A 72,089-nucleotide genomic window follows, 5' to 3' on the forward strand; every position below is an offset into this window, starting at 1 on the left:
TAATTTAGGAGAAAATCTACATGATCTTGGATACGGCAATGGGTTTTTAGATATAGCACCAAAGGCACAATTCATAAGAGAGATAACTGATACACTGAACTTCATTAAAATTAAAAAAAAAAAAAAACTTGTTTTGCCAAAAACACAGCTAAGAGAATGAGAAAATAAGCTATAGAATGAGAGAAAATATTTTGTAAAAGACATCTGACAAATGACTAATGTTATGAAGAACTCTTAAAAATTCAGTAATAAGAAAACCAACAACCCAATTAAAAATTATCCCAAAGACCTTAATAGATACCTCACCAAAGAAGATAAATATAAACCTGGAAAATAAGGACATAAAAGGATGTTCCACATTATGTCATCTGCGGCTGCTAAGTTGCTTCAGTCGTGTCCGACTCTGTGCGACCCCATAGACGGCAGCCCACCAGGCTCCCCCGTCCCTGGGATTCTCCAGACAAGAACACTGGAGTGGGTTGCATTTTCCTTCTCCAGGGAATGAAAGTGAAAAGAGAAAGTGAAGTCGCTCAGTCGTGTCTGACTCTTCGTGACTCCATGGACTGCAGCCTACCAGGCTCCTCCGCACATGGGATTTTCAGGGAAATACAAATTAAAACAAAGAGATAACACTACAAACCTAGAATGCCCAAAATCTAAAACACTGACAATACCAAATACTAGTGAGAATGTGAAGTAACAGGAGCTGTCATTTCTGGTAGACATGCAAATGGCACAGTCACTTTGTAAGACAGTTTGGCAGTTTGTTATGAATCTCAATGTATTCTTACCATGATCTAGCAGCCATGGTCCTTGATATTTAAGCAAAGGAGTTGAAAATGTATATTAACACAAAACTCTGCACATTGATGTTTATATAAACTTTATTCACAATTGCCAAAACTTGGAAGCAGCCAAGATGTCCTTCAGTAGGGGAATGGATAAACTATGGTAAATCCAGACAATGGAACATCATTAAGTGCTATAAAGAAATGAGCCATCAACCTATGCAAAGACATGGAGGAATAATAAGGCTGTGTTACTAAGTGAAAGAAGTCTATCTGAAAGAGCTACAACCTTTATCATTCCAACCATATGACATTCTGGAGACAGTAAAAAGATTACTGGTTGGCAGGGGATGGATAGGTGGTGCACAAAGGACTTTTAGGTCAGTGAAAATACATTGTATGGAATGGTAGGTAGATGCTATTACATATTTGTTCAAATCCATTGAATGGACAAAACTGAAAGTGGACCCCAAAGTAAACTATGGATTTCAGGTAATAATGACGTATCAGGGTAGATTTATCGTTTATAACAAGTGTGCCCTCTGATGAGGATGTTTGGATATGGGACAGGCTGTACATGTGTATGGGCCTACAGTATATGAGAAATCTGTACTGTAAACCAAAAACTCATCTAAAAAAAATAAAGCTTTTTTAAAAATATCAAAGAAAAACACACAGGTCAGGAAAAATGTTCTTTCCACGAGACCTTCAGCAGAGGATTATGTAAATATCTGGCAGAATTAAAAGATATTTTGTAGGCTAGAAGTGCATAAATTCTCCATTTACCTGAACTTTTTTTGTTTCTAGCTCAACAAATTCACAAAGGTGTTTGTTACAAACATGTGATCAGCAAAAGTGTAGATTTCACAAATTACCTTAGATTCAATTTCAAAATTCTCTTTCCTCCTCTGCAGTTAGCACTCAATGCCTTATCTCCATCCAAACCTATTCTCAGGAAAGAACCTGACATACCAGGAAAAAAAATTTCTAAGAACAGATAATAACAGAAGATTTTCAAGCAGAAAATTTTACCCTTAGGGAAACAGAAGAAGGAATTATTTTGCTGCAAAGGAGACTAAACTAGATATTTTCTTCCAACTCTGAATTCTAAAATTTTATATTATTAGCATTTTATAAATTTTGTGACTTTCGCTATCACCACATTCAAAGAAATTGCATTTTAACCTTCAGGGTTCAATGACAATGAAAGTACATACGCCTGCTAAAGGAAGTTCTCATATTGATAAGAGGAGTAGATTGATATTGATTAAAAGAGTAGATGTTAAGAGTGGGGATAGTTTTTATTTTTTATACTAACCGCAAAAGGGAATTCATAAACAAAGAACCAATCTGCTTCAATCTCATCCACCTTCCTCATACAAATCATTCTCCTACTGCATGAGCACACTTATCTCTAAGTCTGCCCCGCTTCACGTCCTTCTCAGTGCTGACTTCCCAATGAATCACAGGACTCAGCAATATATAAGAATTTTCATAACTTCCATAATTCTCCTTCTTAAGTTGTTTGAACAGGGAAAATGATCAGGACAAATAGAGTTAAAAGCAAGACAGAGAGAGAGAAAAGGGAGAAGCATAGTGTAAGCAGAATAAGAGTTGAATAGAAGGAGGTAAAGTTTTAGACAAACACCAGCTAATGGAAAACACACCTAACATGGGCAGAGGGACTTTTGTCAAGTTTTAGGCAAGAATATATTTCTAAAGCCCAAAGTCCATATTGACGTAAGATGCCATGACATAGAGACAAGGTTCAGCACCTTGTGCTCTTGAGTCCAAGACACAAAGTTTCCACACTCAGCCCTGTCATGTAGTCTGGTCATGAAATGCTGGATTTATGATATTTTCAAACTGGAGAGTTTCTATTAAGACACTATCCCCTGTGGCCCAATCTTAGACTTAAGAATTGCGAATCACCAAAGGGAGTAATTAGAGGTCCTCCTGTCTATCTTAACACCCGTTTCCCATTACACATCTCATTATTTCATAACATATTATAGATTTATTGTAAATGTAGCATTACAACTTTATTAACTATCTGATAAATATTCAAGAGTGAGAAAAATACCAGTATCTTTCCTTGACTTTATTTAATATGCTCTTTCCAATCACTATAAACACAGTTATATTTTTAACTACTTACAATCATACCCTATATGTAGTTTTGCATAATTCCTTTTTAATATTAACTTTCTGATTAATAATTTTTCTTATACTTGTCAAAATAAGCACACATAGGTAGGTAGACAGATGTGTGTATGTGTTAGTTGCTCAATCATGTCCCACTCTTTGTGACACCATGGACTGTAGCCCACCTGGCTCCTCTGTCAATGAGATTCTCCAGGCAAGAACACTGGAATGGGTTGCCATTTCCTTCTTCAGGGGATCTTCCTAAGGATCAAAGGATCAAACCTGGGTCTCCTGCATTACAGGTGGATTCTTTACCAACTGAGCCATCAGGAAAGCCCGAGATAAAGCTTGAGAGCCCCACGTAAGAAATGATTACCCAGAGCTGGATTGGTCACTTTCTATATTGTGGTCTCTATATTAGGAAGTTTGAAAAATCTAAGAGGGTTTTTAGTAGCCTTGTATTTGAGTGTATTATTGGAAAGAGGGCATGTGAAGAGATAACACCAACTATCATGGGGAGGGTGGCTGGAGGAGCTCAAATACATTGAGAAAAACAAATAAGGAAAGTCCTTGGACTGTAGAAGTTTGAGATACTTGGTCAGGGAAAAAGGAGAAAAGATAGTAACTAAGTCAGAGAAATGCTACTGGGAATGTATGTGGATTAATATCCTCCTTTAGCCTAACCAGTTGACATCAGAGTAGAATTTTTTTGCATTTAAGTTTCTGTACCTGAAATTACCCTGAGAACTAGACTTGGATTCTAATTATCAGGAAAAGGCTCCACACAAGTGTCTCCTGGGAACACCAAGAAGATCAGAACCAACAAAGGAGAGTAACAGTATGAGAACGAGAACAGTAGAACCCCAGTCTTTGGGATCAGAACCTGTTTTTACAAATTAGGCATAATCTATAAACAATATAATATATAGTACACCATGGTTTTAGGGGAAAAAAATGGTTCCTGTTTTTCTGTGAAGTAATTGCTCTGGATTTTTTCCTCAAAACTTTCTGTTCAGATATCCTGCCTCAATAATTGCATATTTACATGTCTCTTTAAAAAAAAAAAGGCTTATTTTTTTTTAAAGTGTTATAAAGTCATTGTAAAATTATGAAGGTAACAGAAGCACACGGGCTTCCCTGGTGGCTCAGACAATATAGAATATGCCTGCAATGCAGGACACCAGGTTCGATCCCTGGGTCAGCAAGATCCCCTGGAGAAGGGAATGACAACCCATTCCAGTATTCTTGCCTCGAGAATCCCATGGACAGAGGAGCCTGGCGTGCTGCAGCCCATGGGGTCACAAAGAGTCAGACGCAACTGAGCAACTGAACTGAACTGACTGAACTGCAGATGGAGTTATAAGAAAAAGGGGAGAACTAGCAAACTCAAACAGAGAAGGCAATGGCACCTCACTCCAGTACTCTTGCCTGGAAAGTCCTGTGGACAGAGGAGCCTGGTGGGCTGCAGTCCATGGAGTCACAAAGAGTCGGACACGACTGAGTGACTTCACTTTCACTTTTCATTTTCATGCATTGAAGAAGGAAATGGCAACCCACTCCAGTGTTCTTGCCTGGAGAATCCCAGGGACCGTGGAGCCTGGTAGGCTGCCATCTATGGGGTCGCACAGAGTCGGACACGACAAGCGACTTAGCAGCAGCAGCAAACTCAAAAATCACAGGATATGTGAAAACTAAATAAGCAGCCTAATTTTTAAACTGTGCTAAAAGACATAAAGCACAAAATTTACTGTCAACCATTTTCAGTGTACAGTTCAGTAGTGCTAAATATATTCATGTTGTTGTGCAACCAAACTTTACAGCTTTTTCATCTTACAAAAGGAAAGTTTATATCCATTAAATTATTTTCCCTTTCCCCACCCCTGGCAACCCTGGCAAGGTAGAATGGTGATTCTACCTTCTTTTTCTATATTTTGACAACTCTATAAACCTCATATACTTAAATCATACAGAAATCACATAGTATCTGTCTTATTTTGTGACTGCTTATTTCACTTAACATAATCTCTTCAAGTTTCTTCCTTGTAAAGATGGGATTTTCTTCCTTGTAAAGATGGGAGTACTATTGCCTGTATGTATGTACCACATTTTGATTATCTGTTCATCATTAATGGACACCTGAATTGCTTCCACCTCCTGCCTATTGTGAATAATGCCATGATGAGGAGCATGCTACAAATATCTATTTAAGACCCTTTTGGACATAATTCAGAAGGATAATTGCTAAATCACAGGGCAATTTTATTTTTAAATTTTTTGAGGAACCAGCATACTGCTTTCCATAGTGGCTGCACCACTTTATATCCCCACCAATAATGAACAATGGTTCCAGCTTCTTCACATTTCTTATCTTTTCCTCTTTTTTTTCCAGTAAGAGCCATTCTAATGGGTGTGAGGTGATTTCTCATGAATTTGATTTGAATTTCTCTAGCGGTAGAGATTGAGCATCTTTTCATATGCTTATTGGCCATTTGTGTGTCTTTTTTGGAGAAATGTCTGTTTAAGTCCTTGATCTCCTTTTTAATCAAGATATTTGTTTGTTGTTACTGTTGATGGAGTACAATATTAAAAAGCAGTGTGTACATGTGTGTGTACACATTATTTAAATAAAATTTTATATTGGGTGCTGTACTAAAACTTCACATATAGGAAAGATTTAAACAGCTTTGATTTTTTCAGTGCTAAGTAGTAATTATTAGAAGGAGGCAAGTGGTTGGAGTTCATTCATATTCAGCTTTCATACATCTTCAACTTTAATGAGAATATATATTTAAATTAGTGAATGTGATTTTTACCTATCCTAATTATTTCACTCATGTTTCTGTTTTATGTAAATGAATAGGTAATTACATTTAATTTGAAAGTCTAAGCAGTATCCATTTATTCATGCAACAAACCTACCCACAGTTCCTAGTAGATCACTGGGCCACATCCTGTGGGTATAACAGTGAATAAGACAAACATGATGGAATTTTCCATTGCATAGAAAAAAAATCTATAAGTATCTGTCCATAATCCATATCCAGGCTTTATCAGATATCATAGCATGTGGGGTTTCCACCAATATCCAGCATTAATAGGACATCAAACTATAGTAGAATTGCTTAAATGCAACATATTGTCTAGGATACATTCCCAAAGCATAGGAATTTTTATTGTGATGTTAGATTTTACTGGTCAGGTTAGGAAGGGCCTTGGAATTCTCACACTGCACATCAAACCATTGTCTACGTTTAAATGGGCTTCATTTTATCCTTTTTGTCTCATGCCTTTTGTAAAGGCAACAGTGTATTTTTTTTTTCAATTTTAATTTAAAAAAAGTTATACATGTGTTCCCCATCCTGAACCCTCCTCCCTCCTCCCTCCCCACACCATCCCTCTGGGTCGTCCCAGTGCACCAGCCCCAAGCATCCAGCATCGTGCATTGAACCTGGACTGGCATCTCGTTTCATACATGACATTTCACATGTTTCAATGCCATTCTCCCAAATCTTCCCACCCTCTCCCTCTCCCACAGAGTCCATAAGCCTGTTCTATACATCAGTGTCTCTTTTGCTGTCTCGTATACAGGGTTATCGTTACCATCTTTCTAAATTCCATATATATGCGTTAGTATACTGTATTGGTGTTTGTCCTTCTGGCTTACTTCACTCTGTATAATAGGCTCCAGTTTCATTCACCTCATTAGAACTGATTCAAATGTATTCTTTTTAATGGCTGAGTAATACTCCATTGTGGATATGTACCACAGCTTTCTTATCCATTCATCTGCTGATGGACATCTAGGTTGTTTCCATGTCCTGGCTATTATAAACAGTGCTGCGATGAACATCGGGGTACACGTGTCTCTTTCCCTTCTGGTTTCCTCAGTGTGTACGCCCAGCAGTGGGATTGCTGGATCATAAGGCAGTTCTATTTCCAGTTTTTTGAGGAATCTCCACACTGTTCTCCATAGTGGCTGTACTAGTTTGCATTCCCACCAACAGTGTAAGAGAGTTCCCTTTTCTCCACACCCTCTCCAGCATTTATTATTTGTAGACTTTTGGATCGCAGCCATTCTGACTGGTGTGAAATGGTATCTCATAGTGGTTTTGATTTGCAGCAACAGTGTATTTAATTCAGGGTTGTATTTTTTGTTTTGTTTTTAATGGTTTCAGGTAGAATGGAAACTTTGGGGAATAAAAATGGAATACAAAATAACTACAAATTAATAAAATGTCATAAAAGCTTAGGGCAGTAAATATTGCTCTCTCTTTCCCCCTGATTTCTGGAGAAAATTTAGAAATAATGACCAACTTGAGTATCACTGGAAGCCAACTTGGAAAATGTCTTGGTGGGAGAACAAGAACTGGTCATTGAACCCAGTAATCAGGACATCTCTTCAAACAACACTGAACAGGAAGGCTTTCCCAACCCTTTCACACTAAAGAGTAATCTGGGATGTTGTCTGTATGGTAGAGCAGGAAAAAAAATGACAATAGGAGTTAAGAGGGCTTGGGCTATACCTGGCTTTACTGTAATTAAATGTGTTATGAATGGCAAAATACTTATTTCTAGATCTCATTGCCACCATGTACAGAGGGATACAATGAGTCATGGCACAGAATTAATGGAGATAATAATAAAGTCAACATATAAACATGACCTACATCCATGCATATTTTACTAGTTATTTATTGAAAGCTCTCTGTGTATCATGAGCTCTGGAAAGAGGTTGTGAGTTTGAATAAATTGCCAAGCAGGTCCTTCAGGGTAATCATGTTGTAGCGGGATTAAGAGTAAGAGCTATTTAATTAACAAGATCTGAATGTGAGGTCTGGTTTGCCACTTAATGTGCAAACTTGGCTCCATTATTTGAAGCTTCTAATCCTCAAAGTTCTTTTTTTTGAAATTGAAACTCCTTTATGGGGGGATATGAAGATTACATGAGATGGTATCTATGGAATATTCATCACAGATCATGGTCTAGCAATTACGATTAATACTACTGTTAGCAACATGGACAAACTGAAATGCATAGAGGGAGAACCGAGGAATGATTACATTCTAAGTGAAGTAAGAAAAACTAATTTGGCACAGAGATGGCTATTGAAGGATAACTTTTGTATTGCCATAGATCTTCACTATTTTCAATCAGGCAAAATTTGCTGTCTATTATAAGAAATCTGTCTCAAGCTTCTTGCAATTTCCCTTGGATTCCTTCTCCAGGATTAGTGCACTGAGAATAGCATGAATTATGAAGTTACTTATGGGGCCTCAGGGTTTATAATTATGCACAAAAATAGAAAATCTTATTAGGCAGACTTAATGCTTTAGAGAAAGCATTTTCCCTTGATATTATTTGATTATTTATCTAATTACTCATTTGATTGAGTAGGTGAGTGATATTAAGAGTCAATACATTTTAAAATTCACTATAAAACCCTTAATTTAGTGCAGAACAGTAAATACTACATTGTGGAAAATCCTTTTTAGGGAACTTTTCACTTCCTTGTTCCTTAAGGAATAGATTAACGAGTTCAGCATGGGTGAGACAGTATTATTTAATAGTTGCACCATGGCATCTAGCAAGGGGTTGGGTGTGGGCTGCAGATAGACAATGATTATAGGTCCAAAGGCACAGAGAATGGCAGTGAGGTGGGCACTGCAGGTAGAGAAAGCTTTCTGCCTGCCCTCTGCCGAACGGATCCTCAAAATGGCAATCCCAATGCGTGTGTAGGAGGCACAAATACTCAACCAAAGCATTAAAGCCAGAAAGCCAACACTAGTGGAAGCTACACCCTGGGCAAAGGAGCTGTCAGCACAAGCCAGGGGTAAGATAACAGGAATGTCACAGAAGAAGTGGTCCACCTGATTAGGGCCACAGTAGGGTAGCTGAAAGGTAAAGGATGTCAGGATAGTGGCCTGAAGACAACCCACCAACCAGGCTGCCAAGACCAAACCAACACAGACTCCAGGTCTCATGATGAGCTTATACCTCAGTGGGTGACAGATGGCAACAAAACGATCATAAGCCATCACAGAATAGAGGCAGCCTTCTGTAGAACCCAGGAAATGATAGAAGAAGAGCTGAACAGCACATCCCTTATAAGAAATGGCTCGGTTCTGGCCAGAAAAATAGACTAGCATCTTGGGACAGAGAACAGAGGGGAACAGCATGTCCAAAATCGAGAGGAGTCCCAAGAAGAAGTACATGGGAGTGTGAAGGGTCGAGGAGGAGACAATTGCTAGAAGGATGAGCAAATTTCCAAGCAGGGTCAAGGGGTAAATTAACGAGAAGATGCCAAGGAGCACAGTCTTCATTCCCTCTGTCTGAGGTATTCCCAGTAGGATGAACTCATTCAGCTCTGTGTGGTTCCTCATGTTCCTGGGAGGAAGGTCTAGGGGAGACAAAAGACCAGAAACCATGACTGTGGAGGCTGATTGTGACAGATGCAATACCGATACATTCATCATCACTGGTCTTTGTTTAGACATAAACATGAGGTTGAAATTAAGAATCAGAAATTCTGGGAGTAATATTTAGGGGCTAGTAAAGCAGATGTGTGCCTTTGTATCTCAAGATATCACATTCTTTTATGAATAGGGATTCAAAGCAATATGAAGCTTTAGCAAAGTAAAATACTGGATGTACTATGAGAACATAGGCATCAATACTGAGCAGATGAGCACAGTTTGAATTAAGTCCACAACCAACTATACAACAACAAAAATGTCCCAAATTTAAGATCAATCTGAAAACATGTGGAAGCCTCACCCTCCTGACTCTATTACAAAGCTACAGTTGCTCAAATATGTGTTCATACACCCTAAATATTCATCAAAGATCAATTTGGGCACCACATCTATGTTGAGAAGAATGGACTGTGATACAGTTTAAAGAGTAGTAAGATTTGGGTATATGATATCATTCTAACTGGATATATTTCTTAGTCTGAGCATGGAGTCTCAAAGAGTCAGACACAACTGAGTGACTGAACTGAACTGAAGGTTATTTGCCTGAAAAGAAATTAACAGTGACAAATTTGATTATTATTCTGGTGTTTAGTTTGTTTAGAGATTAGTAGATGTTTAGAGACTATGTAGGTGATAGGTTTTGATAGTGATAGTGAAGTTATCATATATAAAGATGAATTTTTGGAACATTTGATGTTTGCTAACTACTGAAATTTTGAAATCCAAAGTATTTCAATTCTGCAGACTTTTCTGTGTCTTCTGATTATTTTAAATTCTAATTTTAATTTTATTGTGGTAATAAAACTTCACATGAGATCTACTCTCTAAACAGATTTTTAAGTATACAAGATAATATTAACTATGAACATAATGTTTTACAGCATTTGTGAAACTTTCTACCTATTCATCAGCAATTTCTCATTTCCTGTTGTCCCCTAACCCTGGTAGCCATCATTCTGTGTTTTGTTTTTAAGAATTTGTTTTATTTTAAAGGAAAAACTCATTCTGTCGAGAACATGAAAGGGCCAGTAGAGAGTGCTGTGGTCAGCTGTCTGCTACAATGGTTGAGCTCCTGTATTTCTCAAGAAGAGATGCCACAATACTATGCATAAAATAGATAACTAATGAAAACCTACTGTATAGCACAGGGAACTCTACTCAATGCTCCTTGGTGACCTAAATGGGAAATAAATTCAAAAAAAAGAGGAGACTTATGTATATGTATAGCTAATTAACTTTCCTGCAGTGTAGAAACTAGCACAATATTATAAAGCAACTATACTCCAATAAATTAACTTTAAAAAAGAAGAGAGGTGTCTTTTTCACTTACACTTTTTACCGTTATAATTTGCTTTTTTTGAGATGCAAAATATATTTTAAAATGTCCAATTATAATGGTTTGAATTTCTAATTATAATTCCTGGTCAACTTCTCTGATCTTCTTTTATAAGTAATATTATTAATTGTTATTGATTGATAATTATGTCTTCTAAAAAAACCTGGAAAATGGTAAGATAATGCTCTCCACGTACTCAAGTTGTTTATAATCTTGGAATCTCAATTTCTCATCTTTATATAAGCAGAAAGTATTCCCTGCACCAGTAGGCTCAACCTTAACCAATCAGTTAAATATATTATTCCAAGCAGGACACTTTTGAGAGTCAAAGAAAGTGTTATTAATAACTAAGGCAGAATAAGAGGGGTAAAATAGGAACATGTGTGTTCAACCATCGAATAGTCTCCTTTCCCTCATGTGTGTCCTACAGATCTTTCTTTTGACATGTTCTGATATAACTGTGCCCCTTGAAGATATGGTATATTCTTATAATTGTGCTGGATAAATAGAGGGTACCCACTGAATATCTTTTTTCTGATTAACTGAGATAATATTTACCTCCCAGAATTGCTGTAAAGATTAAATGTCATGATGCTCAGGAAAGATTTTGATACACAGTAAGATGCTGTATATGGTTTGTTATAATTGTATTTTCTATAGAGATATCCATGCTAAAGAATTTGGGAAGGAGTTACCTGTGTGAGGATCAGAGTTAGTATCTTAAGCCTGAACGAAGTCACCAGGAGAAACAGGGTAAATTATGGACAAAGAAGGAATGAGAGACCAAACTTTGAGAAATACTACATTTTAGGAAAAGGAGAAGAAAAGGGAGCCATTTAATAAGAAATATATACATTCATCATATGATTTGGAAGAGGTCAGGAGAATGTCTTTTGCATACCATTTATCATGAAAATTATTATTTTCTCCATGTCTTAGAATTTTCTCCATTGTCAGGGAGAATATGCAACTAATTTTTATTCTTAAGCAAGTGTGTGGTTCTTTAAAAGTGACAGATGCTGAATTAATGATTAAGGAACAACAAAAGAAATAATAGATGAATGTATTTCTGCATGCTGTTTTGTGGGGTGAATGGAGGAAAGGACTCTAGTCATTGCACAAAATGGGAAGGAAGCTCTTAGTCATGATTGCTTCCAACAATGCTAGTCAGGAGTCCATAGTGGAGTAAAAGTGAAAATTAAAGAAGATGGGAAAATGCTCTGGACAGTTACATGGCTCAGTTAAGGAAAACAAATGTTGTTTTTCTTACCTTTAAGTTCAGTCTCTTCTATAGACTTGTGGGACTTACCATTCTGAACATCTCTCTTCCCTGGGTGCAATGGAAATGGATTTGGGCTTCCTAAGTGTTGGCACCCCACTCCAGCACTCTTGCCTGGAAAATCCCATGGACGGAGGAGCCTGGTGGGCCACAGTCCATGGGGTCGCTAAGAGTCAGACACGACTGAGCGACTTCACTTTCACTTTTCACTTTCATGCATTGGAGAAGGAAATGGCAACCCACTCCAGTGTTCTTGCCTGGAGAATCCCAGGGACGGGGGAGCCTGGTGGGCTGCCGTCTATGGGGTCGCACAGAGTCGGACACGACTGAAGCAACTTAGCAGCAGCAGCAGCAAGTGTAGACCCCAAATGGTCTTTTCCATTCAGGATTACACAGAGAGAGGATAGTATATGTCTGATGGCTCGCCCATCATCTAGGGTGATTTCTTCAGAGTTAGCAGAAATAAGATCTCCTACATTCGTAGAGTTTTAAATGATCTCTTACTCCCTCTGGAGCCCCATCCATGATACATCCCAGGACTCAGGGAGCAGGAGCCCTTGAGCACAGGGAGCAATCAAATGCTGGATGTTGAGAGAGCTCATGACTGAGAAAAGACTACACGGTAATCAAGACGATCTTCAAGCAATTAGGAATCAAGGAAGTTGTGGATCCCCCATGGCCACCCTAATTTTCTACTCTGGGTAGACTTTCAAGAACCCTTTTTGTTCTTCATAGACCTCACAGATTTGACTTCCTTCTCTGTCATTTTTCGAGTCTCTACCTATTCCCTTACTTTTTATGGTTGTAGAAGAAATTGTAACATAATGAAAAGATCATTCACCTTGGAAGTTTCTGGTGTGAAGAACAAGTCTGTTTCTCGTTAATTGTAAGTCCTTGAGCAAGCCAGTGCTCTTCTCTGAACCATAATATAGTCCTTCATAAATTGGAGTTATTTCATAGGGACACTGGAGATTAAATGAGACAACACTTGTAAACTTCCTGGCACATACTACTTAATTATTTGTATTGAAATTGAATGGAACATAGACTTGTATTCATTGTTAGAATCTTTTTTAGTTCTTTTACCCCTTCTCTTCTTAATTTGAGTTTTTTCATTGTTTTGTTTTTTTCATTTTAGTCAGTCTGATTTCATTTCTTTTATCAACTAGTAATTATAGTGTGGGGCTTCCCTGGTGGCTCAGACAGTAAAGAATCTGCCATGCAGGAGATCTGGGTTTGATTCCTGGATTGGGAAGATCCTTTGGAGAAGGGAATGGCTACTCACTCCAGTATTCTTGCCTGGAGAGTTCCATGGACAGAGGAGCTTGATGGGCTACAGTCCATGGGGTCGCAGAGTTCAACACTACTGAACAACTAACACTTTCACTGTAACTATAGTGAGAGAGATGGTGAGAAACCAAACCAAAATGAAACAAAACAAAAGAAAATAATAGGTATATAGTTACCAAAAAATAAATAAGGAATATCAGAATGTTTTTCATAATAATGGATTGTTTCCTATGGAATCTAAATAAGATTTTCCAGGTTCTCAGGATTCAACAAGCCAATCCAAGGAAGGGAAAATGGAACTAACATTTAAAGAGAGTCCACTTGTGGAAAGGTCTTTTAAAATCTTATTTTATTCACTTCTTACAACATCCACACAGGGTAGCTATTTTTAGTCCATTTTATAAATGATGACATGGTCATCAGAGAGAGTAATTTTTCCCAAGATTACACAACGTTGAGTAGGAGAGGTAGGAATTGAGCCACAAATTTTTTTAGTCTAAATCTCACAGACTTAATTCTGGGGACAGAGCCAAGTTGATACTAAAACATCAGAATCTGGTTCCTAGTTTTCTCTCCAAGTTTGACCCTCTGGATCAGCAAGGTATACCTTTCCTAGTCTTCAGAGAGTAAGACCTTGAGCTTTACCCTGCCCATCTCCTTTCACATCTCTTTATGACTCTGTTTTGAACAATAACTACAACAGCATGGCTTCCCAGGTGGCACTAGTGGTAAGAATCGGCCTACCAATGCAAGAGATGTGAGAAACATGGGTTCGATCCCTGTGTTGGGAAGATCCCCTGGAGAAGGGCACTTTCCCACTCCAATATTCTTGCCTAGAAAATTCCACACACGAAGTAGCCTGGCAGGCTATAGTCCATGGGGTAGCAAAAAAATTAACACGACTGAACATGCGCGCGCGCGCACACACACACACACACACACACATAGTAGACAACAGATTTAGTGACTAAACAGCAACAACATAACAGATAACAATCAAAAGGCCTAACAGTACACAGAAATTGGGATACATATGTATTTATTCTTGGGGCTTCCCAGCTGGCACTGGTGGTAAGGAACCCACCTGCTAATAATGCAGGAGACAGAAGAGAAGCTGGTTAGATCCCTGGGTAAGGAAGATCTCCTGGAGGAGAGCATAGCAACCCACTCCAGTATCCTTGCCTGGAGAATCCCATGGACAGAAGAGCCTGGTGGGCTACAGTTCATAGGGTCTCAAAGAGTTGGACACAACTGAAGCCACTTAGCATGCACGTGTGTGTATTTATTCTTAATTAATATCTTGGGCACTTATTTACTTATAGGCTTTCAAGTTTTAAAAACACATAAAGGTCAGGAAGAGAAATCATGATGACAGAGTACAATGACTTGGAGCTCACAACCCCTACAAACACATCAAAAATACACCTACATACAGAACAACTCTCACTGAAAATTGAGGATTTCTGTACAATGAAGGCTATAAGAAAAGTACACACTTAAACAGACTTTAAATTCCCATTAGTGTTACTTTATTCGTCATTAGCAGAATCATTCATCTTTTCCAAGTAGGAAAAAAAAAAAAAAGCCAAAGCTCATAACAACAATTAAAAAGAGAAATGAATATATTTCTTAATGCTATTCTTAACTAGGAATAGGAAAAGGAAATTGTGAAAGTGGTATGAAATAAAGAGGACATACTTTTAAAAATTGAAAAATACTTGAAAGAAAACTCAAATTCCCTTCCCCATGGTGAGAAAGAAATAGAATGAGAAGGTTACCAATAAAAATATTGTAAATAAACACACAGAAACCCTTCTCCTGTGACTGCATGCACCCTGATTCTAATCAATACTTTCCAACTGGGTCCTTAAATGTATTATTTCATTAACCGAGGTCATCAAGTCCTTCTCATCACAGGAAAGAGTGGAGCCTATTTAATTAGAGGGTATGAGTTTCAGTCCTATCCCATGCTTACTAACTTGGACGTGGCACTTAAACTCTCCATGCCTCAGGTTTATAATTTCTAAAACAGTGATGATAATAATAGCATCTCCTTCATTGGGTTGTCTTGATGATTAAATGGAAAAAACACATAAAATAGAACAGTACATTGCATGTAGTATATAATCAACAATGTCAGTTGACATATATGCTCTCAAAACTTTCCTCAAGTCCCCCATCATAACACTCACCAGACACTTTTCCGTTTAACTCCTGTGTCCCCTATACACTGTAAGCTCTATAAAGACTAACATTTCTTCTGTCTTGTTTGCCACTTCTCTTGTAGTGCTGTGAATACTGCAGAGTACACAGTAGGCACTTTATAAATAACTCTGTAAGTTACATTGTTCTCTGGTGAAAGCCTTCCAAATGTTTCTCACATTTCTCACATGCTCAGCATTAGGGTCAACAGACACACAGACTTCCATCCTTTTCCCTCAGCCATCATGCAAGTTCAAAGTTTTTTAGGTTTTTATTGAACTATATGCTGAAATGTAATGATGCCAGTTATACTTATAGCTTTTCCCATATACTCCCTCTTATTTGGCCATTATAGATAGCTGAAGAATATGTTCTGAAAGCATACATCTGCCCCTTTCTAACTTAAACATTTTCAGTGATCTTTAGCTACCCAATGGGCTACTGAAACATTGTAATAAAAATACACTGGAACATTGTAATAAAAATACAACTATCAAAACTATGGTTAAGTTTTGGATAAAATTAAAGAAAAAGTCAATGAAATTCTATACTTAATCCAGAGGGTTTCCTTATTTGTTAGAAAGTGCCAGGTTCTTCACAGCAGGTTTCCACTGCTCAATATAAGGAGTGCCTCCAAAAGACATGGAGAAGGTAAGAGAACAGCACGCAGAATGAGAGAAATGTGCAAATCATCTATTTGATAAAGACCTAGTATCCAAAATACGTAAACCACCTCCACTCAACAGTAAAAAAAGAAATAATCCAAGGAATACACAGCTCAGTGATATGAGGTACAGAGTCCAGAAATCGATCTGCATTTATCAGAACAATAATTTTGACAAAAATACAAAAGCAATTTAATGAAGAAATGATGGGCTTTGCAATGCGATAGGAATACTTAGATATTCATATCAAAAACAAACACACAAACAAAATAGAGACTCAATCTGTACCTCACATTAACAAAAACTGTCACAGAATGAGTTGTAGATATTAATGTAAAACATGAAACTTAAGAATTTTTAAATATGAAAAAGATTGTGACAAAGTGTCCATTGACAGATGAATGGATAAATATTGGTGTGTATGTGTGCTAAATTGCTTCAGTCATGCCTGACTCTTTACAAATCCATGGACTGTAGCCCACCAGGCTTCTCTGTCCATGGGATTTTCCAGGCAAGAATACTGGAGTGGGTTGCCATGCCTTCCTCTAGGGGATCATCCTGACCCAGGAATTGAACTTACATCTCTTATGTCTCCTGCACTGGCAGGCAAGTTCTTTACCACTAGAGCCACCTGGGAAACATATATATATGTCACAACAGAATATTGCTCAGCCATAAAAAAATAAAATAAAGTTTTCCACTTATGATATAAATGGATCTAGGTGAAATGAGTCAGAAAGAGAAAGGCAGATACTGTATGATCTCACCAACTTGTGATCTCTAAAAACAGATAAAACAAAACCAGACTCACAAATACAGAGAACAAGTGGGTAGTTGCCAAAGGGGATGGTGTTGGGGGAAGAGAGAAATAGGTGAAGGGAATTAGGAAATACAAATGTCCAGTTGCAAAATAAAAAAGTCATGGAAATATACAGCATCAGGAAAATGGTCAATAATATTATAATAACATTGCATGGAGACAGATAGTTACCACATTTACCATGGTGATCAGTTCTTAATGTAACTAAATATTAAATTACTATGTTGCACACCTGAAAATAACATAGTACATCAAGTATATGCCAATAAAACAAAATAACAACAAAAAGAAAATCTTGAAAGAAACCAAGAACAAAGGATATTTTACCTACAAGGAACAGAGCAAAACCAATATAATATTGTAAAGTAATTAGCCTCCAATTAAAATAAATAAATTTATATTAAAAAAAGAATCTGAATGGGAAAAAAAAAAAAAAGAATTACAGAGGAACTCTCATTGGAAACTGGGCAATCAAAAAAGAGTGGAGTAAAAAATTTAAAGTGTTGAAATACAAAAATCACCAGCTTAGAATTTTAAATCCAATAATGTTATCCTTCAAATTGAGGTAAAATTATGACATTTCAGATAAACAAAATCTGAAAGAATCTGTTACCCGAGGCCTGCCTTGCAAAAAATATTAAAAGTAGTTCTTTAGGCAAAAGAAAAATAATCTAGGTCAGATGCTTGAATTGACATTTTTAAAAAGCATCAGAGAAGAACAAATATTAGTAAAATATTATTTTTCTTATTTTTAATTTATCTAAAACATAACTGTGAATTTTTAATAAGAGTAATACTATGAAACAATAGAGGAAAAAGTAGTCAGAAGACACTTTGACATAAATTACAGCAAGATCTTTTTTGATCCACCTGCTAAAATAATGAAGAATAAAAAAGGGACCTAATTAAACTTAGAAGATTTTGCACAGCAAAGTTATCCATAAACAAAAAGAAAATACAACCCCCAGAATGGGGGGGGAAGTGTGTAAATGAAGCAGTTGAAAAGGGTTTAATCTCCAAAATATGCAAACAGCTCATGCACCTCTATGTCAAAAAAAAAAAAGCCCAAACAACTCAATCAAAAAGTGGGCAGAAGATCTAAATACACATTCCTCCAAAGAAGACATACAGATGGCCACAAAGTACATGCAAAGATGCTCAATATCACTAATAATTAGAGAAATACAAATCAAAACATATCTACATTGAGATATCACCTCACACCAGTCAGAATGACCATCATCAAAAAATCTACAAACAACAAATGCTGGAGAGGGTATAAAGAAAATGTAACCCCTACACGGTTGGTGTGAATGAAAATTTGTGCAGCCAGTATGGAGAACAGTTATGTAGGTTCCTTAAGAAACTAAAAATAGAGCTACCATATGATCCAGCAATCTCATTCCTGGGCCTATATCTGGAGAAAACCCTAATTTGAAAAGATACATGCACACAAATATTTGCTGTAACACAATTTACAACAGCCAAGACATGGAAGTAACCCAAATGTCACTCAGAGAACTCAAACAGGGCCTCTGAGACAATCTAGAAGGGTGAGATGGGGAGGGAGATGGGAGGGAGGTTTGAGAGGGAGGGGACATGGGTGTACCTATGGCTGAGTCTTATTGATGTTTGACAGAAAACAAAATTCTGTAAAGCAATTATCCTTCCATTTAAAAAATTAATTAATTTTTTAATAAGATGATGTGGTACATAATACAATGGAATATTACTCAACCATTAAGAAAAGTGAAATAATGCCATTTGTAACAACATGGATGGGACCAGAGATTCTCATACTAAGTGAAGTAAGTCAAAGAAAGATAAATATCAAATGATATGACTCACTTGTAAAATCTAATTTCTAAAATGATATAAAAGTACTTATTTACAAAACAGAAACAGACTCAGATTTCAAAAACAAACGTATGGTTACCAAGGAGAAACATGGTGGGGAAGAAGGGGGAGCGGGAAGACCCTGGGTTTAGCACAAACACACACACATACACACACACACACTACTATATATGAAATAGATAACCAACAAGGACCTACTATATAGCCCAGGGAACTCTATTCCATATTCTTTAATAACCTAAGTGGGAAAAGAATCTGAAAAAGAATGAATACATGCATATGTATAACTGAATCACTATGCTGTACACCTGAAACTAACACATTTTAGATCAACTATACCCTAAAACAAAAATTGTAATTCTTCAATTAAAAAAAAGAGATTAAACCAAATTATATTATAAGGAGCTATGCAGTTTAAGAAAATATATGTTTTCAAAAGACTGTTCTATACATCTGTGTCTCTTTTGCTGTCTCGCATACAGGGTTATTGTTAACCTTCTTTCTAAATTCCATATATATGCGTTAGTATACTGTATTGGTGTTTTTCTTTCTGGCTTACTTCACTCTGTATAATAAGCTCCAGTTTCATCCACCTCATTAGAACTGATTCAAATGTATTATTTTAATGGCTGAGTAATACTTCATTGTGTATATGTACCACAGCTTTCTTATCCATTCATCTGCTGACATATTGTAAAGTAATTAACCTCCAATTAAAATAAATAAATTTAAATTTTAAAAAAATTTTTTAAAAGAGAAAAAATATGTTTTTCTTTTACTAAATTAATAAACTGGAAAATCATGTTTAAAAATATAATATAGTTTTTATAATAAAATTCCTCAGAAACATTCATTAAACAAATATTCCTGAGTAGCAGGTTTGGATAAAGTTAAACACCAAGAAATATAACTGTAATACATTTCTTATTGATCACTAAATTATATTACTAACTCTGTTAAATGAGTGTATCTTCATTACAGAGATTATTTGCTCTGTGAATATGCTACTTTATCTTTAAGTGTCAACAGAGCTTTCTTTACTTCCTTGTTCCTCAGGGTATAGACCACAGGGTTCAGAAGGGGCGTCATCACAGTGTAGAAAACAGCCACAATCCTGTCCATAGCCTCCTTGGAGCCTGGTCTCAGGTAAATGAAAACACCAGGACCAAAGAAGCAAAGGACCACAGTGCAGTGGGAGGCACAGGTCTGGAAGGCTCTCCATCTCCCTTCTGAGGTGCGGATCTTCAGGATGGAATGGATGATGGATATGTAGGACAGCACTATCAGGAAAAAACAGCCCAAGGCCACCACCCCAATGTTGACAAAGATCACCACCTCGTTGGCAGAGGTGTCTGCACAGGTCAGTTTGAGGATGGGTGGTGCATCGCAGAAGTAATGCTGGATCTGGTTGGGTCCACAGAAGGGCAAATGGAACGTCAGTGTGGTCTGGACAGCAGAGTGCAGAGAGCCACTGAGCCACGTGGTTGTGGCCAGGAGGGCACACGTCCTCCCACTCATCACACTGGCATACCTGAGCGGGTAACTGACGGCCAGGAAGCGGTCATAGGACATGACGGTGTAGAGGAAGCACTCGGTGCTGCCCAGGAAGTGGAAGGAGTAGAGCTGGGCCACACAGCCGGGAAAGGAGATAGGACTGCCTTCTGGGGACACCAGGGTCATCAGCATTTTGGGCACAGTGACCGTGGAGAACCACATGTCAATGAAGGACAGGTTGCTCAGGAAGTAGTACATGGGGGTGTGCAGGTGGGGATCCACTGTGATCACCAGCAAGATGAGAAGGTTCCCCACCACAGTGAGGGCATAGATCACCAGGAAGATTCCAAAGAGGAGCGTGTCCAGCTCTGGTGAATGGGGAAGGCCTGTGAGGATGAACGTTGTCACTAGGCTCATGTTTGTCATTTCTCCACACTTTTGGTCTCTCTCTCTCTCTCTCTATGGAAACATCAAGAGCATCCAACATTTTATTGAGAACTGAGAACTACATTATACAAGTCATACTCAATTTTGCTTACCACAAACCTCCCTTGAAAAAGGAGATAGAATGATTTCATCTTCTGTCTCTTATATCCCTCTTGCTTTCTCTCTCTCTCTCTGTCACACACACCCACACCCACACACACACACAGGCACACACAGATAGATGTGAAAAAGGGAGAAAACCAACAGATTTCTATTGATATATCATGAACACTAACTTAGCACCATAAAACAAGTCAAATTTTCTATTTTATACTTTCTCTGGATCATGTTAGCTTGTTGTATGCTCCAGGTCTCACAATGTTGAAATCAAAGTTTCAGGTTGGTCTCTCATCTCATCTGAAGTTCAGGATCGCCTGCCTCAGTGACAATGTCAGAGTGAAGTAAGATAATAAATGACAACTACTTAGTAAAGTAATGACATTCACAGGTATTCATTAAATGATACCAAATTATATGAAGCTGTTGCCTTGCTTTTTAAATGTATAGCTATAGCTATGGAGGGAGAGAAAGACAGAGACAGAGAGGGAGTAGAGAGAGAAAATAAATTCTCATTGTGCTATAGAGACTTCTCAATTTCAAAGCTACAATTGTGAGGAAAATTTCATCACTGGTATTGGTACTGGTGTCTCACTAACCACCACTAATTGTTTACATAGGAAATAATCTTAGAGCAGGTTAAGAAACTATAAACTTCATACAGAATCCTGACAACCTCTCATGTGATCCAGAAAATATCAACAATCACAACACTGCTAGCCTCAAACTTGTCTTCTTTTACGCAGTCATTGATAAGGCACTGAAAATATAAACTTCATACGTGTTCTCCCAACCACAATCCAGTGGGAAGCGGCTGGTTTCTCACATACATATTTCTATCCTAAAGGTTTAAACATAATATTTTCTCTTATCAGCTTTGTTAGAGATGATATTCTCCCCCAATCTTCCATTCCTTATACTCATAAATCCATGAAATGACCTCAAAAGAGAAGACAATTAACTCTATGAAGCATATGATTCTTGTGTAAAACCAACTACCTGTAACAAGGAAGAACAAAAGAAAAGGATCTATGTTAACTTAATATCAAGAAATATTGGACAAATAACACAAGAAAGAAAGAAGAGAAGGAGCCAAAATGAGAACAACACCCAGTTGTGGATGTGACTGGTGATGCAAGTAAAGTCTGATGCTGTAAAGAAAAATATTGCATAGGAACCTGGAATCTTAGGTCCATGAATGAAGGCAAATTGGAAGTGGTCTAACAGGAGATGGCAAGAGTGAACATCAACATTTTAGGAATCAGTGAACTAAAATGGACTGGAATCAGCAAATTTAACTCAGATGACCATTATATCTACTACTGTGGGCAAGAATCCTTTAGAAGAAATGAAGTAGACATCACAGTCAACAAAAGAATCTGAAATGCAGTACGTGGGTACAGTCTCAAAAATGACAGAATGATCTCTGTTCATTTCCAAGGCAAACCATTCAATATTAATTCTGAAGAAGCTGAATTTGAACAGTTCTATCAAAACCTACAAGACCTTCTAGAACTAACACCCAATAAAGATGTCCTATTCATTATAGGAGACTGGCACGCAAAAGTAGGAAGTCAAGAGATTCCTGGAGTAACAGGCAAATTTGGCCTTGGAGTACAAAATGAAGCAGGGAAACAGCTAACAGAGTTTTGCCAAGGGAACGCATTGGTCATAGCAAACACCCTCTTCCAACAACACAAAAGAAGACTCTACACATGGACATCACCAGATGCTCAATAAGGAAATCACATTGATTACATTCTTTGCAGCCAAAGATGAAGAAGTGCTATATAATCAGCAAAAACAAGATGGGGAGCTGACTGTGGCTCAGATCATGAACTTCTTATTGCAGAATTCAGAATTTTAAATTGAAGGAAGTATGGAAAACCACTAGACAATTCAGGTATGACCTAAATCAAATCCCTTACAATTATACAGTGGAAGTGACAAATAGATTCAAGGGATTAGATCTGATAGACAGAGCACCTGAAGAACTACGGATGGAGGTTCCTGACATTGTACAGGAAGCAGTGATCATGACCATTCCCAAGAAAAAGAAACACAGAGAGGCAAAATTGTTGTCTGAGGAGGCCTTACGAATAGTTGAGAAAAGAAGAGAAGCTAAAGGCAAAGGAGAAAAGGAAAGATGCTGCTGCTGCTGCTACTAAGTCACTTCAGTCGTGTCCGACTCTGTGCGACCCCATAGACGGCAGCCCACCAGGCCCTGCCATCCCTGGGATTCTCCAGGCAAGAACACTGGAGTGGGTTGCCATTTCCTCCTCCAATGCATGAAAGTGAAAAGTGAAAGTGAAGTCGCTCAGTCGTGTCTGACTCTTAGCGACCCCATGGACTGCAGCCTACCAGGCTCCTCCACCCATGGGATTTTCCAGGCAAGAGTACTGGAGTGGGGTGCCATTGCCCATTTAAATGCAGAGTTCCAAAGAATAGCATGGAGACATAAGAAAGCCTTCCTTGGTGATCAATGCAAAAAAATAGAGGAAAACAATAGGATGAGAAAGACTACAGATCTCTTCAAGAAAATTAGAGATACCAAGGGAACATTTCATGCAAAGATGGGCTCGATAAAGGACAGAAATGGTATGGACCTAACAGAAGCAGAAGATATTGAGGAGAGGTGGCAAGAATACACAGAAGAACTGTACAAAAAAGATCTTCACGACCAAGATAATCACGATGGTGTGATCACTGACCTAGAGCCAGACATCCTAGAAAGTGAAGTCAAGTGGGCCTTAGGAAGCATCATTACGAACAAAGCTAGAGGAGGTGATGGAATTCCAGTTGAGCTGTTTCAAATCCTGAAAGATGATGCTGTGAAAGTGCTGCACTCAATATGCTAGCAAATTTGGAAAACTCAGCAGTGGCCACAGGACTGGAAAAGGTCAGTTTTCATTCCAATCCCAAAGAAAGGCAATGCCAAAGAATGCTCAAACTACCACACAATTGCACTCATCTCACATGCAAGCAAAGTAATGCTCAAAATTCTCCAAGCCAAGCTTCAGCAGTACGTAAACCGTGAACTTCCAGATGTTCAAGCTGAATTTAGAAAAGGCAAAGGAACCAGAGATCAAATTACCAACTTCCGTTGGGTCATCGAAAAAGCAAGAGAGTTCCAGAAAAACTTCTACTTCTGCTTTATTGACCATGCCAAAGCCTTTGATTGTGTGGATCACAATAAACTATGGAAAATTCTGAAAGAGATGGGAATACCAGACCACCTAACCTGCTTCCTGAGAAATCTGTATGCAGGTCAAGAAGCAACTGTTAGAACTGAACATGGAACAACAGACTGGTTCCAAATAGGGAAAGGAGTACATCATAGTTTCAACCTTATTATTTAACTTACATGCAGAATATATCATCTGAAATGATAGGCTGGACAAAGCACAAGCTGAAATCAAGATTGCTGAGAAAAATATCAATAACCTCAGATACAAAGATGACACCACCCTTATGGCAGAAAGTGCAGAAGAACTAAAGAGCCACTTGATAGAAGTGAATGCAGAGAATGAAAAAGTTAGCTTAAAACTCAACATTCAAAAATTAAGATCATGACATCCTGTCCCATCACTTCATGGCAAATAGATGGGGAAGCAATGGAAACAGTGACAGACTATTTTCTTGGGCTCCAAAATCACTGCAGATGCTGACTGCAGCTGTGAAATTAAAAGACACTTGCTCCTTGGAAGAAAAGCTATTAAAAAACAGAGACATTACTTTGCCAACAAAGGTCCATCTAATTAAAGCTATGGTTTTCCCAGTAGTCATGTATGGATGTGAGAGTTGAACTAAAAAGAAAGTTGAGTGTCGAAGAATTGATGCTTTTGAATTGTAGTGTTGGAGAAGACTCTTGAGAGTCCCTTGGACTGCAAGGAGATCCCACTAGTCCATCCTAAAGGAAAGCAGCCCTGAATATTCATTGAAAGGACTGATTCTGAAGCTGAAACTCCAATACTCTGATGTGAAGAAGTGACTCAATGGAAAAGACCCTGATCCTGGGAAAGATTGAAGGCAGGAGGAGAAAGGGATGACAGAGGATAAAATGGTTGTATGGCATCACCAACTCAATGGACATGAGGTTGAGCAAGCTTCGGGGTTTGGTGATGGACAGGGAAGCCTGGCATGCTGCAGTACGTGGGTCGCGAAGAGTCAGACACAACTCAGAGACTGATCTGAACTGAACTGAATATCAAGAAAAGCTGGAACTGTGTACAATGGAAAGTGAGGCAGAAATGATGTTTTTAGTTTAATCCAAAATATTGTTGAATTCAAGACTGTTGCTATTTTTCAAGGAAAGATTCACCAATGTGAGAGAAATGAGGCTCTCTTCTCTTAATAAAGCCCACACAGAATAGATACTATCTCCAGACAATCTGGCTTAAGCTAAATTAAAGCTATATTCTTCAAATGAAAGAGTAAATAGCAGTGACAATTACTCTAATATCCTATGTGGGTATCAGAACCAAAAAATGAAACAAACGTATCTCTAAAATTTCTACTGTACCAGTGGGATCCCAGGATAAATCACATAGATCAGATAAAGTATGAAATTTTTCATCAGGTGAATTGCAAGGCAGCCTGAGACCTAAAGCTGGTGTTATCAGTGAGAGATAACAGAGTTTGACTTTTCTGTTTATGCTGTAGCAACTTTGTCCCTTTTCCTAGGTCCCTATTACTAATCATACATATAAAGATATGTATATGTTGCGTGTATATACATATATGTGTATATGTGTGTGTGTGTGTGTGTGTGCAATTTGTGTGTGTGTTACACATACAGAGAGAAAGATAAAGAATAGAAACAGAGTGAAAGAGAGACAGTCAAGACTTGATAACCACGAGTGGTTATCAATGTCTTATCTAACAATGTTAGATAACAATATCTTATCTGTCAATGAAAGCTTAAGAGGGAAAGCAAGTGGAAATGGGAGAAAGTTACCTTTCTAAGAACTCACCTTCACTGCATGATTATTTCAATATAAAATTCATTTGTGTTTATGCTTTACCCTGAAGAATGTTGAACACTCAGCATGCTATGTCGAAGCACTTATTCACAAGTTACTTCTCAAAGAGCTGATGTATCTGTGATTGCTTGTTGAGAAAGAGTGGTTCATTTCTGTTCAAGGACCCAATTAACTTAAGGGCTAATGGAAACTCATGTAGGTAGAAAGGTGGAATGTAACTTGATTTGCTTTCTCGGGGAATAGGATTACTCTTGGGTGTTCAGGCTTCCGAGATGAACAGAAAAACAACAGAAAGGGACAAATGAAAGATTTTTAATAATTACCTACATATTTCCCTATGTGTTTGTTATCTGAACACTCCTGAGAGTTTATGACTTTTTGGAGCTAGTATTTATGCCTAAAAGGAAAGAAGGACTCAGTTACCCTTATCAGTGATACAGATAAACTCACAACTGTTTATTCTAAACATAAAATTGCCCAGAACCCATAAATGGTCATCTCACTTTTTCCCCTTTTATTTGCCATGAAGTGATGGGACCAGATGCCATGATCTTAGTGTCTTGAATGTTGAGTTTTAAGCCAGCTTTTCCACTCTAAGTCATCCCTATTCATTATGGAGTTGAGCCAGATTCTATGTTAACTATTTACTTCTTATAATTTAGGATCCTTTTCAAGTACTAATAAACTCAGAGAATACGGCTTCAAGGAATCAATAATACACATCATGTTATTACAAACTATTTTTAAATATCAGGTTAACAGAGGAACAACACCATAATAATGTCTCCGAGGATAAGTTCAGGGCTCCACAGAAGTTATTTCAGTTATTTCAAGGAGAGTCTCAAGCTTCAAGGAGAGTCTCAAGCTGCTGCTGCTACTAAGTTGCTTCAGTCATGTCCGACTCAGGCTTCCCCGCCCCTGGGATTCTCCAGGCAAGAACGCTGGAGTGGGTTGCCATTTCCTTCTCCAATGCATGAAAGTTAAAAGTGAAAGTGAAGTCGCTGCTGCTGCTGCTGCTAAGTCGCTTCAGTCATGTCCGACTCTGTGTGACCCATAGAGGGCAGTCCACCAAGCCTCCCCGTCCCTGGGATTCTCCAGGCAAGAACACTGGAGTGGGTTACCATTTCCTTCTCCAGTGCATGAAAGTGAAAAGTGAAAGTGAAGTCACTCAGTCGTGTGCAACTCTAGCGACCCCATGGACTGCAGCCTACCAGGCTCCTCCATCCATGGGATTTTCCAGGCAAGAGTACTGGAGTGGAGTGCCATTGCCTTCTCCGAGTGAAGTCGCTAGTTGTGTCCAACTCATAGCAATCCCATGGACTGCAGCCTACCAGGCTCCTCCATCCATGGGATTTTCCAGGCAAGAGTACCAGAGTGGGTTGCCATTGCCTTCTCCGGAGAGTCTCAAGAGAATACATCAAAATACAGCACAGTGTGTTGAAAGTTTCACCCAGCTTTCATCATTCCTGAGAAACCTGAATGCAGGTCAAGAAGCAACAGTTAGGACTGGACATGAAAAAATGGACTGGTTCAAAATTGGGAAAAGAGTTCATCAAGGCTGTACATTGTCACTCTGCTTATTTAACTTATATGCAGAGTATATCATGAGAAATGCCAGACTGCGTGAAGCCCAAACTAGAATCCAGATTGCTAGGCAATGGCAACCCACTCCAGTACTCTTGCCTGGAAAATCCCATGGACGGAGGAGCCTGGTAGGCTGCAGTCCATGGGGTCGCTAGGAGTCAGACATGACTGAGCAACTTCACTTTCACTTTTCACTTTCATGCATTGGAGAAGGAAATGGCAAGCCACTCCAGTGTTCTTGCCTGGAGAATCCCAGGGACGGGGAAACCTGGCGGGCTACCATCTCTGGAGTCACACAGAGTCGGACACAACTGAAGCGGCTTACCAGCAGCAGCAGCAGCAGCAGCAGGAGAAATATCAATAACCTCAGATATGCAGATGACACCACCCTTACAGCAGAAAGCAAAGAGGAACTAAAGAGCTTCTTGATGAAGGTGAAAGAGGAGAGTGAAAAAGTTGGCTTAAAACTCAACATTCAAAAAACTAAGATCATGGCATCTCGTCACATCACTTCATGGCAAATAGATGGGGAAGCAATGGAAACAGTGACAGTGGGCTCCAAAATCACTGCAGATGGTGACTGCAGCTGTGAAATTAAAAGATGCTTGCTCCTTGGAAGAAAATCTGTGAGCAACCTAGACAGCATATTAAAAAGCAGAGATATTACTTTGTCAACAAAGGTCTGTCTAGTCAAGGCTATGGTTTTTCCAGTAGTCAGGTATGGATTTAAGAGTTGGACTATAAAGAAAGCTGAGCACTGAAGAATTGATGCTTTTGAACTGTGGTGTTGGAGGAGACTCTTGAGAATCCCTTGGACTGCAAGGAGATCAAGCCAGTCAATCCTAAAGGAAATCAGCCCTGAATATTCATTGGAAGGACTGATGCTGAAGCTGAAGCTCCAATACTTTGGCCACCTGATGCAAAGAACTGACTCACTGGAGAAAACCATGATACTAAGAAAAATTGAAGGCAGGAAGAGAAGGGAATAACAGAGGACGAGATGGTTGGATGGCATCACCAACTCAATGGACATGAATTTGAGCGGGCTCTGGGAGATGGTGAAGAACAGGGAGGCCTGGTGTGCTGCAGTCCATGTGGTCAAATAGAGACAGACATGACTGAGTGACTGAACAACAGCATCATTCCTTAAGTGCAATACCAGTTGTGAATTATTTTACTCTTTTTATTTTCCTGTTTTGAGAACAGCACTTGTAACTCTTAGGGCATAGTAATGACATAATGAAATATTTACAAATAATGCTGTTCCAATTAATATTTGATATTGTAAAAAAATTTTAGTGAAGTATTTCAATTATCCATTATTGTACTTTATTTTCCAGAGCTTTTTCATGTTGTCCCATCTGTCTCATCTTTCTCTATTTATCTCTCTTACTATTCTTTCAGTTTTAAAAGAAGGGTATAAGGAAGGATTATGGGCAGACCCTCTGAGCTTCAGCATACATTTTGCTGGGACAATCATAGCACATAAGAGGCAAATGTTGAATAAGTGGGAAAAGTGTTTAAACACATGAAATTTGATGCAATAGTTTTATCTACTAACAGAAATATCTGACAAACTAAAGTTATTAGGGACTTGAACAAAGAAGGCAGAAACAGCATGGACAGAAAGAGAAGGCCCCTGTTTAGGAGTGATATCTGAAATTATGAGTGTGCATCAGAAGTTGAGTCCCTCAGAAAGTATAAACATACTGGGAAGTGGAAAGAGTCTGTAGCAGGGAGAGCATCTTAAAGAAATGAGACCAACATTTATGAAAGTGGATTACTACAAGAAAAGACATTTTTCCTTGAGAAGTCCACAACTTAATTTGGAGCTCAAAAATATATAGTGTTACAAAGCACCTAGAATCTAATTCAGGCAGAATTAGGGTAGCTAAAGTGCTTTTCATAGTATATGGGGGGAAATTAGCTTTTGAAAAAATGCTTAAATTTGATATATAAACTACACATAACTGTACAAAATTCAGTTCTTTGTTATTTCAGTGCTTATTATTGTTAACTGATGTTTAGTCCTCAAAGAATTAAAATGTTCCTGAAATTCTGTTATACCAATACAAGCTAGAATTTCACTCCATGGGTTCTTGTGCTGGATATTTGGATATTTATGTGCAGGGCTTCCCTGGGGGCTCAGATGGTAAAGCATCTGCCTGCAATGCGGGAGACCTGGGTTTGATCCCCGGGTTGGGAAGATCTCTTGGAGAAAAACATGGCAACCCACTCTAGTACTCTTGCCCGGAAAATCCATGGACAGAGGAGCCTGGAAGCTTACACTCCCTGGGGTCGCAAAGAGTCAGACAAGACTGAATGACTCAACACAACCCATTTGGGATTAAGCCTTAACCACATTCCATACTAACTGTGAATTTGAGTAAGAAACCTAATCATCTTCAGTTTTCTCATATTATGTATCAATAGTACCTATGGCATAGGGTTTGGGTAATAATAAAGTCTCTAGTAATGAATAAATAAGGTATGTGGTATATCCCAAGCTCAATAACACTTATGTTTTTGCCTCTGAATTGTTCCAGAATAATTTAATTCCATATAATTTTAATGTTTCACGGACTTTATTGCAGTTAAATTACTTGAAAACTAGTAAATATGTGAACATTAAATTTATCAAAACATTTGGAATAATTGCATTGTCAATAATTGTGTTAATCATGATACTAATTTATTATCCATTATTTAAAGAAAATTACATTCACGCCATCTTCAAATTACTGTACTTTTGAAGATGCATGAATCACTAGTCATTCATGAAAATAGTTTGTAAAAGCATTGAACTGAGAATCAGGCTATCTAGCTGGTGGTCCCAGGTTTGAATTTTAAAACTTGAATTAAGAAACTATTGTGTACAGTACTACTAGAGTCCACAGAGTCACAAAAAGTCAGACAGGACTGAATGACCAACATTTTCAGTTCTCAAAGCACTTTTACTTCTACTAACTCATTGAATCCTCCAAACAGTATTGCTAGAGAAAGTCTTTCACAGCTGAAAAACAGATATACAAAGCATAAAACTATTTCTCTTATTTGAACCAATATTTGCTTTTGTCTACATGCAGTTATAACACTTCACCCATTGCACGTAGAAGTTCACTTGTATGAGCTGTGTAGCTATGCACTGGGGGGGTTTAGGGTGTTTTATCTTTACTAGGCCTGATTTTTCTAATTTGTGAAAGAAATATGTTGAAATCCCATGATGCCAAGTGATTTAATTACACATTGATTTTTCTACTTTCTTCTAAATAGGAAGCACCCTTGCCTCCAACCTACAATGTAGGGTGTCCCTGTCCTAGAGCAGATTGAGGTTTGGTGAATCTGAATTTCCAAGACTCTGAAATATTGAGAGAATGTGCTCTCTGAGCAGCATGACCTTCATCACCATCCATAGTGAAATGACCCAGCATAGAATGTTCGTGCTGAATATAAGCATCAGGTCCATTAATACAGGAATTTAAGGCCAGATTATGTGATGGAGACTAGAGGTGTCTGATGGTAGCTTCCTCCTGATCACACTGACCAAACCTGAGAAACCTCAGGGCTCTGTGAAGGTGGTGATGGTCCTTAGTCTCTGAAAGGAGCCTCTCAGATCCATAGCTTGTCCTGGCAGACCTACCTGGAGAGACAACAATCCTCTCAGATGTGTGGGACTCTTTCAGTGTGTAGGCACTGACCAGGGTCAAGATGTCCTGGGAAGCAGGGCAGTTACCTTGGAACCTTCATGCAAACACACACACAGGCATGCACACACACACACACACACACACATGCAGCCACAAAAAGAACTGAGGAAGCAGGTGCACAGCTGCCTCAGTAAGTGACTCTGATAATTTTGGCTGTTCTTAAGCAGTGTCCCCAGTTTGTGTGCATAAGACAGAAGCAAAAAAGCATATTATCAACTTAGGTATGTATAAATAGCTCACTATTCTGCATCCAAGATCCAAGTTGAATATTCACTCTTTAAAAAGGTAAAAATCATGTTATATGCCAATTGTATATGAAAAAAATTAAAAGAAAAGGTAAAATAAACATGTTGCAGAGAAAAGACTTCATAGACCAAAATTTAGCATGTTTATCATAAATAAAATATTTGTAATTTTTTCAATTTGAAAAAAATCCTTGGAACAAATATTTCTGACTAAGAAGTTTGGATAAAGATTAACACTGAGAACTTTATATACAAAATATTTTGCACTGATAAAATCATATATTGTACTATACACTCCTATATTTCTATGTTTCATTATACTATTCTATTACTATATTTGTTAAATGAGCAAGTCTACATTGCAGAGATTATTTGCTCTGTGAATGCACTACTTTGTCTTTAAGCTTCAACAGAGCTTTCTTCACTTCCTTGTTCCTCAGGGTGTAGACCACAGGGTTCAGAAGGGGCGTCATCACAGTGTAGAAAACAGCCACAATCCTGTCCATAGCCTCCTTGGAGCCTGGTCTCAGGTAAATGAAAACACAGGGAACAAAGAAGCAAAGGACCACAGTGCAGTGGGAGGCACAGGTCTGGAAGGCTCTCCATCTCCCTTCTGAGGTGCGGATCTTCAGGATGGAGTGGACGATGGACACGTAGGACAGCACTATCAGAAGAAAGCAGCCTGAAGCCACCACCCCAATGTTGACAAAGATCACCAACTCGTTGGCAGAGGTGTCTGCACAGGCCAGTTTGAGGATGGGTGGTGCATCACAGAAGTAATGCTGGATCTGGTTGGGTCCACAGAAGGGCAAACGGAACGTCAATGTGGTCTGGACAGCAGAGTGCACAGAGCCACTGAGCCACGTGGTTGTGGCCAGGAGAGCGCACGTCCTCCCACTCATCATGCTGGCGTACCTGAGCGGGTAACTGACGGCCAGGAAGCGGTCATAGGACATGACGGTGTAGAGGAAGCACTCGGTGCTGCCCAGGAAGTGGAAGGAGTAGAGCTGGGCCACACAGCCAGGAAAGGAGAGAGGACTGCCTTCTGGGGACACCAGGGTCATCAGCATTTTGGGCACAGTGACCGTGGAGAACCACATGTCAATGAAGGACAGGTTGCTCAGGAAGTAGTACATGGAGGTGTGCAGGTGGGGATCCACTGTGATCACCAGCAGGATGAGAAGGTTCCCCACCACAGTGAAGGCATAGATCACCAGGAAGATTCCAAAGAGGAGCATGTCCAGCTCTGGTGAATGGGGAAGGCCCATGAGGATGAACGTTGTCACTATGCTCATGTTTCTCATATCTCCACACTTTTGGTCTCTCTGTCTGTGTGGGTACATCAAGAGCATCCAACATTTTATTGAGAACTGAGAACTTCATTATACATGGTCTGTAATTCTAGAGTCATGCTCAACTTTGCTTACCACAAACCTCCCTTGAAAAAAGGAGATAGAATGATTTCATCTTCTCTCTCTTATATCCCTTTCATTTTCTCTGTGTGTCACACACACACACACACACACACACACACACACACGCACGCACGCACTCACACACAGGCACACGCAGATAGATGTGAAAAAGGGAGAAAACAATATAAGTTTCTATTGATATATCATTAATACTACTAACTTAGCACCATAAAACAAGCCAAATTTTCTACTTTATACTTTCTCTGGATCATGTTAGCTTGTTGTATGCTCCAGGTCTCACAATGTTGAAATCAAAGTTTCAGGTTGGTCTCTCATCTCATCTGAAGTTCAGGATCACCTGCCTCAGTGGCAATGTCAGAGTGAAGTAAGATAATAAATGACAACTACTTAGTAAAGTAATGACATTCATAGGTACTCAGTAAATGATATCAAATTATTTGGAGCTGTTGCCTTGTTGTTTTAAATGTATAGATATAGCTATGGAGGGAGAGAAAGACAGAGACAGAGAGGGAGCAGAGAGAGAAAACAAATTCTCATTGTGCTATAGAGACTTCTCAATTTCAAAGCTACAATTTTGAGGAAAATTTCATCACTGGTATTGGTACTGGTGTCTCACTAACTACCACTAATTATTTATATAGGAAATAAACTCAGAGCAGATTAAGAGTCTATAAACTTCATACAGAATCCTGACAATCTCTCATGTGATCCAGAAAATATGAACCGTCACAACACAGCTAGCTTCAAACTTGCCTTATTTTGTGCAGTCACTTAGGAAGCTCTGAAAATATAAACTTCATATGTGTTGTCCCAACCACAATCCACTGGGAAGCGGCTAGTTTCTCACATATAGATTTCTATCCTAAACATTTAAATATAATACTTTCTCTTATCAGCTTTGTTAGAGATGATATTCTCCCTCAATCTTCCATTCCTTATACTCATAAATCCAGGCAATGACCTCAAAAGAGAAGACAATTCTATGAAGCATATGACTCTTATGTAAAATCTACTACCTGTAACAAGAAAGAATCAAAATAAGAGAAAAAGGTCTATGTTAACTTAATATCAAGAAATATTGGAGAAATAACACCAGAAAGAATAAAGAGATGGAGCCAAAGCAAAAAACAATACCCAGTTGTGGATGTGACTGGTGATGGAAGCAAAGTCTTATGCTGTAAAGAACAATATTGAATAGGAACCTGGAATGTTAGGTCCATGATCAAGGCCAATTGGAAGTGGTCAAATAGGCAATGGCAAGAATGAACATCGACACTGTAGGAATCAGTGAACTAAATGGACTGGAATTGGTGAATTTAACTCAGATGATCACTATATCTACTACTGTGGGCAAGAATCCCTTAGAAGAAATGGAATAGCCATCATAGTCAACAAAAGAGTCTGAAATGCAGTACTTGCATGCAGTCTCAAAAACGACAGAATGATCTCTGTTCATTTCCAAGGCAAACCATTCAATATCACAGTACCAACTCTATGCCCCAACCAGTAGGGGTGAAGAAGCTGAAGTTGAACAGTTCTATCAAGACCTACAAGACCTTCTAGAACTAACACCCAAAAAAGATGTCCTATTCATTATAGGGGACTGGAATGTAAAAGTAGGAAGTCAAGAGATATCTGGAGTAACAGGCAAATTTGACCTTGGAGTACAAAATGAAGCAGGGAAACAGCTAACAGTTTTGCCAAGGGAACACACTGGTCATAACAAACACCCTCTTCCAACAACACAGAGAAGACTCCACACGTGGACATCACCAGATGCTCAATACTGAAATCACATTGATTATATTCTTTACAGCCAAAGATGGAGAAGCTGTATACAGTCAACAAAAACAAAACGGAACTGACTGTGGCTCAGATCATGAACTCCTTATTGCCAAATTCAGACTTAAATTTAAGGGAGTAGGGAAAACCGCTAGACCATTCAGGTATGACCTAAATCAAATCCCTTATGATTATACAGTGGAAGTGACAAATAGATTCAAGGGGTTAGACCAGATAGAGGGCCTGAATAACTATAGAAAGAGGTTCCTGACATTGTACAGCAGGCAATGATCATGACATCCCTAAGAAAATGAAATACAAAAAGGAAAAATTGTTGTCTGAAGAGGCCTTACAAATAACTGAGAAAAGAAGAGAAGCTAAACGCAAAGAAAAAAAGGAAAGATATACCCATTTAAATGCAGAGTTCCAAAGAATAGCATGGAGACATAAGAAAGCCTTCCTCAGTGATCAATGCAAAGAAATACAGGGAAACAATAGAATGGGAAAGACTAGAGATATCTTCAAGAACATTAGTGATACCAAGGGAACATTTCATACAAAGATGTGCACAATAAAGGACAGAAATGGCATGCACCTAACAGAAGCAGAGGATATTAAGAAGAGGTGGCAAAAAATACACAAACTATACAAAAAAGATCTTCATGACCCAGATAACCACGATGGTATGATCACTCACCTAGTGTCAGACCTTCTGGAATGCAAAGTCAAGTGTGCCTTAGGAAGTATCACTACAAACAAAGCTAGAGGACTTGATGGAATTTCAGTTTGGCTCTTTCAAATCCTGAAATATGATGCTGTGAAAGTGCTGCACACAATATGCCAGCAAATTTGGAAAACTCAGCAGTAGCTACAGGACTGGAAAAGGTCAGTTTTCGTTCCAATTCCAAAGAAAGGTAATGCCAAAGAATGTTCAAACTACTGCACAATTGCACTCATCTTTCACACTAGCAAAATAATGTTCAAAATTCTCCAAGCCTAGCTTCAGCACTACGTGAATTGTGAACTTCCAGACCTTCAAGCTGGATTTAGAAAAGGCAGAGGAACGAGAAGTCAAATTGCCAACATCCTTTGGATCATGGAAAAAGCAAGAGCGTTCCAGAAATACATCTTCTGCTTTAATGACTACACCAAAGCCTTTTACTGTGTGGATAACAACAAATTATGGAAAATTCTTCAAGAGATGGGAATATCAGACCACCTTACCTGCCTTCTGAGAAATCTGTATGCCAGTCAAGAAGCAACAGTTAAAACTGTACATGAAACAACATAATGGTTCCAAAGAGGGAAAGGAGTATGTCGTGGTTGTATATTGTCAATCCGCTTATTTAACTTATATGCAGAGTAATTCATGTGAAACGCCAGGCTGGACAAAGTACAAGCTAGAATCAATATTCCTGGGGAAAATATCAATAACCTCATATACGCAGATTACACCACACTTATAGCAGAAAGCAAAGAACTAAAGAGTCTCTTAATGAAAGTGAAAGAACAAAGTGGAAAAGGCTGGCTTAAACCTCAACATTTAAAAACTAAGATCATGACATCCAGCCCCATCACTTTATGGCAAATGGATAGGGAAGCAATGGAAACAGTGACAGACTTTATATTTTGGGGCTCCACAATCACTGCAGATGGTGACTTCAGCCATGAAATTAAAAGACACTGACTCCTTGGAAGAAAAGCTATGACCAAACTAGACAGCGTATTAAAAAGCAGAGATATTACTTTGCCAACAAAAGCCCGTTTAGTCAAAGCTATGATTTTTCCAATAGTCATTTATGGATGTGAAACTTGGACTATAAAGAAAGCTGAGTGCCAAAGAACTGATGCTTTTAAACTGTGGTGTTGGAGAAGACTCTTGAGAGTCCTTTGGACTGCAAGAGATCCCACCAGTCCATCCTAAAGTAAATCGGTCCTGAATATTTATCCTAACTGATGCTGAAGCTGAAACGCCAATACTTTGGCCTCCTGATGCAAAGAACTGACTCATTGGAAGGACCCTGATCCTGGGAAAAATTGAAGGCAGGAGGAGAAAGTGATGACAGAGGATGAAATGGTCGGATTATATCAGTGACTTGATGACATGAATTTGAACAAGATTCGGGAGCTGGTGATGGACAGGGAAGCCTGACATGCTGCAGTACGTGGGGTCGCAAAGAGTCAAACACAACTGAGTGACTGATCTGAACTGAACTGAATATCAAGAAAAGCTGAAATTGTGTACAATGGAAAGTGAGGCAGAAATGATGTTTTTAGTTTAATCCAAAATATTGTTGAATTCAAGATTGTTGCTATTTTTCAAGGAAAGATTCACCAATGTGAGAGAAATGAGGTTCTCTGTTCTTAATAAAGCCCACACAGGGTGCATACTCTCGCCAGACAATCTGGCTGAAGCTACATTAAAGCTATATTCTTCAAATGATAGAGTAAACAGCAGTGACAATTACTCTAATATCATATGTGGGTATCAGAACCAAAAAAATGAAACAAACATATCTCTAAAATTTCTACTGTACCAGTGGAATCCCATCACCAGGATAAATCCCATAGATTAGATAAAGTATGAAATTTTTCATCCTGTGCATTGCAAGGTAGCCTGAGACCTAAGGCTGGCATTATCAGTGAGAGATAACAGGATTTGACTTGTCTGTTTATGCTGTAGCAACTTTGTCCCTTTTCGTATGTCCCTATTACTAATTGTACACATACAGATATGTATATGTTGTGTGTATATACATATTTGTGTGTGTGTATTTATCTGCAGTTTGTGTTATGTATTACACATACAGAGAGAAAGAATAAGTATAGAAACAGGCAGAAAGTGAAAGACAGTCAAGAATTGATAACCACAAGTGATTAACAATAACTTATCTAACAATGTTAGATAACAATATCTTATCTCTCAGTGAAAGCTTAAGAGGGAAAGCAAGTGGAAATGAGAGAAATTTACCTTTCTAAGAACTCAACTTCACTGCATGATTATGTATATATATTTTATAAATTTATAAATATAACTATATTGATAATTTAAATTTAATATATTTAAATTTATAAAAATATAACTATATAAATTTATAAAATTCATTTGTGTTTACCCTTCACCCTGAAGAATGAACACTCAGCATGCTATGTCAAGGCACTAATTTGCAAGTTACTACTCAAAGAGCTGGTGTATCTGTGATTGCTTGTTGAGAAAGAGTGGTTCATTTCTGTTCAAGGACCCAATTAACTTAAGGGCAGAGACTGGAAACTCATGCAGCTAGAAAGGTGGAATGTAACCTGATTTGCTTTCTCGGGGAATAGGATTACTCTTGGGTGTTCAAGCTCCCTAGATGAACAGAAAAAAAAAAAAAAAAACAGAAAGGGACTAATGAAAGATTTTTAATAATTACCTACATATTTCCCTATGTGTTTGTTATCTGAACACTCCTGAGAGGAGTTCATGACTTTCTGGAGCTAGTACTTATGCCTAAGAGGAAAGAAGGACTCAGTTACCATATTTCCTTATCAGTGATACAGATAAACTCACAACTGTTTATTCTAAACATAAAATTGCCCAGAACCCATAAATGGTCATCTCAATTTTTCCCCTTTTATGTGCCATGAAGTGATGGGACCAGATGCCATGATCTTAGTGTCTTGAATGTTGAGTTTTAAGCCAGCTTTTCCACTCTCAGTTATCCCTATTCATTAGGGAGTTGAGCCAGATTCTATGTTAACTATTTACTTCTTATAATTTAACTATTTACTTCTATAATTTAGGATCCTTTTCAAGTCCTAATAAACTCAGAGAAAACAGCTTCAAGGAATCAATCATACACATCATGTTACTACAAACAATATTTTAAAATTCAGGTTAACAGAGGAACAACACCATAATAATGTCTCTGAGAACAAGTTCAGGGCTCCACAGAAGTTATTTCAGTTATTTCAAGGAGAGTGTCAAGAGAATCCATCAAAATACAGCACAGTGTGTTGAAAGCTTCACTCAGCTTTCATCATTCCTAAGAAACCTGTATGCAAGTCAAGAAGCAACAGTTAGAACTGGACATGGGGGTGGTCCTAAGATGGTGGAGGAATAGGATCGGGGACCACTTTCTCCCCCACAAATTCATCAAAAGAACATTTATACTCTGAATAAATTCCACAAAACCACTTCTGAATGCCGGCAGAGGACATCAGGCACCGAGAAAAAGAGCCCACTGTCTTCAAAAGGAGGTAGGAAAAAATATAAAAGATAAAAAGAGAGACAAAAGAGATAGGGATGGAGATCTCTCGGAGTCTTAAAAAAGAGAGAAGTTTCCAAACACCAGGAAACACTTTCACTGGCGAGTATGTGGCGAGCCTTGGAACCACAGAGGGCAACATAACCAGGAGGAAAAATAAATAAATAATTTAAACCCATAGATTATGTGCCCAACGGTAACTCCCAGTGGAGAAGCAGCATAGATGCCTGCATCTGCCACTAGCAAGCAGGGGCTGGGCAGGGAGTCGGGGGCTGCATTGCTTAGAGTAAGGACCTGGCCTGAATGCCCCAAGGGCAATCTGAGGGAACTAACTTGAGATAGCAAACCAGACTGTGGGATAGCCACCCTGCAAAAAACCCTAACTTAAGACACCACCAGGCCTGCTCACAGAACAGAGGACTGACTAGAGCTAGCCAGCTGCGGACCGGCCCATCCCCTGCCAGAGACAGGAAGGTGAGAGCAGCCAGAGCCAGAAGGGGGAGATCACAGCCCCAGAGAGGCATCATCTACCAAACTGCAAGCAGGCTTCGTTGCTAGCTAAGATTTCTTGGGATTCTGGACAGTTGACATCTGCCTGAGAAGGTGCGCCGGTTGTACACCCAGAAAACGGAGCGGCAGGGACGGGGGAGACGATAAGTCACAGTGACTGCACTCGCCAAACACCTGGTCACCTGAGCTGCTCGGACCTGGGAAGGGCACACGACGCAGGCCCAACCAAGTCTGCACCTCTGAGGAGTACCTAAGTACCTGAACCTGAGCGGCTTAGACTTGGGGAGTGCATACAACCCAGGGCCAGCCTCACACAATTCCCACCAGAGCAACCTAGAGCCTAAGCAGTATAGACAGGGAAAGCACACACGCTGTGAGCAGGGGCAAACCAAGTGTGGCTGAGACACTGCGAGCACATGCCAGTGTTATTTGTTTGCAGTGTTTCTCCCTCCCCACAGCACGACTGAACAACTGAGCCTAAAAAAGTGTTCACCACCGCCCCATTGTGTCAGGATGGAAATTAGACACTAAAGAGACCAGCAAACAGAAGCTAAAACAAACAGAGAGAACCGCCCTGGAAGTGACAGGTGCAATAGATTAAAACCCTGTAGTTAGCACTGACTACATAGGAAGGGGCCTATAGATCTTGAGAAGCATCGGTGCTGTATAAATGGAGAAGTCTTGAAGCTACTGTAAGAATAAGACTGAAACCAGAGACAGGGGCCTTAAGTCCAAATCCTGACAACACCAGAGAACTCCTGATTCCAGGAAACATTGATCAAAGGAGCTCATCAAACACCTCCATTCCTACACTGAAACCAAGCACCACACAAGGGCAAACAAGTTCCACAACAAGACATACCACGCAAATTCTCCAACAACACAGGAACATAGCCCTGAGCTTCAATATACAGGCTGCCCAAAGTCACTCCACCCCCATTGACATCTCATAACTCATTACTGGACACTTCATTGCACTCCAGAGAGAAGAAACCCAGCTCCACCCACCCTAACACTGACACAAGCTTCCCTAACCAGGAAACCTTGACAAGCCACCTGTACAACCCCACCCACAGTGAGGAAACTCCACAATAAAGAGAACTCCACAAACTGCCAGAATACAGAAAGCCCACCCCAAACTCAGCAATATAAACAAGATGAAGAGACAAGGGAATACCCAGTAGGTAAAGGAACAGGATAAATGTCCACCAAACCAAACAAAAGAGGAAGAGATAGGGAATCTACCTGATAAATAATTCTGAATAATGATAATGAAAATGATCCAAAATCTTGAAAACAAAATGGAGTTACAGATAAATAGCCTGGAGATAAGGATTGAGAAGATGCAAGAAAAGTTTAACAAGGACCTAGAAGAAATGAAAAAGAGTCAATATATAATGAATAATGCAATAAATGAGATCAAAAACACTCTGGAGGGAACCAACAGTAGAATAACGGAGGCAGAAGATAGGATAAGTGAGGTAGAAGATATAAAGGTAGAAATAAATGAATCAGAGAGGAAAAAAGATAAACGAATTAAAAGAAATGAGGACAATTTCAGAGACCTCTGGGACCATGTTAAATGCCCCAGCATGTGACTCATAGGAGTCCCAGAAGAAGAAGACAAAAAGAAAGACCATGAGAAAATACTTGAGGAGATAATAGTTGAAAACTTCCCTAAAATGGGAAAGGAAATAATCACCCAAGTCCAAGAAACCCAGAGAGTCCCAAACAGGATAAACCCAAGGCAAAACACCCCAAGACACATATTAATCAAATTAACAAAGATCAAACACAAAGAACAAATATTAAGAGCAGCAAGGGAAAAACAACAAATAACACACAAGGGGATTCCCATAAGGATAACAGCTGATCTTTCAATAGAAACTCTTCAGGCCAGAATGGAATGGCAGGACATACCTAAAGTGATGAAAGAAAATAACCTACAGCCCAGATTACTGTACCCAGCAAGGATCTCATTCAAATATGAAGGAGAAATCAAAAGCTTTACAGACAAGCAAAAACTGAGAGAAGTCAGCACCACCAAACCAGCTCTCCAACAAATGCTAAAGGATCTTCTCTAGACAGGAAACACACAAAGGGTGTATAAACTTGAACCCAAAAAAATAAAGTAAATGGCAACAGGATCATACTTATCAATAATTACCTTAAAAGTAAATGGGTTGAATGCCCCAACCAAAAGATAAAGACTGGCTGAATGGATACAAAAACAAGACCCCTACATATGTTGTCTACAAGAAACCCACCTCAAAACAAGGGACACATATGACTGAAAGTGAACGGCTGGAAAAAGATATTCCATGCAAATAGAGATCAAAAGAAAGCAGGAATAGCAATACTCATATCAGATAAAGTAGACTTTAAAACAAAGGCTGTGAAAAGAGACAAAGAAGAATACTACATAATGATCAAAGAATCAATCCAAGAAGAAGATGCAACAATTATAAATATATATGCACCCAACACGGGAGCGCTGCAATATGTAAGACAAATGCTAACAAGTATGAAAGGGGAAATTAACAATAACACAATAATAGTAGGGGTAATACCCCACTCATACCTATGGATAGATCAACGAAACAGAAAATTAACAAGGAAACACAAACTTTAAACGATACAATAGACCAGTTAGACCTAATTTATAGCTATAGGACATTTCACCCCAAAACAATGAATTTCACTTTTTTCTCAGTGCAACGGAACCTTCTCCAGGATAGATCACATCCTGGGCCATAAATCTAGCCTTGGTAAATTCAAAAAAATTGAAATCATTCCAAGCATCTTTTCTGACCACAGTGCAGTAAGATTAGATCTCAATTACAGGAGAAAAACTATTAAAAATTCCAACATATGGAGGCTGAACAACACGCTGCTGAATAACCAATAAATCCAGAAGAAATCAAAAAAGAAATCAAAGTATGCATAGAGATGAAAGAAAATGAAAACACAACAACCCAAAACCTGTGGAACATTGTAAAAGCAGTGCTAAGGGGAAGGTTCATAGCAATACAGGCACACCTCAAGAAACAAGAAAAAAGTCAAATAAATAACCTAACTCTACACCTAAAGCAACTAGAAAAGGAAGAAATGAAGAACCCCAGGGTTAGTAGAAGGAAAGAAATCTTAAAAATTAGAGCAGAAATAAATGCAAAAGAAACAAAAGAGACTATACCAAAAATCAACAAAGGCAAAAGCTAGTTCTTTGAGAGGATAAATAAAATTGACAAACCATTAGCCAGACTCATCAAGAAACAAAGGGAGAAAAATCAAATCAATAAAATTAAAAATGAAAATGGAGAGATCACAACAGACAACACAGAAATACAAAGGACCACAAGAGACTACTATCAGCAATTATATGCCAATAAAGTGGACAACTTGGAAGAAATGGACAAATTCTTAGAAAAGTACAACTTTCCAAAACTGAACCAGGATAAATAGAAAATCTTAACAGACCCATCACAAGCACAGAAATTGAAATTGTAATCAGAAATCTTCCAGCAAACAGAAGCCCAGGTCCAGATGGCTTCACAGCTGAATTCTACCAAAAATTTAGAGAAGAGCTAACACCTATCCTACTCAAACTCTTCCAGAAAATTACAGAGGAAGGTAAACTTCCAAATTCATTCTATGAGGCCACCATCACCCTAATACCAACACCTGACAAAGATGCCACAAAAAAAAAGAAAACTACAGGCCAATATCACTGATAAACATAGATGCAAAAATCCTTTAAAAAAAATTCTAGCAATCAGAATCCAACAACACATTAAAAAGATCATACACCATGACCAAGTGGGCTTTATCCCAGGGATGCAAGGATTCTTCAATATCCGCAAATCAATCAATGTAATACACCACATTAACAAATTGAAAAATAAAAGCCCTATGATTATATCAACAGATGCACAGAAAGCCTTTGACAAGATTCAACATCCATTTATGATAAAAATTATCCAGAAAGCAGAAATAGAAGGAACATACCTCAACATAATAAAAGCTATATATGACAAACCCTCAGCAAACATTATCCTCAATGGTGGAAAATTGAAAGCATTTTCCCTAAAGTCAGGAACAAGACAAGGGTGCCCACTTTCACCACTACTACTCAACATAGTTTTGGAAGTTTTGGCCACAGCAATCAGAGCAGAAAAAGAAATAAAAGGAATCCAAATTGGAAAAGAAGAAGTAAAACCTCACTGTTTGCAGATGACATGATCCTCTACATAGAAAACCCTAAAGACTCCACCAGAAAATTGCTAGAGCTAATCAATGAATATAGTAATGTTGCAGGATATAAAATTAACACACAGAAATCCCTTGCATTCCTATACACTAATAATGAGGAAATAGAAAGAGAAATTAAGGAAACAATTTCATTCACCATTGCAACGGAAAGAATAAAATACTTAGGAATATAGCTACCTAAAGAAACTAAAGACCTGTATATAGAAAACTATAAAACACTGGTGAAAGAAATCAAAGAGATGGAGAAATATACCATGTTCATGGATCGGAAGAATCAATATAGTGAAAATGAGTATACTACCCAAAACAATCTACAGATTCAATGCAATCCCTATCAAGCTACCAACGGTATTCTTCACAGAGCTAGAACAAATAATTTCACAATTTGTATGGAAATACAAAAACCCTCAAATAGCCAAAGCAATCTTGAGAAAGAAGAATGGAACTGGAGGAATCAACCTGCCTGACTTCAGGCTCTACTACAAAGCCACAGTCATCAAGACAGTATGGTACTGGCACAAAGACAGAAATATAGATCAATGGAACAAAATAGAAAGCCCAGAGATAAATCCACGCACCTATGGACACCTTATCTTTGACAAAGGAGGCAAGAATACACAATAGATTAAAGACAATCTCTTTAACAAGTGGTGCTGGGAAAACTGGTCAACCACTTGTAAAAGAATGAAACTAGAACACTTTCTAATACCATGTGTGTGTGTTAGTTGCTTAGTCCTGTCCGACTATTTGCAAGCCCATAGACTGTAGCCCACCAGCCCTCTGTCCATGGGATTCTCCAGGCAAGAACACTGCAGTGGGTTGCCATTTCCTTCTCCAAAACGAACTATAGAAAGAAAGAAAATGAACTCATTGCAACCCCATGGACTGTAGCCTACCAGGCTCCTCCATCCATGGAATTTTCCAGGCAATAGTACTGGAGTGGGTTGCCATTTCCTTCTCCATTCCAAAAATACACTCGAAATGGATTAAAGATCTAAACATAAGACCAGAAACTATAAAACTCCTAGAGCAGAACGTAGGCAAAACACTCTCCGGCATACATCACAGCAGGATCCTCTATGACCCACCTCCCAGAATATTGGAAATAAAAGCAAAAATAAACAAATGGGACCTAATTAAAATTAAAAGCTTCTGCACAACAAAGGAAATTATAAGCAAGGTGAAAAGACAGCCTTCAGAATGGGAGAAAGTAATAGCAAATGAAGCAACTGACAAACAACTAATCTCAAAAATATACAAGCAACTCCTGCAGCTCAATTCCAGAAAAATAAACAACCCAATCAAAAAATGGGCCAAAGAACTAAATAGACATTTCTCCAAAGAAGACATACAGATGGCTAACAAACACATGAAAAATGTTCAACATCACTCATTACCAGAGAAACGCAAATCAAACCCACAATGAGGTATCATTTCATGCCAGTCAGAACGGCTGCTATCCAAAAGTCTACAAGCAATAAATGCTGGAGAGGGTGTGGAGAAAAGGGAACCCTCTTACACTGTTGGTGGGAATGCAAACTAGTCCAGCCACTATGGAGAACAGTGTGGAGATTCCTTAAAAAACTGGAAATAGAACTGCCATATGACCCAGCAATCCCACTGCTGGGCATACACACTGAGGAAATCAGATTTGAAAGAGACACATGTACCCCAATGTTCATCACAGCACTGTTTATAATAGCCAGGACATGGAAGCAACCTAGATGTATGTCAGCAGACGAATGGATAAGAAAGCTGTGGTACATACACACAATGGAGTATTACTCAGCCATTAAAAAGAATACATTTGAATCAGTTCTAATGAGGTGAATGAAACTGGAGCCTGTTATACACAGTGAAGTAAGCCAGAAAGAAAAACACCAATACAGTATACTAATGCATATATATGGAATTTAGAAAGATGGTAACGATAACCCTGTATGCAAGACAGCAAAAGAGACACAAATGTATAGAACAGTCCTTTGGACTCTGTGGGAGAGGCAAAGGGGTGGGATGATTTGGGAGAATGGCATTGAAACATGTATACTATTATATATGACATGAATCTCCAGTCCAGGTTCAATGCATGATACAGGATGCTCAGGGCTGGTGCACTGGGATGACCCAGAGGGATGGTATGGGGAGGGAGGAGGTAGGGGGCTTCAGGATGAGGAACACGTGTACACCCGTGGTTGTGATGTGTGGCAAAACCAATACAATATTGTAAAGTAATTCGCCTCCAATTAAAATAAATAAATTTATATTAAAAAATAAAATAAAAGTAATTATGCTCCAAAAAAAAAAAATAGTGGTTTTGGGGCTGAATATCGGTGGTTGTGGCCACATTTGTGGGGAACTAGGTCAGGATAGGCCAGAATTTTTCATCTTATTTTTCATTTATTTTTACCTGTTTTGTTTATCCTTATTATTTACTTGTTTCTTTTTGTTAACCACTTTGTACTGAAGTATAGTTAATTCACAATGTTTTGGTAGTTTCAGGTGTACAAAATGTGATTTAGTTACATATATACATATATGTGTACTCATATATATGTATATATGCATATATATATATTAAAATTCTTTTCCATTATAGGTTATTATAAGATATTGAATATAGTTACTCTTCTATAAAATATGCCCTTGTTATTTATCTATTTTATATATAGCAGGGTGTTTACGTTAACTACAAACTTCTTATTTATCCTCAAGTTTCTTTTATTTCATTTTATTCTTGAAGCACTAAATAAATAGTTCAAATAATCTCAATGAGGTCCTGACATAGAAGGGAAAACATGCCTTCCTATTTTCATATGGAGAGACTTTCTTGGCATAATGTATAATAAGACTTATCTGGCCTGTCATATGAACACAAAATTGTAGAATGACTGGCTTTTATCCCTCTACTGAACAACATGCTGATACTGTACTAATGCATAGGCAGTAATTTTGTACTTTGCCCTCTTCCTTACTCAGTGCAGTGCTGTGCTCAGTTGCTTCAGTCATTTCCAACTCTTTGCGACCCTGTGGACTGTAGCCCACCAGGCTCTTCTGTCCAAAGAATTCTCCAGGCAAGCATACTGGAATGGGTTTCCATTCCTCTGCCAAGGGATCTTCCTGGCCTAGGGATTGAACCTGTATCTCCTGCATCTCCTGCATGGAGGGGAATTCTTTACCACTAAGCCACTGGGGAAGCCCAATCCAGACAGTGAATCTAGGTAACTCCATGGGATGCCTCTGCATTTGACTATATCCAGAAGGAAAAATTAATAGCAAATGACTGTAACCTAATTTAGTGAGCTCAAACATGTTTGTGTGTTGCAGAAATAATGGTTTGATTCATCTTTTTGGCAACACTGGCATGTTGAATTTCCTGATAATAAAATGTTGAAGAAGAGAGTGTCATGAATATTAGCTGTTACCTCCTAACCATTTGGGAAATCAGTATCCAACCTTCTCCATGTGTTTTCTGCATTGTTTCAGTGTATATTTATTTTTGTGTTTTAATTTTCTCCCCTCCATTCACTCCATTGTCACATATAAGACAGGTTCATGATAACTTTATTATTTTATCCATGTGTCACGTTTTGTGATTTATGGACAAAATGCATCTATACATTTTTTGAGACTCCAGATTTGATCTGTATGAAATAAACGGTGATATATTAGCATGACATTTTCTCTGAGAGGAGTGACATGAGGAATTAACTTGCGTTGTTTTAGGTGCTGATATTGTGTGTGTATAAATCCAAGGGGTAGTATGTTTACAACTTGTATGTGATCTTTGTGGTGAACTGTCATGGATTGTTATTGATGTATTTGCTTATTCATATATTTTGGCTGTGTATCTTCTATACTCTCTGTGTATGTGGCACTGCTTTCTGCTATAGAAGCCAAAATACCAGATAGTTTCCCATTCATGTAGCTCAGCTGGTAAAGAATCCGCCTGCAGTGCAGGAGACCCCGGTTTGATTCCTGGGTGGGAAGATCCCCTGTAGAAGGGAATGGCTCCCCACTCCAGTATTCCTGGGCTTCCCTGGTTGCTCAGCTGGTAAAGAATCTGCCTGCAATGTGGGAGACCTGGATTCGATCCCTGGGCTGGGAAGATCCCCTGGAGAATGGACTGGCTACCCACTCAAGTGTTCTGGCCTGGAGAATTCCATGGGCTGTATAGTCCATAGGGTAGCAAAGAGTCGGACATGACTGAGTGACTTTCACTTTCATAGCAAATACAGAACATGGGTATGGGATCTAGCCTTGAACAACAGAATTTATCAACCTTGACTTTGGATCAGAAGCAAGCAACAATAACAAGCACATATAAGGGAGAATGAATTTGGATGATGCAGTGATAGCACTGGCAACATCTGGTTTTGAAAGGCAGGACTGACTTCATGCCAGCCATGCTTTAGGAGGTTTACGTTTGTGGTGACCCTCTGTGGGGCTAAACTGCATGGAGATAGCAGTGGACCCTCACCAGATATTCATTGGCATGATTTTGCAATAATTCTACCAGTTTCCTATTCCTTTTACAAGTTTGGTTCTTTGGCTTTTCTGGGTTGTTACGTGTGAGTGTGTATGAGAAAGTATAATGGTATGCTTTAGCTGACACATAAAATTTTGTTTACCCTTCTTTCTTTCACTTAAAAATTATATTATGGGCCACTCTTCAATCAGTAAATCAATATCTAATTCTTATATTTTCTGGTTTCCTTATGCATATGATAATGTATATAATTTAAATACAATTACATTATATCATATATGCTATATTATTATTTTTGCATTTTTTTTAGTTTTCCTTCACTCCCACCCCTCAACCCCAGATTAGTTTAATAATTATATTTTCTGCTCCTTTATCAATACTTTTATAATATATAAACTGTCATTGTTTTCTTTACAAAAATGGCACAATGTTATCTACACTATGTGCATCATATATGCCCCCATGAAAATATCTCATGAAAACCCTACAAAGTTAACTGCTGTTGTTACAATCTTTTATATAGCTGCTTGATATTTTATAATGTAGCATATTTTGTTCACCCATTCCTCCTTAGGGATATTCTGTTGGCTTTTAGTTGTCATGCCACCATAAAACATGTGTCAGCAATAAAATCTTATTATTGTTATCAACTTGGAAATAATTATCTTTAGGTATTTCTATAGGAAAAGTCTCTCTAAAATTTTAAATAATAAAAAATCTTTGGAAATGTAGATGTTTTAAGCCACCTGAAGAAGATGGTGGAAGAGAGAAAGTGAGATGGAGAATGGCAGCAGGTGATGAGAGTTATAATTTCTGGACCATTTTAAGTTCAGAGAAAGCAGTTACAAGTCTACCTGCATCCCCTTTGAGGGGATGGGTAACTGGATCCTTCTTTCTTCTTAGGTATAAATATTAGTTTCTGAAAGACATGAACTCTTCTCAAGATGATTCAAGTAACCAGCACATAGGAGAAATATGCATGATTATTAAAAACCTTTTATTAATCTTTCTGTTGTTCCTCTGCTTATCAAGGGAACCTGAAGACTCAAGAGTAATCCTATCCCTTGAGACACTAAATCAAGATAATCTCCTACCCATCCAGCTGTGTTAGTTCCCATTCTCTGCATTTAAACTAGTGGGGTTCTTGAACAGAAATCAAGCACTCTTCTCACTGAGCAATTGCAGGAGCGTGTGTTCCTTTAGTTGTAACCTGCAAACAAGTATCTCAACATAGCATGTAGGAAGTAAGATTTTGGTATAAACAACAACAACCAAAAGCACAGATCAGTTTTATACTGAAATGAATCACATACTAGAAGGTGAGTTCTTAGAAAGGTGTATTTCTCTTATTTCCTCTTGTTTCCCTTCTTAAACTTATTCAGAGTTAAGTTACTTGGGGATTGTTAGACTTCCATCTAAATGTAGTCATCAAGTCTCTCTCATATATGTATACACACACACACACACATATGGTTGAACCTTGAATAAAACAAGTTTGAACACTCATCCATTTACAGAGTTTTTGAATAAATATATTGGAAAGTTCTTAGAGATTGCAACAATTTGAAAAAAATCACCTAGAAATCATAGCCTAGAAATATCAAAAAAATTAAGAAACTGTTAGGTATGTCATGAATACGTAAAACATATGGAGATACTAGTATATCCTTAAAGAGGCAAAGATGAGTGACATTTAACATAAAACTAATATTGTGTTAGCTTTTGTGCCATTTTACAACTTTACTTTCAAAGAGTTACATTCCCATACAGAATGCCTCCCTTCATCATAATGGAAGAAACTACATTAGCCTATCATCACAGATATATGGTTTTTTTTTTAAGTAACAATGTTGTTAATATTGTACAATGAATATAGCTGTAATACTGTATCGCATAGGAGTTTTCTAACAATTCATTCATTAGTGTATGAACTAGGCTACCTTGAGGCAATCATTTAACTACATCTTCATTATCAATGCATGAATTGTTATAGCTGTAAATAAATGTGAATTTCTTTTTCACTTATCTTTTCATTTTGATGTCTAATATTAGTGATATGAGTAACACCTACAGTGTCTTCCATCCTAAAATGACAACATTAAAATAGTGCTAAAACAGGTGATTCCCTTTGTAAACAGTTGACATAAACTTGCAATATCCATAAATACAGTACAATAAGGGTATTTTCTTATAATTTTCTTTATAGCATTTTCTTTTCTTTAGTTTATTATACAAGTATAGCATATGGTACATATAACATACAAAATATTTGTTAATTTATTGCTATGCCATCAGTAAGGGAAGGTTAGTGGTAGATTATTGGTCATTAAGTTTCTGGGAAGTCAAAGTTTTATATGGATTTTTGACTGTGCAGGGGCTGAGTGAGAAGTTGGTGCCACTAAGCCCTGCATTGTTCACAACATAAATACATAGATGTATGTATGAAATAGTAATAAGGACCTATGAATAGCAACTAAGTTGCTATTGCATGGACAGACAAGTCAAACACATACCTCTCAATGATATTCCTGCCTCAGGTCTCAGGCTACCTTGCAATTCACCTGATGAAAATTTTCATACGTTATCTAACCTGATTGTGATTTATCCTGATGATGGGATCCCCCTGGTATAGGAGAAACTTTAGAGATACATTTGTTCCATTTTTTGAGTTCTGATATCTGTCTATACATATATAGGGTTAACTCTGACTCCATTATTTATTCTCTTATATGAAAAATATAGCTTTAATGTAGCTTAAATCACATTGTCTGCAGATCAGATCCATTTTGTATAGGCTTTGCTAAGAGTAGATATCCCCAATTCTCCTATCTTGGTGAGTCTTCCCTCAAAAAATAATTCATAATAACCCTGACCTCAACAGTATTGCATTGTTACAAACATCATTTCTGCCTCACTTTCCATTGTACACAATTCCAACTTTTCTTGACTTCAAGCTGGCATATGCTCTTTTCTCTTATGTTGGCTCTCTCTTTCTTGTAACAGGTAGTAACTTTAAATAAGAATCAAATACTTAACAGAATTATCTTCTCTTCTGGGAGTATCACCTGGATTTATGAGGAGTGGAAGATGGGGGCGGTGCTGGGAAATGTCATCGCTAACAAAGCCAACATTAAAGAATACATATATATTTAAGATAGTAATATGTATCATTATATTAGAAACCAGTCCCTACCCAGGGACTGTGGTTGGGATAACACATATGAAGTTTATGTTCTCAGGGCCTCATGAAAAACTATCTAAAAGAAGACAAGCATGAGGCCAGCAGTGTTGTGAGTGTTGCCATTTTCTGGGTCATATGGGAGGTTGTAGGGATTCTGGATGGAGTTTAGATTCTTAACCTGCTCTGAACTTACTCAAAAAACTGTAAGACAGTAAATTTGAATTGTTTTATGCTACTAAACGGAGAAGGCAATGGCACCCCACTCCAGTACTCTTGCCTGGAAAATCCCATGGACAGAGGAGCCTGGTAGGCTGCAGTCCATGGGGTCACTAAGAGTTGGACACGACTGAGCGACTTCACTTTCACTTCTCACTTTCATGCATTGGAGAAAGAAATGGCAACCCACTCCAGTGTTCTTGCCTGGGGAATCCCAGGGATGGGGGAGCCTGGTGGGCTACTGTCTATGGGGTCGCACAGAGTTGGACACAACTGAAGCGACTTAGCAGCAGCAGCAGCAGCATGCTACTAAATTTGTGATATTTACTAGAAGGAGTGATGCTGAAATTGAAGCCTCAGTACTCTGGCCACCTGATGCAAAGAGCTAACTCATTGGAAGAGACCCTGATGCTGACAAAGATTGAGGGCAGGAGGAGAAGGGGATGACAGAAGATGAGATGGTTGGACAGCATCATTGACTCAATGGGCATGAGTTTGAGCACACTCTGGGAGATGGTGAAGGACAGGGAAGCTTCGTGTGCTGCAGTTCATGGGGTCACAAAGAGTCAGACATGACTTAGTGACTGAACAACAAAAACAATGATGCATTAATAAATACATGCAATGGATTTCTTGTACTTTCATCTGCATATGTATATATATATATATATATATCTCAATTTGTGTGTGTGTGAGAGAGAAAGAGAGAGAGACACAGAGGATGATAATGAAGGTATTCCATGCAGAAACGATCACAACATTGTAATTAACACCCAATTAAAAAATAAAATTATTGTAAAGTAATTAACCTCCAATTAAAATAAATAAATTTATATTTTAAAAAAAAGAAAAAACAAAGAAGTTTTGTAATAAAGCGGAGTATAATTTTAGAATTATCTACCATGTATAATGCAATTTCTATATAGAGAATAGGTTCTCAGTTCTCAATTAAATGTTGGATGCTCTTGATATTCCCATAGAGAGAAAGAGAGATCAAAAGCCTGGAGAAATGACAAATATGAGCCTAGTGACAACGTTCATCCTCACGGGCCTTCCCCATGCACCAGAGCTGGACACATTTCTCTTTGGAATCTTCCTGGTGATCTATGTCCTCACTGTGGTGGGGAACCTTCTCATCCTTCTGGTGATCACAGTGGATCCCCACCTGCACACCCCCATGTACTACTTCCTAACCAACCTGTCCTTCATTGACATGTGGTTTTCCACGGTCACTGTGCCCAAAATGCTGATGACCCTGGTGTCCCCAGAAGGCAGTCCTGTCTCCTTTCCTGGCTGTGTGGCCCAGCTCTACTCTTTCCACTTCCTGGGCAGCACCGAGTGCTTCCTCTACACCGTCATGTCCTATGACCGTTTCCTGGCCATCAGTTACCCGCTCAGGTATGCCAGCATGATGAGTGGGAGGACTTGCGCCATCCTGGCCACAACCACGTGGCTCAGTGGCTCTCTTCACTCTACTGTCCAGACCACACTGACGTTCCGTTTGCCCTTCTGTGGACCCAACCAGATCCAGCATTACTTCTGCGATGCACCACCCATCCTCAAACTGGCCTGTGCAGACACGTCCACCGTGGAGATGGTGATCTTTGTCAACATTGGGGTGGTGGCCTCAGGCTGCTTTCTCCTGATAGTGCTGTCCTACGTATCCATCGTCCATTCCATCCTGAAGATCCGCACCTCAGAGGGAAGATGGAGAGCCTTCCAGACCTGTGCCTCCCACTGCACTGTGGTTCTTTGCTTCTTTGTTCCCTGTGTTTTCATTTACCTGAGACCAGGCTCCAAGGAGGCTATGGACAGCATTGTGGCTGTTTTCTACACTGTGATGACACCCCTTCTGAACCCTGTGGTCTACGCCCTGAGGAACAAGGACGTGAAGAAAGCTCTGTTGAAGCTTAAAGACAAAATAGTGTATTTGCAGAGCTAATAATCTCTGTAATGTACACTCGCTCACTTAACAAATATAGTAATAGAATAGTACAATGAAACATAGAAATACAATATAGTATAGTACAATATATGATTTTATCAGTGTGAAATATTTTATGTATATAGTTCTCAGTATTAAACTTTATCCAAACTTCTTAGGAAAATTTGTTTCAAGGATATTTTTTAAATTGAAAAAATTACAAAATTTTTATTTATGATAAACATGTTAAATTTTGATCTATGAAGTAATTTCTCTGCAACATGTTTATTTTACCTTGTCCTCTAATTGTATTCATATATAATTGACATATAACATGATTTTTACCTTTTTAAAGAGTGAATATTCAATTTGGATCTTGGATGCAGAATAGTGAGCTATTTATATATACCTAAGTTGATAATATACTTTTTTGTTTATGTCTTATGCACACAAATTGAGGATACTGCTCAAGAACAACAACAATTATCAGAGTCACTGACTGATCAATACAGCTGTGCACCTGTCTCCTCAGGTTTGTGTGTGTGTGTGTGGCTGTGTGTGTGTCTGTCTGTCTGTGTGTCTGTGTCTGTGTGTGCATGTGTGCACACCTGTGTGTGTGTTTGCATGAAGGTCCCAAGGTAACTACCCCACACTTCCCAGGACCTCTTGACCCTGGTCAGTGCTCCCACACTGAAAGAGTCCCACACGTCTGAGAGGATTGTTGTCTCTCCAGGTAGGTCTGCCAGGCCAAGCTATGGATCTGAGAGGCTCCTTTCAGAGACTGGAACCATCACCACCTTCATAGAGCCCTGAGGTTTCTCAGGTTTTGTCAGTGCGATCAGGAGGAAGCTACCATCAGACACCTCCAGTCTCCATCACATAATCTGACCTTAAATTCCTGTATTAATGGACCAGATGCTCATATTCAGCACAACCATCCTATGCTGGGTCATTTCACTGTGGATGGTGATGAAGGTCATGCTGTTCTCTCAATATTTCTCTCAATATTTCAATATTTCTCTCAACTTCTCTCAATAGTTCAGAGTCTTGGAAATTCAGATTCACCAAACCTCAACCTGCTCTAGGACAAGGACACCCTACATTGTAGGCTGGAGCCAAGGGTGCTTCCTATTTAGAAGAAAGTCGAAAAATTAATGTGTAATTAAATCACTTGGCATCATGAGATTTCAACATATTTCTTTCACAAGTTAGAAAAATCAGGCCTAGTAAAGACAAAACACCCTTAAAAACCCCCCAGTGCATAGCTACACAGCTCATACAAGTGGACTTCTACGTGCAATGGGTGAAGTGCTATAACTGCATGTAAACAAAAGCAAATATTGGTTCAAATAAGGTTAGAAATAGTCATGCTTTGTATCTCTGTTTTTCAGCTGTGAAAGACCTTCTCTAGCAATACTATTTGGAGGATTCAATGAGTTAGTAGAAGTAAAAGTGCTTTGAGAAGTGAAAGTATTGGTCATTCAGTCTCATCTGACTTTTTGTGACTCTGTGGACAGTAGCAGTACCAATATGCAATAGCTTCTTAATTAAAGTTTTAAAATTCAAACCTGGGACCACCAGCTAGATAGCCTGATTCTCAGTTCAATGCTTTTACAAACTATTTTCGTGATTGACTAGTGATTCATGCATCTTCAGAAATACTGTATTTGTGAAGATGCATGTAAGTAGTTTTCTTTAAATCACTGACAATAAATTAGTATCATGATTAACACCTTTATTGACAATGCATTTATTCCAAATGTTTTAATAAATTTGATATTCTGTATTTACTAGTTTTCAAGTAATTTAACTGCAATAAAGTTCATGAAACATTAAAATTACATGGAATTAAATTATTCTGGAATAATTCAGAGGCAAAAACATAAATGTTATTGAGCTTGGGATATATTAGACACCTTATTTATTCTTTACTAGAGACCTTATCATTACATGAACACTATGCCATAGGTACTACTGATACCTAATGTAGAAAACTGAAGATGATCAGGTTTCTTACTCAAATTCACACAGTTAGTAAGGAATGTGGTTAAGGTTTAATCCCAAATGGGTTGGGTTAAGTCATTCAGTTGTGTCTGACTCTTTGCAACACCAGAGACTGTAACCTATCAGCCTCCTCTGTCCATGGGATTTTCCAGGCAAGAGTACTGAAGTGGGTTGCCATTTTCTTCTCCAGGGGATCTTCCTGCCCCAGGGATTGAACCCAGGTCTCCCACATTGCAGGCAGATGCTTTACCATCTAAGCCCCCAGGGAAGCCCTGCACCCAAATACCCAGCATCAAAACCCATGGAGTGAAATTCTAGTGAAATTCTGTATTGGTATAACATAATTTCAGGAACCTTTTAATTCTTTGAGGACAAAACATCAGTTAACATCAATAATCACTGAAGCAACAAAGAAGAGAATTTTGTACAGTTGTGTGTAGTTTATATATCAAATGAAGGTTTAAAAAAAAAAAAAACGTATTTCCCCCATATACTATGAAAAGCACCTTAGCTACCCTAACTCTGCCTGACTTAGATTCTAAGTGCTTTATAACACTATATATTTGTGAGCTTCACATTAAGGTGTGGACTTCTCAAGGAAAAATATTGTCTTTTTTTGTAGTATTCCACCTTCATAATTGTTGGTATCATTTATTTAAGATGCTCTCCCTGCTACAGACTCTTTCCACTTCCCAGTATGTTTATACATACTGAGGGACCCAACTTCTGATGCACAGTCATAATTTTAGATATCAATCCTAAACAGGGGCCTTCTCTTTCTGTACATGCTGTTCCTGCCTTCCTTGTTCAAGTCCCTAATAACTTCAGTTTGTCAGATATTTCCATTAGTAGATAAAGTTATTGCATCAAATTTCATGTATTTAAACTTTTTTCCCTCTTATTCAACATTTGCCTCTTATGTGCTGATTGTCCCAGCAAAGTATGCTGCATTTTGGACTCTTTGGTTGACCATGATGGCTACTTCATTTCTTCTAAAGGATTCCTGCCCGCAGTAGTAGAAATAATGGTCATCTGAGTTAAATTCACCCATTCCAGTCCATTTTAGTTCGCTGATTCCTAGAATGTCGACATTCACTCTTGCCATCTCCTGTTTGACCACTTCCAATTTGCCTTGATTCATGAACCTAACATTCCAGGTTCCTATGCAATATTGCTCTTTACAGCATTGGACCTTGATTGTATCACCAATCACATCCACAACTGGGTATTGTTTTGCTTTGGCTTCATCCCTTCATTCTTTCTGGAGTTATTTCTCCACTGATCTCCTGTAGCATATTGGGCACTTACTAACCTGGAGAGTTCCTCCTTCAGTATCCTATCATTTTGCCTTTTCATACTGTTCATGAGGTTCTCAAGGCAAGAATACTGAAGTGGTTTGCCATTCCCTTCTCCAGTGGACCACATTCTATCATACCTCTCCACCATGACCCGTCCATCTTGGGTGGCCCCACATGGCATGGCTTAGTTTCATTGAGTTAGACAAGGCTGTGGTCCATATGAACAGACTGGCTAGTTTTCTGTGATTGTGGTTTCAGTGTGTCTGCCCTCTGATGCCCTCTCGCAACCATCTCACTTGGGTTTCTCTTACAGGCGGCTGCGCCAATGCAGGAGGGCTGAGAGGAGCTACTCCACATTCAAGGTCAGGAGGGGCAATCTCGTCCAAGGTAAGGAGCAGCGACTGTGCTTTGCTGGAGCAGCCATGAAGAGATACCCCACGTCCGAGGTAAGAGAATCCCAAATAAGACGGCAGGTATTGCAAGAAATTCCACTACTGGGCATATATACTGAGAAAACCATAATTCAAAAAAACCCATGTACCCCAATATCCATTGTAGCACTATTTACAATAGCCAGGAAACAGAAGCAACCTAAATGTCCATTGACAGATGAATGGATGAAGAAGTTGTGATGCATATATACAATGGAATATTACTCATCCATGCAAAGGAGAAAAAAACGGGTCATTTGTAGTGATGTGGATGGACCTAAAGGCTGTCATACACAGTGAAGTAAGTCAGAAAGAAAAATACAAATACTATATATTAGTGCATATATATATATATAGTCCATAGGGCTGTAAAGAGTTGGACATGAAATCTGGAAAGATGGTGCAGATGTGACTATTTTCGGGGTAGGAATAGAGACTCAGATGTAGAGAATGGACATGTGGACACAGTGGGGGAAGGAGGGGTGGGAAGAATCAAGAAATAAGCATTGGTTCACCGACATGTATGAAACAGATAGCTAGTTGGAACCTGTTGTATAACACAGGGAACTCAGCTCGGTGCTCTGTGATGACCTAGAGGGGTGGTATGGGGCGCTGGTGGGATGGAGGCTCAAGAAGGAGGGGATATATGTATACTAATAGCTGATCTTCAGTTACCCAATGGGCAATTGAAACTTTGTAATAAAAGTACATTGCAACACTGTAATAAAAATATAATTATCAAAATTATGATTGTTTTATATTTCAAAAAAAAAATAAGTCAATTAAGATGCTATACTTAATAGAGAGGATTTCCTTATTAATCAGAAAGTGTCAGGTTCCTCAACTTTCCACACTGCTCAAAATAAGACATCCTCCCAAAGACATCATGAAGAAGCTAAAAAAACAGCACATAGAATGAGAGAAATAAGCTCAAAATATCAATTTGACAAGGACCTAGGATTCAAAATGCATAAACCACTCTGAATTTCAGAGGAAATATGATTAGAAACCATGCAATCAAGAAAAGAGTGGAGTGAAATATTTAAAAGGTGATAAAAAAAATTATCATGTTGAACTTCTAAACCCAATACTATTATCCTCCAACTTGAAAGTAAAATAATGACTTTCTCAGACAAACAAATTTGTTGCCAACAGACCTGCCTTGCAAAAATTATCAAGAGAACTTCTTTAGGAAAAAAAACTATTGTTCAGAAGATATTATCTGATGTTTTCACATTGTTGTTCAGTTTGAAAAGAAGAGAGAGGAAGTACAGAAAAGCAGAGGAAAAAAAAGTCTTATTCATAAAACAGATACTACAGAATTTTTTAAAATTTTAAGTAACTACAGACACCAAAGTCAAATCTTTTAAACAGATATTTTTAGGTTAAAATGCTGCTGCATGGTTCCATTTATATGAGTTCAAAACAGGAATGAAACATAGTTGGTAAACTTACTGGTAAAAGAAAATCAATGGGAGTGCTAACAGTAATGTCAGGGTAGTTGTTATCTCTCATACCAAGAGAAGAGATTGCTATGGGAGAAAATCACAAAGGATGCTCCAGGGGTTCACGCAACATTTTGTTTCGAACTGGATCATGTTCACACATATCTCATTTTAGCATTATGAAATATGTGTGCTATGCATGTAACTATTATGTATATGAAAATTTTTATGCATGAGATTGTGTTTTGGAAATTTTCACAAATTAGAAGTGATTAACAGCTAGAGATCACCTTACTCGTGGCTGTCCTAACACACACTAAGCAGACCACATCTAGATCAGGAGCTGTGACTTTAGTCACTATACCATTAAATCTATGATTCTGTATCATTCTGCACCTGTAGAGTTAAACAGGAATGTAATCAAAATTTTCATCCTGAATCTTTCTAATTTTTGATAGTACTATTAACCTCTGTGAGTCTCCTCAAAAACAAAAGTTTTTATGACTCTTCTTCAAAGTGGGAAGACCAAGGGCTTCCACATGGTCTAGAACAGCTCCTACTTACTCCAGGGTCAGAAAACCAACAAGAAGACTCTCTCAGATGCTGAGATATCAATTCCTACTCCACGCTTATGAACTAGGAACTAATTGCAGGGTAAAGTATTTTTCCAAGGTAGACTTGGTTCAGCTCTCCATTTATCAGCTTGCAAAGCCAAAATTTAAGAAATTTAAAATGGTGTGGTATTTTCCTTCACTAGTTACTCTATGGAAAGAACATGGATCCATTTGAGGAAGGCTAGGAAAAATATTCAGAGTACAATGCTTATATTGTTACTGTAGGGAATACCTTATCTTTCATTCTTGACTGTGATAGATAGATATAGATATATCTCACCACACTATATATATGTGTGTATATATGTGTACACACACACACACACATATATATATAATGGGATATTTAATATAAATTACCAATGAGAAAGAAGGCAATCCTGCCATTTGTGACAACATGAACAGACCTTGAGGACATTAAGTTAAGTGAACTAAGTCAAAGATAAATATCTTATGATCACACATGTATGTGGAATCAGCAACAACAACAAATAGTCAAGTTTATAGATATAAAAAACAGAATAGTGATTGCTAATGTCAAAATCACTGCAGATGGTGACTGCAGCCATGAAATTAAAAGACGCTTACTCCTTGGAAGGAAAGTTATGTCCAACCTAGATAGCATATTCAAAAGCAGAGACATTACTTTGCCAGCAAAGGTCCATCTAGCCTTGACTAGAGGACTCAAGGCTATGGTTTTTCCTGTGGTCGTGTATGGATGTGAGAGTTGGACTGTGAAGAAGGCTGAGCGCCGAAGAATTGATGCTTTTGAACTGTGGTGTTGGAGAAGACTCTTGAGAGTCCCTTGGACTGCAAGGAGATCCAACCAGTCCATTCTGAAGGAGATCAGCCCTGGGATTTCTTTGGAAGGAATGATGCTAAAGCTGAAACTCCAGTACTTTGGCCACCTCATGCGAAGAGTTGACTCATTGGAAAAGACTCTGAGGCTGGGAGGGATTGGGGGCAGGACGAGCAGGGGACGACAGAGGATGAGATGCTGGATGGCATCACTGACTTGATGGCCATGAGTCTGAGTGAACTCCAGAAGTTGGTGATGGACAGGGAGGCCTGGCGTGCTGCGATTCATGGGGTCGGCAAAGAGTCAGACATGACTGAGCGACTGAACTGAATATGGTAGTGGCAGGTGATAGAGAGTGAGCAAAATTAATGAAGGGGGTCAAAAGGTGAAAACTTCCAGTTATTAAATAAATAAGTCATGGGACAGCACAAACAATGTGGTGATCATACTTAATAACATTCTATTATATATTTGAAAGTTGCTAAAGAACAGATCTTAAAAGTTCTTACAAAAGAAAAAAATTGTCACTATGAATTTTGACAAATGTTAACTAGACTTACTGTGGTATTTTGCAATATATACAAATATTGAAATATTATTTTGTACACCCATTACTAATGTTATATGTCAAAAGGCAATCTACAGATTCTTAGCAATCCCTATCAAATGACCAATGACATTTTTCACAAAACTAGAGTAAAAAAATATTTAAGTTATAAGGAAACAGAAAAGACTCTGAAGAACCAAACCAATCCTGACAAAGATAAGTGAAGATGGAAGTATCAGGCTCCTTGACTTCAGACTATAATACAAAGCTACAGTAATCAAAACAGTACAGTACTACACAAAAACTTAAATTTAGACCAGTGGAACCAGATCTAAAGCCCAGAAATAAATCCACACAAATAAGGCCAAGTAATCTATGACAAAGGAGGCAAGAATATACAGTAGAGAAAAGACAGTCTCTTCATAAGTGGTTCTGGGAATACTGTAAAGCTACATGTAAAAGAACTAGTTTGGAACACTCTCTAACACAAAAATAAAGTAAAAATGGTTCAAAAACCCAAATATAAGGCTGGACACTACAAAACTCTTAGAGGAAAATATAGGCAGAACACTCAGACATAAATTGCAGAAGTAGCTTTCCTATTCACCTACTAGATTAATGAAAATAAAAGCAAAAATAAACAAATAGGACCTAATTTTACTAAAAGCATTTGCACAGCAGAGAAAACTATAAACAAAACAAAAAGACAAGCCATGGAATGGGAGAAAATACTTGCCAATGAAGCGGTTGTCAAAGGATTCATATCTAAAATATGCAAGCAAATCAGTGTCAAAAAAAACAACAGCAAGCCTATTATACAGAGTGAAGTAAGCCAGAAGGAAAAACATAAATACAGTATACTAACGCATATATATGGAATTTAGAAAGATGGTAACAATAACCCGGTGTACGAGACAGCAAAAGAGACACTGATGTATAGAACAGTCTTATGGACTCTGTGGGAGAGGGAGAGGGTGGGAAGATTTGGGAGAATGGCAATGAAACATGTAAAATATCATGTAAGAAACGAGTTGCCAGTCCAGGTTCGATGCATGATGCTGGATGCTTGGGGCTGGTGTACTGGGACGGCCCAGAGGGATGGTATGGGGAGGGAGGAGGGAGGAGGGTTCGGGATGGGGAACACATGTATACCTGTGGCGGATTCATTTTGATATTTGGCAAAACTAATACAATTATGTAAAGTTTAAAAATAAAATAAAATTAGAGAAAAAAAAAAAAAAACAACAGCAACTCAATCAAAAAATTAGCAAAAGATCTAAATACACGTTTCTCAAAGGAAGGCCTGCATGCTGCATTCTCAGTCACTCAGTTGTATCCAACTCTTTGCAGCCTCGTGAATTGTAGCCTGCCAGGCTCTTTTTTCCATGGGATTATCTAGGCAAGAATACTGGAAAGGGTTGCCACTTCCTTCTCCAAGGGATCTTCTATGCCCAGGGACTGAACCCACATCTCCTGCATCTCCCACATTGGCAGGCAGATTCTAACCACTTAGCCACTTGGGAAGTCCAAAGGAAGGCATACAGAGTGCCAAAAGCACATAAAAAGATGCTCAACATCACTAATAATTAGAGAATTGCAAATGAAAACTACAATGAAGTATTACCTCACACTGGTTAGAACAGCCATCCTCAAAAAATCTACAAATAATAAATGCTGGAGAGGCTGTGGAGAAGAGAGAAACCTTGTACACTATTTGTGAGAATGTGAATTGTCACAGCCTCTATGGTGAACAGTATGGAACTCCTTAAAATAGTAAAAATAGAAACATCGCATGACCTAGTAATCCCTTCCTGTACATATATCCAGAGAAAAACCATAATTTGAAAAGATACGGACACTACAATGTTCATAGCAACACTATTTTAGAATATCCAAGACATAGTATCAACCTAAATGTCCACAGAGGCATGGATAGAGAAAGTGGTATTTTTATATATTTTTTAATTATATAAATGAACTTATTTACAAAACAGAAACAGACTCACAGATTCCAAAAACAAACTTTATAGTTACCAAAGGGGAAACAAGGTGGGGTGAGAGATAATAGTTAGTAGCCTGGGATTAACATTAATATCAGTTCAGTTCAGTCACTCAGTCATGTCCAACTCTTTGCAACCCCATGGACTGCAGCACACCAGGCTTCCCTGTCCTTCACCAACTCCTGGAGCCTACTCAAACTCACGCCTATCAGGTCAGTGATGCTATCCAACCATCTCACCCTCTGTCGTCCCCTTCTCCTCCCGCCTTCAATCTTTCCCAGCATCAGGGTCTTTTCCAATGAGTCAGTTCTTTGCATCAGGTAGCCAAAGTATTGGAGTTTCAGCTTCAGCATCAGTCCTTTCAATGAATATTCAGGACTTATTTCCTTTAGGATGGACTGGCTTGATCTCCTTGCATTCTAAGGGACTCTCAACAGTCTTCTCCAACACCACAGTTCAAAAGCATCAATTATTTAGCACTCAGCTTTCTTTATGGTCTAACTCTCACATCCATACATGACTATCGGAAGAACCATAGCTTTGACTAGATGGACCTTTGTTGGCAAAGTAATGTCTCTTCTTTTTAATATGCTGTCTAGAATGGTCATAGCTTTTCTTCCAAGGAGTAAGCGTCTTTTAATTTTATGACTGCAGTCAACATCTTCAGTGATTTGGAGCCCAAGAAAATAAAGGTCTGTCACTGTTTCCATTGTTTCCCTATCTATTTACCATGAAGTGATCAGACCGGATGCCATGATCTTAGTTTTTTGAATGTTGAGGTTTAAGCCAGCTTTTTCACTCTCCTCTTTCACTTCCATCAAGAGGCTCTTCAGTTCCTATTCGCTTTCTGCCATAAGGGTGGTGTCATCTGCATGCCTGAGGTTATTGATAATTCTCCCGGCAATCTTGATTCCAGCTTGTGTTTCATCCAGCCTGGCATTTCACATGATTTACTCGGCATATAAGTTAAATAAGCAGGGTGACAATATACAGCCTTGATGTATTTCTTTCCCAATTGGGAACCAGTCCATTCATATACAACTATATATAAAATAGATAATGAATAAGGACCTATGATACAGCACAAGGAACCCCACTCAGCATCCTATAATAACCTCCCTAGGAAAAGAATCTGAAAAAGGATGAATATATGTATATGTATAACTGAATTGCTATGCTCTATGCCTTAAATTAACATATTATTAGAAATTAAATACACTCCAACAAATTTTTAAAATGATATTCAATAGAAAAGGTCAAATCAAATTACATTGCAAGGAACTATGCAGTTTAAGATAATATGATACGTGCCTTGGTTTCACTAAATTAATAAACTGAAAGTGTGAAAGTGTGTTAACATGTTAGTTGGTCTGTCATGTCTGACTGTTTTTGACCCCATAGACTGTAGTGTGACAGACTCCTCTGTCCAGGAATTCTCCAGGCAAGAATACTAGAGTGGATAGTCATTCTCTTCTCCAGGGATTCTTCCTGACCCAGGGATCAAACCCAGGTCTCCTGTGTTGTAGGCAGTCTCTTTGCCACCTGAGCCACCAAAGAAACCCAATAAACTGAAATATCATGTTTAAAAAACCTAATATGGCCTTAAAATTTTCTCAGAAAAATTAGTCAAACAAATATTCCTGACTAGCTGATTTAGATAAAATTTCATACTGAGAACTATAAATGTAATACATTTCTTGTTGATGACTAAATTATATTACTAAGTTTTTTAAATATGTGTGTCTACATAATATAGCTTATTTGCTTTCTGAGTACACTACTTTGTCTTTAAGCTTGAGCAGAGCTTTCCTCACATCCTTGTTCCTCAGGGTGTAGACCACAGGGTTCAGAAGGGGCGTCATCACAGTGTAGAAAACAGCCACAATCCTGTCCACAACCTCCTTGGAGCCTGGTCTCAGGTAAATGAAAACACCAGGGCCAAAGAAGCAAAGGACCACAGTGCAGTGGGAGGCACAGGTCTGGAAGGCTCTCCATCTTCCCTCTGAGGTGCGGATCTTCAGGATGGAATGGATGATGGACATGTAAGACAGCACAATAAGAAGAAAGCAGCCTGAGGCCACCACCCCAATGTTGACAAAGATCACCATCTCCACGGTGGATGTGTCTGCACAAGCCAGTTTGAGGATGGCTGGTGCATCACAGATGTAATGCTGGATCTGGTTGGGTCCACAGAAGGGCAAACGGAACGTCAGTGTGGTCTGGACAGCAGAGTGCACAGAGCCACTGAGCCACGTGGTTGTGGCCAGGAGAGCGCACGTTCTCCCACTCATCATGCTGGCGTACCTTAGTGGGTAACTGATGGCCAGGAAACGGTCATAGGACATGACGGTGTAGAGGAAACACTCGGTGCTGCCCAGGAAGTGGAAAGAGTAGAGCTGGGCCACACAGCTGGGAAAGGAGACAGGACTGCCTTCTGGGGACACCAGGGTCATCAGCATTTTGGGTGTAGTGACCGTGGAGTACCACATGTCAATGAAGGACAGGTTGGTTAGGAAGTAGTACATGGGGGTGTGCAGGTGAGGATTCACTATAATCACCAGCAAGATGAGTAGGTTCCCCACCAAAGTGAGGACATAGATCACCAGGAAGATTCCAAAGAGGAATGTGTCCAGCTCTGGTGCATGGGGAAGGCCCGTGAGGATGAACGTTGTCACTAGGCTCATGTTTGTCATTTCTCCACTTTTGATCTCTCCTTCTCTCTATGGGAATATCAAGAGCACCCAGCATTTAATCAAAAACTGAAAACCCATTTTCTATACAAAAACTGCATCATATATGCTACATAGTTCTAGGATCATACTCAACTTTGTTTATAACAAGTCGCCTTTGAAAAAAAGGATAGAATGATTCTGTCTTCTCCCTCTCTTACCTCTCTAACTCTCTCTCACACAGAGAGACAGAAACACACAGATACATGTAAAAAAAAAAATAGGATAAATCAATTTTAAATTTCCACTGTTGTATCCTAAATATTGCTAGTTCAGTTCAATTGCTCAGTCATGTCTGAATCTTTGTGACCCCATGGATTGCAGCACACCAGGCTTCCCTGTCCATCACCAACTCCTGAAGCTTGCTCAAACTCATGTCCTTGCATCACTGATGCCATCAAACCATCTCATCCTCTGTCGTCCCCTTCTCCTCCCACTTTCAATCTCTCCCAGCATCAGGGTCTTTTCCAATGAGTTAGCTCTTCACATCAGGTGGCCAAAGTATTGGAGTTTCAGCTTCAGCATCAGTCCTTCTAATGAATGTTCAGGACTGATTTCCTTTAGGATTGGCTGGTTGGATCTTCTTGAAGTCCAGGGGACTTTCAAGAGTCTTCTCCAACACCACAGTTCAAAAACATCAATTATTTAGCACTCAGCTTTCTTTATAGTCCAACACTCACATCCATACATGACTGCTGGAAAAACAATAGCCTTAACTAAATGGACCTTTGCTGGCAAAGTAATGGCTCTGCTTTTTAATATGCTGTCTAGGTTGGTCATAGCTTTTCTTCTAAGGAGCAACTCTCTTTTAATTTCATGGCTGCAGTCACCATCTGCAGTGATTTTGGAGCCAAAAAAAAAAAAAAAAATAGTCTGTCACTGTTTCCATTGTTTCCCCATCTATTTACCATCAAGTGATGGGACCAGATGCCATGATCTTCGTTTTCTGAATATTGAGTTAGAAGCCAACTTTTTCACTTTCCTCTTTCACTTTCATCAAGAGGCTCTTTAGTTCTTCTTCACTTTCTGTCATAAGGGTGCTGTCATCTGCATATCTGAGGTTATTGATATTTCTCCCTGAAAACTTGATTCCAGGTTATGCTTCATCCAGCCTGGCATTTCACATGATGTATTCTGCATATAAGTTAAATAAGCAGGGTGACAATATGCAGCCTTGACATACTCCTTTCCCTATTTGGATCTAGTCTGTTGTTCCATGTCCAGTTCTAACTGTTGCTTCTTGACCTGCAAACAGATTTCTCAGGGGGCAGGTAAGATGGTCTGGTATTTCCATCTCATTAAGTATTTTCCACAATTTATTGTGATCCACACAGTCAAAGGCTTTGGTATAGTCAATAAAGCAGAAGTAGAAGTTTTTCTGGAACTTTCTTGTTTTTTCTATGATCCAATGGATGTTGGCAATTTGATCTCTGGTTCTTCTGCCTTTTCTAAATCCAACTTGAACATCTAGAAGTTCACAGTTCACATACTGTTGAAGCCTGACTTGAAGAATTTTGAGCATTACTTACCTAGCATTGGTAAAGAATCCGCCTACAGTGCAGGAGACCCCAGTTTGATTCCTAGGTGGGGAAGATCCACCAGAGAAAGGATAGGCTACAAACTTGGACTTCTCTTTGGCTCAGCTGGTAAAGAATCTGCCTACAATGTGGGAGACCTGGGTTTGATCACTGGGTTGGGAAGATCCCCTGGAGAAGGGAAAGGCTACCCACTACAGTACTCTGGCTTGGAGAATTCCATGAACTATACAGTGACTGTGTGGATCACAATAAACTGTGGAAAATTCTGAAAGAGATGGGAATACCAGACCACCTGATCTGCCTCTTGAGAAACCTATATGCAGGTCAGGAAGCAACAGTTAGAACTCAACATGGAACAACAGACTGGTTCCAAATAGGAAAAGGAGTACGTCAAGGCTGTATATTGTCACCCTGCTTATTTAACTTCTATGCAGAGTACATCATGAGAAACGCTGGGCTGAAAGAAGCACTAGCTGGAATCAAAATTGCTGGGAAAAATATCAATAACCTCAGATATGCAATGACACCACCGTTATGGCAGAAAAGGAAGAGGAATTAAAGACCCTCTTGATGAAGGTGAAAGAGGAGAGTGAAAAAGTTGGCTTAAAGCTCAACATTCAGAAAACGAAGACCATGGCATACCGTCCCATCACTTCATGGAAAATAGATGGGGAAACAGTGGAAACAGTGTCAGACTTTATTTTGGGGGGCTCCAAAATCACTGCAGATGGTGACTGTGGCCATGAAATTAAAAGATGCTTACTCCTTGGAAGGAAATTTATGTCCAACCTGGATAGCATATTCAAAAGCAGAGACATTACTTTGCCAACAAAGGTCTGTCTAGTCAAGGCTATGGTTTTTCCAATGGTCATGTATGGATGTGAGAGTTGGACTGTGAAAAAAGCTGAGCACCGAAGACTTGATGCTTTTGAACTGTGGTGTCGGAGAAGACTCTTGAGAGTCCCTTGGACTGCAAGGAGATCCAACCAGTCCATTCTAAAGATCAGCCCTGGGTGTTCTTTGGAAGGAATGATGCTAAAGCTGAAACTCCAGTACTTTGGCCACCTCATGTGAAGAGTTGACTCATTGGAAAAGACTCTGATGCTGGGAGGGATTGGGAGCAAGAGGAGAAGGGGACGACAGAGGATGAGATGGCTGGATGGCATCACCAACTCAATGGACATGAGTTTGAGTGAACTCTGGAAGATGCTGATGGACAGGGAGGCCTGGCGTGCTGCGATTCATGAGGTCACAAAGAGTTGGACACGACTGAGTGACTGAACTGAATTGAACTGATACAGTCCATGGGGTTGCAAAGAGTCAGACACAACTGAGTGACTTTCGTTTTGCTAGCATTGAGATGAGTGCAGTTGTGCGGTAGTTTGAGAATTCTTTGACATTGCCTTTCTTTGGGGTTGGAATGAAAACTGACCTTTTCCAGTCCTGTGGCCACTGCTGAGTTTTCCAAATTCGCTGGCATTTGAAGGCAGAACTTTCACAGCATTATCTTTTAGGATTTGAAATAGCTCAGCTGGAATTCCATCACCTCCACTAGCTTTGTTCATAATGATGTTTCCTAAGGCCCACTTGACTTCACATTCCAGGATGTCTGACTTTAGGTGAGTGATTACACCATCGTGGTTATCTGGGTCATGAAGATCTTTTTTGTATAGTTCTTCTGTGTGTTCTTACCACCTCGTCTTAATATCTTCTGCTTATATTAGGTCCATACCATTTCTGTCCTTTATTGAGCCCATCTTTGCATGAAAGTTTCCCTTGGTGTCACTAATTTTCTTGAAGAGATCTCTAGTCTTTCCCATTCTATTGTTTTCCTCTATTTCTTTGCATTGGGTATCTCTCAATGCTATTCTTTGAAACTCTTCATTTAAATGGGTATATCTTTCTTTTTCTCTGTTCCCTTTTGCTTCTCTCCTTTCTCAGTTATTTGTAAGGCCTCCTCTGACAACCATGTTGACTTTGCATTTCTTTTTCTTGGGGATGGTCTTGATCACTGCCCCCTTTATAATGCCATGAACCTCCATCCATAGTTCTTCAGGCACTCTGTCTATCAGATCTAATCCCTGATTTGATTATTTCCACTGTATAATCATAAGGGATTTGATTTAGGTCATACCTGAATGGTTTAGTGGTTTTCCCTACTTTCTTCAATTTAAGTCTGAATTTGGCAGTAAGGAGTTCATGATCTGAGCCATAGTCAGCTCCCAGTCTTATTTTTGCTGACTGTATAGAGCTCCTCCATCTTTGACTGCATAGAATATAATCAATCTGATTTCACTGTTGACCATCTGGTGATGTCCATGTGTATAGTCTTCTCTTGTGTTGTTGGAAAAGGGTGTTTGCCATGACCAGTGAGTTCTCTTGGAAAAACTCTGTTAGCCTTTGCCCTCCTTTATTTTGTATTCCAAGGCCAAATTTGTCTCTTATTCCAGGTATCTCTTTACCTCCTACTTTTGTTTTCCAGTTCCCTATAATGAAAATGTTGGTAGGTGCCCAGTATGCTACTGGAGAAACAATGGAGAAATAAACCCAGAAAGAATGAAGAGATGGAGCCAAAGCAAAAACAACACCTAGTTATAAATGTGACTGGTGATGAAAGTAAAGTACGATACTGTAAAGATCAATATTGCATAGGAACCTGAAATGTTAGGTCCATGAATCAAGGCAAATTGGAAGTGGTCAAACAGGAGATTGCAAGAGTGAACATTGACATTTTCAGAATCAGTGAACTAAAATGGACTGGAGTGGATAAATTTAACTCAGATGACCATTATATCTACTACTGTGGATAAGAATCCCTTAGAAGAAATGAAGTAGCCATCCTAGTCAACAAAAGAATCCAAAATGCAGTAGTTGGATGAAATCTCAAAAATGACAGAAAGATCTCTGTTCGTTCCCAAGGCAAACCATTCAATATCACAGTAATCTAAGTCTATGCCCTGACCAGTAATGCTGAAGAAGATGAAGTTGAATGGTTCTGTGAAGACCTATAAGACCTTCTAGAACTAACATCCAAAATATATATATGTGTATATATATATATATATATATGTATGTATGTATATATATATACATACATACCTTCTAGAACAAAAAATATATATATATATTTTTTGGGTGTTAGTTTTATATATATATATGTGTGTGTGTGTGTGTGTGTGTGTGTGTGTGTGTGTGTGTGTGTGTATATATATATATATATTAGCACCATAAAACAGTTCAAATTTTCTGTTTGATTCTTTCTATAGGTCAGGTCACCTGGGTGCTCTACTTCAGATCTCACAAAGTTGAAAATCAATGTGTCAGCTTCATTTATAATCTCATATGGGGCACAAGATCACCTACCTCAGTGATCTTAGTAAAACCCATATACAATAGATAAGTAAGATAAATAATGTAAAGTAGTTAGCAAAGTACCCAGTGCTTTGTAAGTTCTCAATAATAGATAGCAAATTATATGATACTGTTGTCCTGCTTTAAAAAGCCATATAGGTATAGATAATATGGAGAGACAGAGACTGTAAGACAGAGAAGGAGCGAGACAAAATAAATAATCTTGTGCTATAGAGACTTTGCAGTTTCAAAGCTACAGCTTAAGGGAAAATTTCATCACTAGTATTGATTAGTTCTGCTGTTTCATTAACACACACCACCTGCTCATGTAGGAAATACCCTCAGTGCAGTTCAAGAATCTAAACTCCATACAGAATCCCTATCACCTCCCATATGATCCAGAAAATACCAGCCCTCATAACACTGCTGGATGCATGCTTGTCTTTAAAATTTTAGACTAGACTAACGTTTGTTGTTGTTGTTCAGTCTCTCGGTCATGTCCGACTCTTTGCAACCTCCTGGACTGCAGCACAGCAGGCTTCCCTGTCCTTCACTGTCTCCCGAAGTCTAACCTTTAGGAGGTTCTAAGAACATAAACTTCAAATGTGTTCTCACAACCACGATCCACTGGGTACAGGCTGGCATCTAATATTTTGATGCATATTTCTATCTTAAATATCTAAGTGTTTTCCAGTATTGGCTTTGTTAGTGATGATATCCCTCCCCCATCTTCCACTCCTCATACTCATAAAACACAGTGACACCCTCATAAGAGAAGACAATTCCATCAAGTATCTGATTCTTGTTTAAAATCTACTCCTTGTGACAAAAAAAATACAGAACCAACATAAGAGAAAGGAACCTATTTTTTACATGAATGTCAAGAAAAGTTGGAATTGTGTACAGTGAAAAGTGAGGTAGATGTTCTTAATTTAATCCAAAATATAGTTGATTTCAAGATTGTTACTGTTTTTCAAGGAAAGACTCACCAATGTGGAAGAAATGAGTTTCTCTGCTCTTAGCAAAACTCATACACAATGGATCCTATCGCCACACAAAGTGCCTTAAGCTACATTAAAGGTCAGTTCAACTCAATCGCTCAGTCCTGTCTGACTCTGTGACCCCATGGATTGCAGCACACCAGGCTTCCCTGTCCATCACCAACTCCCAGAGCCTACTCCAGCTCATGTCCATCACATCAGTGATGCCATCCAACCATCTCATTCTCTGTCATTCCCTTCTCCTTCTGCCTTCAATTTTTCCCAGCATATATTATACAATGTATTTTAAAAACATACATTAAAGGTATATTGCCCAAATAAAAGAGTAAATAACAGAGACAATCACAGTAATCACCTATGTAGATATAAGAACTCAAAAAAGGAACAAATATGTCTCTTAAATTTCTACTGCACCAGTGGGTCCCATCATCAGGATAAATCACATTTATATTAAGTATGAAATTTTTCATCAGGTGAATTGCAAGGCAGCCTGAAACCTAAAGTAGGAGTATCAGTGACAGGTATTGATGTTCAACTTGTATGTTCATGCCATAGCAACTTAGTCACTATTCGTAGGTCCTTATTACTAGGGAAGATCCCCTGGAGGAGAAGTATGGCAACCCACTCCAGTATTCTTGCTTGGAGAATCCCATGGACAGAGGAGCCTGACAGGCTACAGTCCATGGGGTCACAGTCAGATATGACTGAGAGACTAAGCACAGCACAGCACATTACTAACTGTATATATACAGATATGTATATCTGTGTGTATAAACATATACATACACATGTATGCAGTGAGTGTGTGTCTGTGTGTGTGTGTGTATATAAAGAGAGAAAGAGAGAAAGAAAGAGAAAAAGAGAGAGTGA

At 38.7% G+C, this 72,089-nt stretch overlaps 5 protein-coding genes across 5 annotated transcripts; 1 reads left to right on the plus strand and 4 right to left on the minus strand.

The window, feature by feature from the left end:
* Nucleotides 1-8,381: 8,381 nt before the first annotated feature.
* On the minus strand, nucleotides 8,382-9,314 carry LOC147342379 (olfactory receptor 10N1-like). Its single transcript, XM_086384131.1, has one exon. It carries the CDS (start codon nucleotides 9,312-9,314, stop codon nucleotides 8,382-8,384), a length of 933 nt encoding a protein of 310 aa, XP_086240257.1.
* Nucleotides 9,315-19,840: 10,526 nt separating this feature from the next.
* LOC147342380 (olfactory receptor 10G4-like) lies at nucleotides 19,841-20,776 on the minus strand. The gene has a single exon (XM_086385486.1). The coding sequence runs from the start codon at nucleotides 20,774-20,776 to the stop codon at nucleotides 19,841-19,843; it is 936 nt and encodes a 311-aa protein (XP_086241612.1).
* An 11,003-nt stretch (nucleotides 20,777-31,779) lies between these two features.
* Nucleotides 31,780-32,776, minus strand: LOC147342381 (olfactory receptor 10G4-like). Its single transcript, XM_086385461.1, has one exon. The coding sequence runs from the start codon at nucleotides 32,761-32,763 to the stop codon at nucleotides 31,780-31,782; it is 984 nt and encodes a 327-aa protein (XP_086241587.1). The 5' UTR covers nucleotides 32,764-32,776.
* A 19,771-nt stretch (nucleotides 32,777-52,547) lies between these two features.
* Nucleotides 52,548-53,480, plus strand: LOC147342382 (olfactory receptor 10G4-like). The gene has a single exon (XM_086385487.1). The coding sequence runs from the start codon at nucleotides 52,548-52,550 to the stop codon at nucleotides 53,478-53,480; it is 933 nt and encodes a 310-aa protein (XP_086241613.1).
* Nucleotides 53,481-64,357: 10,877 nt separating this feature from the next.
* On the minus strand, nucleotides 64,358-65,293 carry LOC147342383 (olfactory receptor 10G9-like). Its single transcript, XM_086385531.1, has one exon. It carries the CDS (start codon nucleotides 65,291-65,293, stop codon nucleotides 64,358-64,360), a length of 936 nt encoding a protein of 311 aa, XP_086241657.1.
* Between the last annotated feature and the right edge of the window lie 6,796 nt (nucleotides 65,294-72,089).

This window comes from Bos grunniens, chromosome 29 (genome assembly GCF_055505025.1).
Source record: "Bos grunniens cultivar Pamir isolate PY7600 chromosome 29, Bosgru_T2T1.0, whole genome shotgun sequence".
Taxonomy (NCBI): domain Eukaryota; kingdom Metazoa; phylum Chordata; class Mammalia; order Artiodactyla; family Bovidae; genus Bos; species Bos grunniens.

What these genes read in the sequence shown, in the direction of transcription:
- LOC147342381 (XM_086385461.1), bottom strand. Translation starts at nt 32,763, where the DNA reads ATGCTCTTGATGTACCCACACAGACAGAGAGACCAAAAGTGTGGAGAT.
- LOC147342380 (XM_086385486.1), bottom strand. Translation starts at nt 20,776, where the DNA reads ATGACAAACATGAGCCTAGTGACAACGTTCATCCTCACAGGCCTTCCC.
- LOC147342379 (XM_086384131.1), bottom strand. Translation starts at nt 9,314, where the DNA reads ATGAGGAACCACACAGAGCTGAATGAGTTCATCCTACTGGGAATACCT.
- LOC147342383 (XM_086385531.1), bottom strand. Translation starts at nt 65,293, where the DNA reads ATGACAAACATGAGCCTAGTGACAACGTTCATCCTCACGGGCCTTCCC.
- LOC147342382 (XM_086385487.1), top strand. Translation starts at nt 52,548, where the DNA reads ATGACAAATATGAGCCTAGTGACAACGTTCATCCTCACGGGCCTTCCC.